The sequence below is a fragment of the Sus scrofa genome, chromosome 11 (assembly GCF_054392235.1).
Source record: "Sus scrofa isolate SSC_HxYL_T2T_F1_AM1 chromosome 11, Sscrofa_HxYL_maternal_Yorkshire_Landrace_v2.0, whole genome shotgun sequence".
In the NCBI taxonomy this organism is placed as follows: domain Eukaryota; kingdom Metazoa; phylum Chordata; class Mammalia; order Artiodactyla; family Suidae; genus Sus; species Sus scrofa.
In genome coordinates, this window is record NC_139393.1 from 57,088,088 (window position 1) to 57,160,176 (window position 72,089).

At 40.9% G+C, this 72,089-nt stretch overlaps 1 protein-coding gene across 5 annotated transcripts; it reads right to left on the reverse strand.

Annotated features, from left to right (window-relative positions):
- Nucleotides 1-9,116: 9,116 nt before the first annotated feature.
- On the reverse strand, nt 9,117-36,633 carry EDNRB (endothelin receptor type B). 5 transcript variants are annotated; one of them, XM_005668476.4, is made up of 8 exons: nt 36,444-36,633; nt 35,118-35,652; nt 16,745-16,857; nt 16,405-16,609; nt 13,933-14,082; nt 13,399-13,532; nt 12,457-12,565; nt 9,117-10,123 (listed from the first exon to the last, which is right to left on the reverse strand). In XM_005668476.4, exons 2-8 carry the CDS (start codon nt 35,601-35,603, stop codon nt 9,989-9,991), a joined length of 1,332 nt encoding a protein of 443 aa, XP_005668533.1. In that variant the 5' UTR covers nt 35,604-35,652; nt 36,444-36,633; the 3' UTR covers nt 9,117-9,988.
- Nucleotides 36,634-72,089: the final 35,456 nt, after the last annotated feature.

Genomic DNA, 72,089 nt, shown 5'->3' on the forward strand with positions numbered 1-72,089 from the left:
AACGCTGGATCCTTAACCCACTGAGCAAGGGCAGGGACCAAACCTGCGACCTCATGGTTCCTAGTCGGATTTGTTAACCTCTGCGCCACGATGGGAACTCCTGTGTTTCCCTTTTAAATCACAAAGATCTCCTATCTTCCATGAATAACAATGGTCCTAACTGTATAGTTATTTTCTTGCTTTCCTTTATTTTTTGTCATCGACGTATATGACACAGTGAAATGTAGCTTGCTTTTGCAAGATTTTGAATTTTGTACTAATGACCAGCAGTGTAGTGGTTCTCAGCAGGAGGTACTTTGGTCCCCAGGGGACACCTGTGAATGTCCAGAGGCATTTTATTTGTCACAACTGAGAGGAGGGTGCTGCAGGTTGGAGGTTGGATGTAGGAATACTGCTGAAGCTTCATCCTGCCGTGAACAAGAAAGATACTAGAATAAAGAATTTTCTGGCCAAAAATGTAAATAGCTCTGAGGCTGTGAAGTCTATAATACAGGGTTTCATTGTATGGCTCTGCCACAAATTGCATCTATAGAAATTACCATTGATGGAGTTAGATATTTTCCATTTTTGACTGACACAATACTTCTATGAGCATTCTAATATCCATATCTTGGTCACATAAGCAGTTTCTCTACAATTTTTTTTTCCTAGAAATTTTGGTCATAGGATAAACATATCCTCAGCTTTTTTAGATAGTCTTCAATTGTTTTCCCAAGTGGGTGTTAGATTTTTACTATAAAAATTGGAGTTCCCGTCATGGCTCATTGGTTAACAAAACTGACTAGCATCCATGAGGATGTGGGTTCGAACCCTGGCCTCACTCAATGGGTTAAGGATCCAGCTGTGGTGTAGGTCAAAGAAACGGCTCAGATCTGGTGTTGCTATGGCTATGGTGTAGGCCAGTGGCTACAGCTCTGATTAGATCCCTACCCTGGGAACCTCCATATGTCTCGCTTTGTCTCTCCCTAAAAAGACAAAAAAAAAACAAAAACAAAAAACAAAAAAAAAACCACATCAATTTACCTTTTTTGAGTGATAACCATCACACCCTTTTCTTCCCCTTTTTTCTTCCAATTTATTTATATCACAATTCTATTTGTGTCACAAGATTATTTAAAACAACCTTCAGTATCTATATGGATGACACAACATATTCATGTAGCAATGATTATATACTTTTTCTCTACAAGAAAAAATTTTGAAGATTAATAATTGCCTATTGCCTAATTACTTTTTGTTTGCTTAACATTCTATGTTAACTAGTACTCATTTGTCCACAGATGCTTTCATGGACTCACAAACTCCTATAGATATGGCTAAATATAACTGGCAATCTTTCTATGCTTTTTTTTTCTTGGAGATATCCTTCCTTTGCTTTTTAAACTCCTGACCAGATTGATTGCATTGTAGACAGATTAAACAGCGTTCACCATCCCACCCCACCCCCATCATCTTGGGAATAGTTTTTGAGTCCTTCCTGTGTTGGATTCACCTGTTTCCTGGATTCCTTAACTTCCTTCCTCAGTTTAGCATAAGCACAGGTGGGTAGAATAGCTTTACGTTCTATTTTCCTCCACTTCATCTTTGAAACCCTTTAATTGTATTTTATTTTATTTCTCCCATCATATTTTCATTTCCCAGGAGCATGTTTTCTATCTTTGAATGTTCCTTTTGCTCATAATAGTATCCTGTCTTTGCTGTTTGTTTTCTATTGCTCTAGGAAAATCAATTATAATTTTGTTGCCTTTTTTCTTGCGCTCCCTGCACTTATTTGTTTCCTCAGTCTCTCCAATTTTGTTGTGTCCCGTTTTATTTATTTACAAGACCTTTTTCTAAAATACCTACTGGACTTTGCCTACTTGTTCTTAAAAAGTGTGGCACTAAGAGGAAAACTGGAAATTCTATGGATGCGGCAGGGCGGAAAACCCATGCCAGTGACACCCTTCTTCGCCCTCAATATGGATGTCTGTGGGTATTTTTTCCCTTCCGTTGAGCTGGTTATTTCCTCAGAACAGAATCTTCAGACCCTTGCCTGGGACAATGAAGGCTGTAGTCACTCTTCCGGTGTGTCTAGTGGGGGATGAGGGCTGGACACTCAGTGTCTACAGGCAGGGCTATGCTTTATCCTTTCGATTCCAGTTAAGGGGCCTCCTTCCTTTCCCACCTTCAGCTGTCCTCAGTGTGGCCAGTGTGACCAATCCTCATGGATAGTCTGGTACAATCTCTCCAGAACATAAGCCACATATCTTTAGCTGACTAGGGACAACCCCTGGTTGTAGAGGCTGGAAACGGATGCTAGAGTCTGATCTCTTGGACTTTTTCTTTCTTTTTTTTTTTTGTCTTCTTAGGACTGCACCAGCAGCATATGGAAGCTGCCAGGCTAGGGGTCCAATCAGAGCTGCAGCTGTCACCCTACATCACAGCCACCCTACATCACAGCCACAGCAATGCCAGATCCGAGCCATGTCTGTGACCTGCACCACAGCTCACAGCAACGTCTGATATTTAACCTACTGAGCAAGGTCAGGGATCGAATCTGCATCCTCATGGATACTAGTCAGATTCGTTTCTGCTGAGCCATGATGAGACTCCCCCTTGGGTTTTTTGTTTGTTTTTGTTTTTAAGGTTTTCTTGAAGTATACTTGCTTTACAAGGTTGTGATAATTTCTGCTGTACAACAAAGTGACTCAGTTATACATGTACACACATCCACTCTCTTTCAGATTCTTTTCCCACATAGATTGTCACAGAACATTGGGTAGAGATCTCTCTGCTCTATAGCAGGTCCCCATTAGCCATTCATAGACTTTTAATTAGTTCTTTTGTTTCTGGCTTCACTTCTGTCCCTTGTCTTCAAAGCCACCTGCTCCTCCAACTCCTGAGTCTCTTCTGGGCGGTGAGACATGTCTGTCTGCCTTCCTGGCAGCCACTGTGTAGAGAAAGCTGAAGTCTCCCTACATGGTCCCTCCTCTCTCTGGTTTTCATCTTACACAATTCTGTTAAAGTTTCTAGACAGCTGATAGCTCCTCTTTCATCTCTATCTTTATGGATTTATATCATTTCCTTTTTTTTGTATTTTAGTGAAGTTTTAGAAGAAGATGAGGAAAAAGGGGTATATTTTTAATACACTATCTTTAACCAAAAGTTTAATCCTTACTGCTAAGGGGACATGATATATGAAACACACACACACACACACACACACACACACACACACACACAAAATACCAGAGGTCCATGATGTTTCTCAAATTGCCAGTTTCAAAGGTCACTTTAACATTCTCATTTTACTCTGATTGCCAGCCTCATCCTTTGTTTTTGCATTACCTCCCCCTGCCTTTGGAGATATCACGCTTCCTTGTTCCTTGCAGCCTCTTCTGATTTCTCTTCTCTGTCCACCCCTCTTGCATCTGTGACCCCTGTTATTTTTTCCTACTTTTTCTGATTCTCCTTGAACATTTCCATTCACCCCTTTAATGAGCATCTCTAGGAATAAGGCAAGGATGCTCACTCTCGATACTTTTATTCAACATAGTTTTGCAAGTCCTGGGCACAGCAATCAGAGAAGAAAAAGAAATAAAAGGAATCCAGACTGGAAAAGAAGGAAAACTGTCCCTATTTGCAGATGACATGATACTATATTATACACAGAAAAATCCTAAAGATGCTGTCAGAAAACTACTAGAGCTCCTCAGTGAATTTGATAAAGTTGCATGACGAGCACATTTTTGCCTTGAATCTCAGTGTAGCTCCTAAATTTCTCTGCCGATCTCCATGGTACCTTAAGCTCATTCTATCCCAAACAGACTTCACTTTGTCCCTAGAATTCTTTTTTCTCCTCTAAATCAATTGCTGTCTCTCTTTACCCTTAATGTTGTTTATCTCAGTTGGGGGTCGGCAAATGTTTTCAGGAGAGGCCGGATAATGAAAACTCCAGGCTTTGGGGGCCATGCAGTTTCTGCCACAATTATGCTGTTGTGGGGAAAGGCATCTATAGTCAATATATAAACAAATGGATGTGGCTGTCTTCCCAAAAGACTTTATTTACCAAAACAGGCCAGTATGCTGGCTTTGGCCCTTGGGCCATAGTTTGCTGATCCATGATGCAGATTAACGGTCATTCCAGGCAGAAGCCTCTTAAAAGCTTTACCTGCCGTATCTCTCTGCTCGGTAGATTAGATGACTCTATCTTTCCAGATCTGCCCTCCACATCTCCACACACTTTGCTCTCTCAGACCCTCTTCTCTCTCACCTGGCAGTTGCAGTAGCTGTTTATCTATCTCCTTGCTTTCTGGCTCATAGTCCATGCACGGCTTCCAGAGCAGTGACTTACTAGAACAGAACCGACCCTGTTACTCCTTGTTTAAAACACCCAATGCTTTGCCAGTATCCACACTGTGGGGCTTCTCCAATTCATTAGAGCTACTTGAAGCCTTTGTTGACTTAAAGGTTAAATTAAAACCCCAGAGGTTCTGATTATATGAATCAGTTAGAGGCCAGGAATCTGCATTTTTTTTTTCTTTTTACGGTCGCACCTGTGGCATATGGGAATTTCCTGGGCTAGGGTTCAAATCGGAGCTGCAGCTGGGACCTATGCCACAGCCACAGCAACACTGGATCTGAGCCACGTCTGTGAACTAATGAGCAACTTGTGGCAATGCCTGATCCTTAACCCACTGATGAAGAGGCCAGGGATTGAACCCACATACTCAGGGACACTGTCAGGTTCTTAACCTGCTAAGCTACAACAGGAACTCCTGGGAATCTGCATTTTAAACAAACATCCAGAGACATTAAACAAAAATCCTTAGACATTTGAGAAACACTGACAGTGTTCCCTTTGTCTGGAACACTGGCCTTGCCTGACTTGCCCATGTCTCCAGCCCCACCTCTCACAATTCCTCCTCCAAAGTGTTGGAGGTCAGCCCTTTTCCTGTACTGGCCATGCTGGTTCACTCCTTTCAATTTCCCCACAAAATAGGTATTTAACTCCTTGTCTGCTTGGCAAACTTCCTTTAAGGCCCAGGTACAGGAGTCCCTGTTGTGGCTCAGGGGCCAAGAACCAGAAATAGTGTCCATGAGAATGCAGGTTCGAACCTGGCCTCGCTCAGTGGGTTAAGGATCTGGTGTTGCCATGAGCTGTGGTGTAGGTCGAAGACATGGCTCGGGTCTGGCATTGCTGTGGCTGTGGTGTAGGCCAGCAGCTGTAGCTCTGATTCGACTCCTAGCCTGGGAACTTCCCTATGCGGCAGGCGTGGCCCGAAAGAGAAAAGAAAAAAAAGGCTCAGGTACCAACCCATCTGATGAGTATCTTTGAACTCCCAATTCTTACCATACTACAGTACCTATAACATATTAACTGCTTTTATTTGTTTATTTGTCTATTAGATTGTGAGTTTCTGGAGGGCAGGAATTATGTCTTCTGCATTTGAGTATACCTATATTTTAGAGGATATGATCAAATTATACAGCAAGGATGCTAAAAATTTGTTGCCACATTATAAGAATTAGGGTGGGATATTACTATCTACATTTTATAGATAATTAAACTGGGACTCTGAGATGTTAACTGACTTCTTTAAGGTCAACCATATTGCTGAAACTATCAAGGGTTTTTTCTTTTTTTTTTTTTTTTTTGACTTTTGGTATTTTTCCATTACACATGCTGCCTTTGTACCATGATGAGGTTATTCCCTGTGCTCCAGTGAGCCTTGAATCCTGAAAGCGTTCAGTGGGATTTTCTAATTTGGGTATACACATTCTATCTGTTGATTATTTAATGTTGTCACTTCTGAGGCTGACTAACGACCGAAAGCAAATAGATGCAGCCAGAGTCACTGCTTTTTACAAACTTGGCCTCTGCATTATTTGGATTTCTGGACATTTCCATCTTAAGGCTGCCACATCTTTTGGTTTTCTTCCAAGATTCTAAATTGTATTTATTCTGCCTACTTTTTTTTTTGGTATGAATTGTGTGGGCATTATTATTATTGTATAATGATTTTTATTTTTTTCATTATAGCTGGTTTACAGTGTTCTGTCAATTTTATACTGAGCATTATTGTTATTATTGTAACTCGACCCCTAATGGTTCAAGAGAAGGTAGGCTTTTTTTTGGTGACTCCTTAGAGAGGGTTCTGCCTGGGTTTTTCCTTTATGTAGCCCCTGGAATTCAGAACACCTCTCTCAAAATGCCCAACTCAGATTAGGCAGCTGATATCCAGCAACAGTGAGAAATGACTCATTGAAAGTTCTGAACACTAGGCTGAGTTAAAGATGATTATTTGGAAAAAAGAGTAAATGCTAATTCTTGCTTATTTTTGTCAGGGAAAGGAAAGGATTATGTGTGTGCTAAGAGACAGAGATTTGGTTGGTATATAGTCATTTAGTGCTCACTTCATTTTGCATATTAAATTTTTTTTATTATTTCTATCTCCTAGCAAACAGGAGCCTCTCCTCATTTTATTGATTTCACCCCATCTTGCACATAGTCAACACTCAAAAGGAGCTTGCTAAATGAAATGAGGGATTCCAAAATCTCATTTCAACCTTTTACATTTGACCTGTGGTACAATGATTAAACACTGAAATGCTCCAAAGGCAGGAAATCAGAGAACAAAAGACATGAGGTGCGGCGTTCCCTTCATGGCTCAGTGGTTAACAAACCCGACTAGGAACCATGAAGATGTGGGTTCGATCCCTGGCCTTGCATAGTGGGTTAAGGATCCAGCGTTGCCGTGAGCTGTGGTGTGGGTGGCAGATGCAGCTGGGATCCTGAGTTGCTGTGATTGTGGTGTAGGCCAGCAGCTGTACCTCTTATCCGATTCCTAGCCTGAGAACTTCCACATGCTGTGGGTGCTGGTGCGGCCCTAAACAGCAAAACAAAACAAAACAAACAAAAGCAATAAGGTGCCTTTGGAAAACATCAATCAGATAATCAGTCTCGTAAAATTGAATGCATATGTATCTGGTTACGCACAAAAAAAGTGATAGAAACTTGGCATTTTAATTTCACTGCTTTCATATTTCCTTGATAAATTACATGTTTGACATAAATTATGTCCATTGTAACATTTATATTTCCTTTAAACACTTAATAATAAATTAGTATTTAATGAGTTATTGCCTACACAGTGAAAAACAAACTGATCTCTTTTTTTAAACAAATTTTTATTGATTTTGTTTGCATAATAAGGAATTAGCAACTACCGTAGCTGCCACTTTAAGTGACCACAGGAAAACAACATAGATAATTATTTTACATGGTTATATTACAATTTTATAGTTAGTTGCAGCATACCCATGTTTTGTTCTAAACTATATTCCTTTGGCCATCTGTCATAAGTTCTCAATACTAACTTGCGCCCACATTAGCAAATACAAAGGAGAACATAGTCTAAAATCACTTATAAATCTTTTAACGTCCACGTCAACACTATTTTTGTCCATTGTCATATTATACAATCCTTAATACTAGAAAATATGTTTTAAAGTTAAACAGTAGCACCTTTTCCTATACTGATTTTTATTTACGCTAAGAAACCATGTCTGTTCCTTACCAATCTTTGTCAGTATGTTAACATTTCGAATCAAACATTTTTAGAAAAGCTACTGAACACCACTGCATTATCAACAGTGCATGTGTATACTCTTTCTGTGCAGTTCAAGATTTGGCAAGATGATTATAGACCAAGACTCTGACCCAGAAAAGGAAAGAGTGTAATGGTGCAAATGAGGAGGAAGAAAAAAAAATTCGTGGTAATAAATCGAGCTACACTTTAAATAGGAATAAAAAACATATTAACAACCTGAAAATATAAGTGACCCAAGGTTCACTGACAATCCGAAGTTGGAAATGTCTTTCCTGATGACAAGCTTGGAAAAAGTGGTTGGGAAGAAATTAATAAACAAGACGGAGCAATTTGTAAATAGATTCCACGTGGCATGTGAAGTAATTATCATTCTTCCTGTTAGGCCCCATTAGGTGGGGTTTGGTTGAACTGTGTCATCACATGAGATGCTGGCGGAAAACAACACTGCCAGCTTATTCCCAACATGAGGCCCTGGGTTAAAAAAAAAAAAAAAAAAAAAAACACAGTAGAAATTCTGTTATATTTTAGGACAGAGTCAAAGCTCTTGGGCCCAATTTGTTCCTGAAGTCACTCTGAGAACATTGCGCTGTGTTTTGCTGGAACAGAATCAGGACCTTTTGCATTGAAGTGACGGGCAATGACGAACATCAGGCTGAGAATGGGAATCTGTCCCGTGGGTTTCCTCAACCCCGTCTCATTTCCTCTGCCTTCCGTTTTCTCTCATACATACTTTCACACACATCTCATCCACATTAACCCAAGGCACTTTGCCGGGGAGATGAAAGGAGGCAAGAAGGCGCAAAGTTAGAGGTCCTTGAGAGTCTCAAAAAGCAGTTTTGGGAGTTCTCGTTGTAGCTCAGTGGAAATGAATCTGACTGGCATCCATGAGGATGCAGGTTCGATCCCTGGCCTCGCTCAATGGGTTAAGGATCCAGCGTGGCAGTGAGTTGTGGCTGTAAGTCACTGATGCGGCTCAATCTTGCATTGCTGTGGCTGTGGCACAGGCCAAGGCTACACTCTGACTGTACCCTTAGCCTGGGAACCTCCAAATGCCACAGGTGCAGCCGTAAAAAAAGACAGGAAAAAAAAAAAAAGCAGTTTTGCCTGTGACAGGAAAGCACCACTTCCAGAACTCTTTTCTATTAGTTATTTATAAAATAATATAAAAATTAGTAATAAGCTTTACAGGTAACTGTTACCTTGTCTCTAAATTCTGCGGTCTTAACAATAGTCAGTATTTTAACTATGATATTGTACATACGCCAGAGACCCTTCTACTTGCAGCAGTAGTAAGAGAAGATGCTGCCTTCGCCTTTGCCGTGTGGACACTGCTCCAGGAAACTCACATTCCGTCCATGATGGGGTTACTGGCATCACTTCACGGTAAAGGTATGAACACGGGGGCCTGCCCTGCGTTTAATCATCTACTCGTATTTACAGATGACAAAACTAAACAAACAGCATTTAAACTACAAGTGTGAAAAGAAGAATGTTTGAATAATCATCCAAAAACTGTAGGTTGTATTTTCTTATTTTCTTTGCAGAGTATATGAGCTGGTGATTTCAAAGCAGTCTTTCGGGCTGGCATTCCAAACCTCTCTCTGCCCCTTTGTGACATTTGATCTTATCTGAATGTAAAGTTTAATGATTTTCAAAAACCTCCATCTCTCGGATACTCCCTCCCAATCATCTAAATATGTCTCTAATGTCAAAAAATACACCAGCTAAACTGCTCTCACAGGCTGCCTCCAATTAGAGTCTAACCAATGTTGAGACCATGTTAATAAAAAAGTTCTTTTGAAAGATTTTTAGGAGTTCCCTGGTAGCCTAGTGCTTAAGGACCCAGCAGTGTCAGGGCCGTGGCTTGGGTTATTGCTGTGGTTCGGTTCAGTCCCTGGCTGGGGAACTTTGGCACTACCACACACCAAAAAAAAAAAAAAAAAAAAAGAAAGAAAGAAAGAAAAGATTTTTAAAAATTTTAAATTGAGTGATTTAAATTTCATTTTAAAATGTATTTCTCAGTGACCCATTTTTCCTCTATATCATATCTGATTCACCTTAATTAAAAAAAATCTTTCATAGGAATTCCGAGTGAGCTCAGTTTAAATGTAAGTGGTTCTGAATATACTGGAAGTTCTGAAAGCTACACTGAAGTGCTGACTGTAAAGGATTAAGTGCTTTCACAATGAGGCTTTCTTAATTCTCACTGCTTTTCTGCTTATGCAGTAAACAGCTCGTAACTTGTCACATGCGTAACTCCGAGCGTTAAGAAAATATTCACGCTTACATTTTTACATTGTTTTGTGCAAACACACAGTTGTTTTGTGTTGTTTTGACAAATGTCTCCTTGTTTTAATGATTTCTGTCCAAAAGAAAGAAAATGAATATTCCTCCTTTCAAGATGAGCTGTATTTATTACTGGAACGGAAGTTGTCATATCCGTGATCATTAGCTTTGAACTTTAAGCATGACTGCTTTTCCTCCAAGGACTGTTTTTCTTCAAATGACTGGCACCAGCAGCATAAGCATGACTGTATAAAACAAAGTAACTCATTATATGTTTAGACCAGTTACACTGTCACAACCCTTCCTACTCTCTAGGGTTCTTTCTTTTCGAGATCTGCAGTTCTTGGACCACTTTCTCTCCATGCCTTCTTATTTTTTCCCCTTAAAAACATATAATGATGTAAATAGCATATGATAATTCTTTTAAACTAGGAAATACAGAGAAGAATATATATACTTAAAATTCCTCATCTTTTAATTCAAATTCAAAGCTACTTTCAATATTTAAACTTGAGAAATGCTGAATATTTGATAAATATATAACTCAAGACTTTTTCCTATGCAAATAGAAATATTACCACACACATACACATGACTGTATATGTGCATGCTTGTGGAAGTGTGTGCTTTATTTATTATTTTAAATTCAATGAATTTTATTATATTTATAGTTGTATAACTATCATTGCAATCCAATTTTACAACATTCCCAACCCAGGGAGTTCCCATTGTGGCACAGCAGACACGAATCTGACTAGGAACCATGAAGTTGTGGGTTCCATCCCTGGCCTCGCTCAGTGGGTTAAGGATCTGGCGTTGCCGTGAGCTGTGGTGAAGGTTGCAGACGCAGCTGGGATCCTGTGTTGCTGTGGCTCTGGCGTAGGCCAGCAGCTGTAGCTCCGATTGGACCCCTAGCCTGGGAACCTCCATATGCCGCGGGCGCAGCCCTAAAAAGCAAAACAAACAAACCACACCATTTACATCCCAAACACCCAGCCCATCCCTCTCCCTCAACCTGTCTCCTTTGGTAACCACAAGTTTTTCAAAGTCTGAGTCAGTTTCTGTTCTGCAAAGAAGTTCATTGTATCCTTTTTTTAGATTCCACATATAAGTGACAGCATATGATGTTGGTGTCTCACTGTCTGTCTGCATACTTTATTTAAATGAAACTGTACTATCCATAGTACTCAATGACCTTGACAGGGTCATAAACATCTTTGCATGTCAATAAATTTACTATTACATCACCATTTTTCCCAGTCACATGTTATTCCCATGTGTCTTTTCACAGTAAGATTAGGGTCTCAGTTTTATCCATCTAAATTTTTCTTGGATTCTTAAAAAACCTCTGTCATTTTTGTTTGTTTGTTTTCTGAGAATTTATATGTATAAGAAAATGAGAGGGGCATTATTGCTTTCTGTTCTATAAAATGAAGGACCTGATTTGGTGAACCTTTTCTTCTAGCTCTAAAATCTTAAAGTTTATGACTAGGCAAGAATTTTATATATATGTATATATATATATAAATAATGTATTAGGGAAATAACAATTGATTACAATTAAGACTACTTGATAAGAAAAAATAAAGAAAAAAAGAATTTTATAGATTGCCTTTGATTTTACAAGGAAGCTAAATTCTTGGCTTTCAAGTAATGAACTTCCAGGGACAACTGGATCATTCCCATATAAGGGAAGAGAATATTTTATTTCATGCTAGAGTGTTGAAGGAAGGAATGGATGAATAGATGTTAAACACAAAGGCAAGCAGCCAAATGAAGAATAATTTCATATATTTCACATCAAGTAGCATATCTCTGCTACGGAAGGAAGGCACAAAAGTGAAGGGAGAACCTGGATTCACCTGCTTTATTTGACTTGTTATCACATCTGGAGAATGTGTATGAAAAAGAGACTATTTTAGTTATAATCAAAACTTTGGAGTTCTCTTCGTGGCTCGGGGTTAACCAACATGACTAGGATCCAGGAGGATGCCGGTTTGATCCCTGGCCTTGCTCAGTGGCTTAAGGATCTGGCATTGCCGTGAGCTATTGCGTAGGTCACAGACAAGGCTTGGATCCCGAGTTGCTGTGACTGTGGTGTAGGCTGGCAGCTATAGCTCCGATTTGACCCCTAGCCTGGGAACCTCCATATGCTGCCGGTGCAGCCCTAAAAAGCAGAAAGAAAACAAAATGAAACAAAAAAAAAAAACACACTTTGCTGTGTAGTCCAAAAATCTACCAAAAATGAGAACAGTGCATTTAATTCATGTCGCTCTTATTTTATCATGAGATGTCTGTCAGACCTCAATGCGTGTAATTTTTATTAGTTTTCCGAGTAACTGTATGAGTCAAACCGATTGGTTGGAGAAGCAGGGCATGCTTGACAAGGATTTGTAGGCAGAAATCAGCTACAGAGATGGATGAGCAAAAGTGTTTGTAAAAGATCACCTACCATGTAATACAAGAGACAACTATAAAAAAGTTTACTAGATCTCTCTAGACAGAAATGCTAATAGTTTGGAGAGGTTATATTTGATGTCAGATTAAAAAGGGCTTTTATTTTTGAATATGCTCTTACCTTAAAGCAGTTTTTGAATCTTTTGCTCACCAAATACAGAGCTATTGGATTAATACAGGAATTCAGGGACGCCATGTTGATGCCAATGTAATCCAATACCAACAAAAAGCTACAAAAAAATAATACAAGACATGCTTATTAAAAAAAAATACTGCTATGGGAGTTCACATCGTGGCTCAGTGGTTAATGAATCTGACTAGGAACCATGAGGTTGTGGGTTTGATCCCTGGCCTCGCTCAGGGGGTTAAGGATCCAGCGTTGCTGTGATCTGTGGTGTAGGTCGCAGACGGGGTTCAGATCTGGCGTTGCTCTGGCTCTGGCATATAGGCCGGCAGCTACATCTCCGATTCTATGCCTACCTTGGAAACCTCCATATGCCATGGGAGCAGGCCCAGAAAAGGCAAAAAAAAAAAAAAAGACAATAAAAAAAATACTGCTCTAAGCATGTATTTTTTGCAGACTTTTGTGAAGAAAAAAAATTACTCCTATATAATGGTGTCGGCTTTATCACTAGTGTTTGCTGATAATGAGCCAGCCATTATCTTTTTGTCTGTCTTTTTGTCTCTCTTATTCTCTGTTCCTGTCATCGCCCCACCCCCATTTATGCCCCCATGCCCAGTTTTCCCTTTTTAAAATAAAATCTCTTTTGGAAGTGCTGAGGCTGGCTGAAAAGAAAGGATTTACCAAGGGCAAAGGAGACCTGCTATTTTCAAACATGCTGCTCACTCATCATTTGGACATCGCTGGCTCTCCATTCCCAGTGTTCTCATAAGTCCCCTTTATTTCTCCCTCAAAAATAGGAGTACAGGTAAAAATGAGCATCTTAATTGCTCCCTAAGGATGAGAAAAATGGTACCCTCTCTTCCTGCTAGTGAAAGAAGTCAATGAAAAAACTTCTGAATGGCATTTATTTAACAACTATTTCTATTTTACCTTTCTTACCTCAAAAGTTCACATCTATTCGAATCATTTTGATCATACAGAGTGAGCTTCAAAATCCTGCTGAGATGAAGGGGAAGCCAACACAGGGCAAAGACAAGGACCAGGCAAAATACGGTTTTGGCCACTTCCCGTCTCTGAAATAAAACCATAGTCAGACACTTGAATAGGTGGGTCATTATAATCACATGGTTGTCTCTTTCCAAATAAAATGTTTAATATTTTTTTACAATGTCAGTGGCATTTGAAAAAATTCCGGACACTGGGTTTTAAATTGCATAGTCAATCTGACTTAGAACCAAAATGATTCAAGGTTCATCTTTGAAAAGTAGTTTCTCTTTTTGTTTCCTTTTAGATTATACAGAACATCTCCAGTTAGATGATGTAGAAAACAGGGTTTGTATATCACAATACCAGAACAAGAAAAAGGAAGTATGTTCTGGTGTATGCTAATTTTAATTTATGATCATCATAGTAATTTTCATATTCATAATCAGGATTGTAATAATGAGTCAGCAAATACTTCTATTTCCTTACCTGCTTTAAGTGATCATTTAAAGCAATTTGCATGCCACTCTTCTTTCTCAGCATTTCACAGGTCATCAGGGTATAAAAAAATGCAGTGATGGCTAGTGGCAAGCAGAAATAGAAACTGAATAGCCACCAATCTTTAGCTGTCTTGTAAAACTATGAGGAAGAGAGAACATTATCATTAATATTCCTCCGTCAGAAAATTTTATACACTAAAGGTTAAACTAAAAACTTATTCATAATTATCTCCTAAAGTGGATCAATTTTATAAATACTATGTAGAATCTTTCAGGCCATTTCTACTGAATAAATAAATAACTTAAACGCAGTAAACTTTTCCTGAAAAGCATTTCAATTCTCTAAGGCAGTGTGCTATCATGACACATAAAAATGTAAGCAATTAGGCAAAATTTAAAATAATTGGTAATTTAAATATTTTTGTCTTCACGTAACCAAGGTAGCCTTGAGGGATTATTTGTGTGAAAGACCACATCCAAATGTGTAAAGATATCCTAGTGTTTAAGGGAGGTTCTCACTTTTCATTTATTTATTTATTTTTTTGCTTTTTGCTTTTCAGGGCCATACCCTTGGCATATGGAGGTTCCCATCCTAGGGGTGGAATCAGAGCCGCAACTGCTGGCCTACACCACAGCCACGGCAACGTGGGATCTGAGGGGAATCCTTGACCTACACCACAGCTCACAGCAGCACTGAGTCCTTAACCCACTGAGCAAGGTCAGGGATTGAACCCACATCCTCATGGATACTAGTTGGGTTCGTAACCCACTGAGTCACAATGGGAACCCCAGGTTTTCACTTTTTAACAAGTTTATTTCATGGGAAAACAGGTATGAAGATTCTGTAGTAATCATTTAGCTCAGTAAAGTATATATCTAACCTATTAATTAAAAACCCAAGCTGCTTATGACATGCCTTTTCTCTTTTTCTTTTTCTGTTCTTTTTTTTTTACTTTAAATTCTTGTTCCAGATACGTCTGTGTTGGAGCAGAGTTTATGTAATCTGTGCAACACTTTTCTCTTTTAACTAAATAGAAACAAGAAAACAGCAACCTCATTCTCAATTTCACATTCATGCCCCTCTTTATTCTTTTAATTACTATGATCTATACATATATTCATAAGTCTTATGTAGTCTCCTTATATGTAAACTAGAAATACCATTGGTGACACTTGGACTAGCTTACCCTTACATTAACTCCTCTTAACCCATTCTGCTGGGAAGCATCCTTTTTTTTTTTTTTTTTCTTTTTAGGGCCACACCCATGGCATATGGAGGTTCCCAGGCTAGGGGTTGCATCCGAGCTACAGCTGCCAGCCTACACCACAGTAATGTGGGATCCGAGCCACGTCTGAGAACTACACCACAGCTCACGACAATGCCAGGTCTCTAACCCACTGAGCAAAGCCAGGGATGGAACCACATCCTCGTGTACCCTAGTCAGGTACATTAACTGCTGAGCTACAAAGGGAACTCCTGGGAAGCATCTTTTACACTTAGGATCTCTTCTTTTGATGACCAGCATTGCCATCCTTTTCCTTCCTTCCTTTCTTTCTTTCTTTCTTTCTTTCTTTCTTTCTTTCTTTCTTTCTTTCTTTCTTTCTTTCTTTCTTTCTTATCTTTCTTTCTTTCTTATCTTTCTTTCTTATCTTTCTTTTCTTTTCTTTTCTTTTCTTTTTTTTTTTTTTGTCTTTTTGTCTTTTCTAGGGCTGCTCCCGCGGCATATGGAGGTTCCCAGGCTAGGGGTCTATTCGGAGCTGTAGCCACCGGCCTACACCAGAGCCACAGGTACGCGGGATCCGAACCATGTCTGCAACCTACACCACAGCTCACGGCAACACTGGATCCTTAACCCACCGAGCGAGGCCAGGGATTGAACCCACAACCTCATGGTCCCTAGTCGGATTCGTTAACCACTGCGCCATGATGGCAACTCCTGCCATCCTTTTCCTAATTCCTGATTATATGCCACTGAATAAATGGCCAAGATGTCCTCTGCAATGGCAGCTTTCCCTTTAGAGAGAAGACAGGCTTGTCATTCATCCCAATATTCATGGATTCCCATAGACGCCTACCAATCCATCCATACCGGGGCGACTTCTACTTGATCATTGCCTGAACCCCCCACTCTCTCTGCTGTGTTGTTTAATGCGAAATATGTAGTAGCTGCCAGTCCTTAGGGGAATTTGAGTCGAAAAGCTATAAATTTAGATCAATTCTCTTATGTAAACTTGGTTTATCTGTATCCCCGAGCACCAGGGGATTCTTAGAGGAGCAGTGACCCAGCTTTTGCAGCTTAGATCATTAGTCACGGTTAACCTCGCAGTCCTGGGACCTACTCTCTGAATTTATGCCAAGAACAGTCATAAATCAATAGCTTCCCAAGGAGAGGAGATCAGGGTAAAAATAGCTAAATATTTATAAGGCAAGAACAGAAAGGGGGAAAAAAGCGAAATTTACCTGCATGAAGGCTGTTTTCTGAGTAGGATGGAGCAAGCAGATTCGCAGGCGATTTCCTTTATAGTCAGTGGTAATCATGTCAAAACCCAAGGCTTCCGGGACGGCCAGGACCACGGAGACCACCCAAATTAAAACAATTTCCACTGCTGTCCATTTTGGAACCCCGATTCCTTTAATTCGACTCCAAGAAGCAACGGCTCGATATCTGAAGAGCAGAAACAGAACAGTGTGCCAGGCTGGCAGAGTGGGGTTTTATCGAATTATGGAGTTTATTTTCTAAATAACATAGCATCACTAGGAGAGTGGTGAGGATACACCTGCCTTAGAGATACACTCTTACCTGTCAATACTGAGAGCACATAGACTCAGCACAGTGATTCCCACGGAGGCCTTCTGTATGAAAGGCACCAGCTTACACATCTCAACTCCAAAGGGCCAGTCCTCGGCGAGCAGCTGTATGAAGGAGACACGAAGCTCTGTTAGGGAGACGCTCCCAAGGAGCCCTCTGATCTGCAGGTATTGCTTTACATGTAGAGTAAAGTAACAACTTCCAGTTCTTACTCTTTGACTCATGGGCTACTGCTTTGTTTTGGAGGGTTTTTTGTTTGGTTTTGGTTTGGCTTTTTAGGGTTGATCCTGCAGGACGTGGAAGTTCCCGGGTTAGGGGTTGAATCAGAGCTGCAGCTGCTGGCATATGCCACAGCCATGGCAATGCCAGATTCAAGCTGCACCTGAGACCTACACCACAGCTCACAGCAATGCCAAATCTCTAACCCACTGAGCGAAGCCAGGAATGGAACCCGCATCCTCATGCATACTAGTCGGGTTTGTTACTGCTGAGCTACGATGGGAAACCCAACTACTCTTTTGAAAAGCACCTGCATTCACTATCTGGAACAGGAGAGTGGCTTGGGAATAATGCAAGGGCAGCCAGATTTGAAGAATTTCTTATGCAGGGATAGGAGCTTGGGGTTGAGGTCTCCTCCACCACAGGGCCAACTGGGGTGTAAGTTCTCCTTACAAAACTGAACCTGCAGTGCTGAAAATGTCTCTGACACTGCCATGGAGTCTCAAAGGCTCAGGTAGTAGACAAATTAAAAGGACATTTTAAAATAAGTGATGGAGTTCCCATCGTGGTGTAGCGGAAAGGAACCATGAAGTTGTGGGTTCAATCCCTGGCCTTGCTCAGTGGGTTAAGGATCTGGCGTTGCTGTGAGCTGTGGTGTTGGTTGCAGACATGGCTTGGATCTGGTGTTGCTGTGGCTGTGGTGTAGGCCAGTGGCTACAGCTCCGATTAGGCCCCTAGCCTGGGAACCTCCATATGCCGTGAGTGCGGCCCTCAAAAGACAAAAGACCAAAAAATAAATAAATTAAAATAAGTGATATGTACCACACCTTCTTAATCCATTCATCATGGACATTTAGGTTGTTTCCATGTCTTGGCTATTATGAATAGTGCTGCAATGAACATAGGGGTGCATGTATCTTCCTGAATTATAATTCTGTCCTGATATGTGCCCAGGAGTGGGATTGCTGGATCATATGGCAGTCCTATATTTAGTTTTCTGAGGAACCTCCATACTGTTTTCTACAGTGATTATCCCAATTCACATTCCTACCAAGAGTGTAGGAATGTCCCCTCTTCTCCACACCCAGCCATAAAAAAGAACAAAATAATGCCATTTGCAGCAACATGGATGCAACTAGAGATTTGCATACTAAGCCAGACAGAGAAATAAAAATACCATGTGATATCACTTATATGTGGAATCTAAAATGTGGCACAATGAACCTATCTACAGAGCAGAAATAGACTCACAGACATAGCGAACACACTCACAGTTGCCAAGGGAGCAGGGGGAGGGAGTGGGATGGACTGGGGAGCTTGGGGTTAGTAGATACAAACTATTACATTTAGAATGGATAAGCAATGAGTCCTACTGTGTAGCGCAAGGAGCTGTATCCAATCTTTTGGGTTAAGATAATATAACTAAAGGAATGTATATATATGTAAGACTGGGTCACTTTGCTATACAGCGGTAATTGATGCAACAATGTAACTAATCAAATATACTTTAATAAAAAATGTTCAAAACAAATATCTTACAGGGCTAATAAAAAAAAAAAGTGATAAATGTTCCTTGGCTAGAGAGACTGGATGACTCCTGTAAAGAACAGTGTGGGTTCAGGTACTTATTCTCGACTGTAGCCACCTGGCTGCACGGCCAAGTGCACACAGCTCCTTGAATACACTGGGCGCACTCCTTCCTCAGGTCTTCCCTTGAGCTCTTGCCTTTTCCTGGAGGATCTTTCCATGCAGAGCCACTTGGCTAACTCCCTTACCTCCCTCAAATCCTCCTCCAACTGCATCTTTTCACCATGGGCCACCCTGGCCACACTCACTGTTAAGTATAGGAACTGGCCAACCCTCCCCATCTCCCATATCTTCTCCACACCCCTCTCTATGCATAGCACTTCTCAACTCCTATGGCATCTATTAGCACATACTTGCTTGGCTTGTTGAGTTTTCAAGATCTGAAGCCCATAGCATGTCAGACAGAGTTCAGCTTCTGCAATTGCCTAGTATAGTTCTGCGCACACATGAGATGCTTACTAAACAATGCAGCCCCTAAAGTATACGGGCACTGGCTATCCAGGGTGTGAAAAGACATTGTTCTCACTACTGTACATATATCTCCCTCGATCTGACTTCAGACTGTGCAACCATCTATTGTTAAACTCAGTGATTTTTCTCTTTTAGGACAACTGGGTGTGCCCCACACTGGTAAATGAATCACTTTAGGTAAACATCTGGATCGAGTGTTCGTGAGGTTTCGAAAATAAAGAAAAGAATTTCCAATCGATGTGTGTGTGTTTACATGTTTAAAAAAATAACCTTCCAAAAGTGAAAACTATTTTGAAACACAATTGAGTCTTTCCGTGCTTTCACTTGTGAAGGTTCTCGGTGGAGTTTGTCATGCTGGATGATTGTTCTAGAATTAGAAAGGCACTAAAAGCTGATGTGTGTGTCTCAGTATGAATATGACTGGGAGCGCCAATATGGGACACATTTCATTTCTAGTGAGACATGAAAAATTACACTGACATGTAGAACAAAAGTTGGCAAATGTACCAAAAATATGCTTATTCTAGGATCTGAAAGCCTATAAGCCCAGGCAGATAACAAGAGTGGAAGGGAGTTCCTGTTGTGGCACAGCGGAAACAAATCCACCTAGTATCCACGAGGATGCAGGTTCAATCCCTGGCCTCCCTCAGTGGGTTAAGGATCCGGCGTTGCCATGAGCTGTGGTGTAGGTCACAGATACGGCTTGAATCTGGCATTGCTGTGGCTGTGGTGTAGGCCAGCAGCAACACCTGTGATTGGACCCTTAGCCTGGGAACCTCCATATGCTGAGGGTGCAGCTCTAAGAGGACAAAAGACATAAAAAAAAAAAAAAAAAAGGCCCAGTGAGTGGAAGAAACAGCACCAAGGCTCTTGAGGCTAGAGCGGAGTGATCCAGGCCAAGCATCTAGGAGATGTAGTTGCAGAGAGAGGAGTTTGAATGTTTTACTTTATTGTTGCTGTTTGAGGAAATCCACTGAAAGATTTTGAAGAGGAAAATGGTACAATCTTGACTTTTAAAAAGATCACTCTGGATGCTTAACATAGACTAGAATGTGGAGTCAAGAAAGGATGCCTTGATGAGAGACTGTAGGCTGTACCCTGTGGCGCCCTGGGGCTGAGAAGAATGGGTTATAGACAGGATACATTTTGAAGATAGAGCCAGCAGGACTCGGTGGATTGGATGTGAGATGAAAGGAGTCAGGAAACTCAAAGTGGTTATCATGTGAATGATGGGGACATTTACTGAAATGGGGAAGACTCAGGCAGGGTCCCTTAAATCTGAACCAGCTATGAACTCAACGTGCTTTAAAAGACTTGCCAATAACCATTGGAAACATAATAATAATTAAAAAAAAGTTAGATTCTGCCAAACTCAGTTTGGTATAAACAATCCAGGTAATATTCTGTCTAATCATTCTAATTGTTTGTATATAAATCAGGGAAAAAAAAAGGGGGGGGGGAAGCAAAACCAGAACTTACATGGTACTTACAATAGGTTAGATATTGTCCTTGGTACCTTAAACATGGGATATCATTGAATCTCCAAAGCAATCCTATGAGCTGGTATTACTATTATTCCCATTTTCTAGGTTAAAAAAAAACCTTAGAGGGCACTTAGAAGTTAATTAACTTGCTGAATTGGTTTTAAATATGCCCATGCTTTCTTTACTACTCCTCTTTTCAAAAGGTGGAGCCTTAGAGTTCCCATCATGGCTCAGCAGAAACAAATCTGACTAGCATCCAAGAAGATGAAGGTTCAATCCCTGGCCTTGCTCAGTGGGTTAAGGATCTGGCATTGCCATGAGCTGTGGTGTAAGCTGTTTTAGTGAATAGAAATGTGGTGGGAGTGATGATGAGTGATGTCTGAGACTAATTCATGGGAAGCATATGGCTTTCTCCTTGCTCTCTCTTGGATCACTCATTCTGGGGGAGACCAGCTGCCATGTCAGGAGGAGACTCAAGCATCCCCATGAAGAGGCCAACATGGCAAGGAACCAAGGTCACCTGAAAACAGCTGGCACTAATTTGCCAGGTGTGTGATTGAAGACACCCTTTGGAAGTTCCCAGGCTAAGGGTCAAATTGGAGCTACAGCTGCTGGCCTATACCACAGCCACAGCAATGCAGGATCCAAGTCACACCTGCAACCTACACCCACAACTCATAGCAACATTGGATCCTTAACCCACTGAACAAGGCCAGGGATCAAACCTGCGTCCTCATGGATGCTAGTCAGATTCATTTCCCCCGAGCCACAGTGGGAACTCCTCTCAGGCAAACTTTCTGATGATTGCAGCCCCACCAGCATCTTGGACCCCCGGAGAAATGATGAGCCCAAACCACTAGCCAAGCAGCTCCTGAATTCCTGACCCACAGACACAGAGTGAAGTAGTACAGGTTACTGCTCAGCTCACTCAGTTTGAGGGTGATTTGCTACTTAGCATTAGAAAACTAACAGATTTGTCCCTGGTCACTCACTTAAGTAATAGATCCACATTTGAACCCACGTGGTCTGATTCTAGAATGTTTTAAAAAAGCTGATCTTAGAAGAAAAATGTTTAAAATTACCTCAATATTAGTAGTTTAAACCCATAACTATATGTGAAATCATGGTAATATATCTAGATGCAGAGTACAATTTTCTTCTACCTCCCTCCCCATTTTATTCATCTAATGTCCAAAAATTCAGATAGTTTCCAGCATCTTATTGTCTCAAACGATTTCCAAATCTGCAAATATTAGTATCACCGAGACATAGCCATCAGATGAGCCAAGATGAATGAGTGTCCAGGTCACTGAAGGGAGAGAAATCTGGCCAATGAAAATGAGCTCTGCACCAAATCCAGGCCCTGTTTTGAGGTTACTATTGTCCTTGGCTCGGCCTAGGAATCGGATGATTGCTTCTCATACCGCTGGGAGGCCTGCAGCCCAACCTCTGACCCAAGTTATCACAGAGGCTGGGGAAACACAAACTGAAAATTGTAGCAGTTCTCTTCAAGTTCTACCCAGAGACAGTCAGACACCTAATCGCAACCAAGAGATTGCAGTTTTCTGATCTACCCTTCCAAAGGGAAAGAGACTGCCAAAAAGAAAGAAAGAAAAAAAAAAATCCATTCATATACCAAGCATTCAACTCAGACCTGAATGCTGCCAGTCCTGAGGGGCCATGGAAAGTGGGGAACAGGGTACCCACTGTCACTTCTATTATTTTGTTGTCAGAAAGATGATTTTGGCAACCTCTGCTTCTCTGATCAGAAGGCTTTGTGGAGACACTGAGAAGCCTGACACCCTGGGACAGAGACCGTGCCCGCTACTGATGCTCATCTTTGGCTGAATGGCCTCCAGCTGGACTGTCTTGGCAATTTAGGGCTCACAGCTCATTTAAAATGCTAAGACAACAACCTTTTATTTAACAAAAAAGCCCTGGATGGGGGAAAAGCTGTGAACTTTTATGAAAATAAATAAATAAATAAAAAATCACTCTCAATCAGGATGCCATCTTAAAAATTTGATGGAAGAATGTTCTTATAGACTTCTATAATTCCTGGAAATTAGTTATTTCACTATTTGTCGACAAATTAATGACACCCACCATCTAGATTTGAAATCCAACAATACAGCTTTCCTCTTTATAGAGGAAATTGATTCTCTTTCTGAAAGAGGAAGCAACTCAACTTTAAACCCAGCAAATAACACATTCTGATTCCTTCTTTGAGTTTCTTCTTTGGACTTCACTCTGTTCAATTAGATAATTTAAAGGCGAGGTGTGAATACTGATGACAAATCATGCATGCAATCAAGTCTCTCTGATGGCAAAAAGAATTTTAGAGTTCGACAGTACTTCCAGGTCCTGCCACATGAATTAAAATTTTAGGTCCCATTTCAAAATTCAGTTTGAATAGATATTACCCACCATTTATGCGATGTGAGCCAGTCAGAAAACACTCCCAGAACAGACACTGGTTTTCATGTGGCGGATGGTTCATGAGAGGAAGAGCTTTTGTTAGTGTTGGTCCGAAGAGCACAGGGGTGTCCATTTGACAAATGACAGCCTATTCTCGTGCTGGCCACTTTCCCCGAAGGCTAATACTGCTTCCCTAGCACTTTTCCTTTGTATGAATAAACGCAAATAAATAAATAAACACTAGAATGAAAAAAAGACCTGACCCTACTGACAATAAGGTTTCTACTTAAGGATGGTCATGAGTTTATAACTTTACATTGGAACAGCTGTTTGAGAAAGAAAAAAAAAAAAGCAATAGAATCCAAATAAATTATTTTTATATCATCAATAATATGGAAATATAAAATAATTCTATATTTAAGTATAAAATAATTTTATCTATAAATAATTTAAAAATTCTTTATATTATGGAGTTTTTAAAAAATTTTCTAAAAGGATAAATAGCATGAACAGAAGATAAATATCCTTTTTGAAAGGCATTGTTCAGTGAACGCTACAAAATCTCCCCAACCGGGGGATTTACATTTTTCCATTCTCTTTTTAATTAAAAATTACATTCTTGAGAAATTAAATGGAGAAAATCCTGTTAAAACACACCACTCTTAATGCCCAAAGGCATCTAGCCCCATAAAATCAGGAAATGCCAAAGTTAACCATCCAGCACTAACAAACGTTCAATTGCCTCATTAACCGCCTACACCATTTTCTCTCTTTTTATTAGCAGCATACACTGAGCTTTAACAGTTTACTTGTTTCAGAATGTTCTGCAACATTTTTAATGCCTAGCACAGTGCCTGGTGCACAGTGACCACTCATGAAATACTGTTGAATAACAGCGAATGAATGAGTTCATGGATAAATGAATGAGTTTGATCATAAGGCAGAGATCTTGTGTTAGAACTTCTGTCATGAGCTTTTCAGTTCTCATATTTGAAACACATTCTTTAGAGAACTGAGATGACTATGTTTTTGTTTTTTTGTCTTTTGTCTTTTTAGGGCCGCACCCGAGGCATAAGGAGGTTCCCAGGCTAGGGGTCCAATTGGAACCGTAGCTGCCAGCCTAGCCGGAGCCACAGCAACATGTAATCCGATCCACATCTGCGACCTACACCATAGCTCATGGCAACGCCAGATCCTTAACCCACTAAGCAAGGCCAGGGATCGAACCTGCATCCTCATGGTTGCTAGTTGGGTTCATTAACCACTGAGCCACTACGGGAACTCTGAGATGACTAGGTATTTTATTTACCTCTTTACTGTTGTATTATTGCCTAGTCCATGTTCTCCTCCGCTCCAGATGATCAGGTCCTGAATTGAGGTGCTAGCTCTTCTCTTGTTGCAGTTCTGCCTTCCTCGCAGCCCGGAAAAGGTGGAGAGCAAAATTCCTCCCCTCCCCTCTCTCTCAAGTCTGTCAGGGAAGTGACTGATAGAAAACAGAACCTACTATTTCTCACTATCTGAAGGGATTTCTCTGAGGAGCTTTCATTGTAAATTTGGAGGAGATGGACGCAGGAAGCATAGGGACGCTGGAAGAGACAGTCATTTAAGAGAGGAGGTGAGCAAAGCAATAAAAATGACAAGGGAGTTACTTTGCCACATTGCTGTCTGCTCCCTTTTGTAATGAACGGTGAACATTTCTTTCAAATAACTGGTATTATAGAAATGTTTTTACAGTAAGAGTCAGAGAAGGAAATAATGGGGTGGCTGTATTTCGTGAGGTTGGGGAAGAGTGTATTCTGCTTTTATCTCTTTTTCCTGTAGCAGATAAGAGTTTTTCTGCATTGGAACTGGTATTTTAAATCAAGATAGGACACCCTCATTCAAGGATTTCCCATCTCAGATTTTCCTTTCTTTCTTTCTTCCTTTCTTTCTTTCCTTTCTCTCTTTTCTTTCTTTCTTTCTTTCTTTCTCTTTCTTTTTCTTTCTCTCTCTCTTTCTTTCTCTTTTTCTCTCTCTCTTTCTTCTCTCTTTTTCTCTTTCTTTCTGTGTTTATTCAAATGTACAGTGAGAATTTAAAGTAAGCTGCTGGTCAAGTGCTTAGAAAATATTTTCTTGGAGTTCCCGTCGTGGCTCAGTGGTAACGAATCTGACTAGGAACCAAGAGGTTGAGGGTTTGATCCCTGGCCTCGCTCAGTGGGTTAAGGATCCGGCATTGCCATGAGCTGTGTAGGTCGCAGATGAGGCTCGGATCTGGTGTTGCTATGGCTCTGGCGTAGGCTGGAAGCTATAGCTCTGATTAGACCCTAACCTGGGAACCTCCATATGCCGTGGGTACGGCCCTAGATAAGACAAAAAGACAAAAAAAAAAAAAAATACTTTCTTTATAGACATTGTACCTGTGCCCTTGGGGACAAATATCAGTTACAAGTTTCATCCTGCATCCATTAAAATGCACTTGATCACTTAGTTTAGACCATGTGGGAGCTCCTGTTGTGGCTCAGTGGTAAGCAACTCAACTAGTATCCATGAGGATGTGAGTTGGAACCTGGCCTCCCTCAATGTGTTAAGGATCCAGTGTTGTTACGAGCTGTGGGTAGCTTGCAGACAAGGCTCAGATCCTGCATTGCTGTGGCTGTGGTGTAGCCTGGCAGCTGTAGCTCCAATTTGATCCCTAGCCTGGGAACCTCCATGTGCTGGGTGTGTGGTCCTAAAAAAACAAATAAAATAGATTAGACCATGTGGATTAGAACTATGTGGGTCAGAAGTAATGTCAGCTTATCCCCCAGGGGTGCCACTTAAATAGACCACAATGTGAACAGTGCCTCCTAGAGTTGTGCAAGGCAGAGGCCCTGTCCTAGGAATCTGTTGTATGCACACCCACAAAGCGCTTTCCACTGCTCTGGAAAATTTCTACAACTTGCATAAACGAATTATTGCATTTAAATGAATTATTTTTCTGAAAACAATATCTCTAAGAGAAGCAAAGAGAGAAAAATGATTAAAAAAATATGTCCTACTGTAAACCAGCTATGATGGAAAAAATAAAAATCATTTAAAAAAATATGTCCTAGAAGAAACAAAGTTCACCTTAAATATATATCCCTACTTATGTTGGAATGAAATTTATCCCCAAGTCTATAACAGGCCAACAAATACATGGATTGCTACCTCCTATTATTTGAACTGAAAAATATATCCACAATTTGTTCTTAAAAGTGTTCATTGCCATGTTACATATTTTGAAAAGATTGAACTAAGACCATTAAGAAATGCTATTCACAAACCTAGCTTTATTGTCTGATTCGCTTATCTGAGTTGGATCTTCTAAGATCACCGTGACACCTGAAGAAACGAAAGAATTGTAACCTGATGGCTTCATGGTTCAGAAAGTGTCTCTCAAACTTAGTGAATTCAACAAATCTTATTAAGTAATTTCATGTCTTACTTAAACCTACCCAGAGAATATCTTATGGGATAAGTTATTATGAGAAAATGTTTGATGACTATGGAACTCAAAAACCCTTTAATGTAATTTGAAAATACTATGTGAGGGGGAAGAAGATATGAACAATATAAACATCAGAGGACAGTTTTCCTCCTTTCTGGAAACTACGATGAAGCTAAGGAGGAGAGAAGCAGAGTGGACAGAATGCAGGAGGCATGAGTATGGCTGGGAGTCTCAGGGACAAAAAAATCTTTGAAACATGCTTCGGGTCAACTTGGCTAATATGTTTCTGACTCAAGAATGATCCTCTTTCTCTCTCTCTTCTACCACCATATTTTGGCCATTTTCTTGTTCTTTTACACTTTCACTAGAGAATCTGCAGGGAAAGACATAAGAAATCTCTCAAATGAAAGCACCGGAAAGAGGAGTTCCTGTCGTGGGTAACGAACCCAACTAGATCCCACAAGGATGTGGGTTCGATCCCTGGCCTCACTCAGTGGGTTAAGGATCTGGCATTGCCATGAGCTGTGGTGTAGGTCCCAGACATGGTTCGGATCCCACATTGCTGCACGTGTGGCATATGCCAGCAGCTTTAGTTCCAGTTTGACCCCTAGCATGGGAACTTCCATATGCCACAGGTGTGGCCCTAAACAATAAAAAACAAACAAACAAACAAAAAAACCACTGGAAAGAAAAAAAAAGTCTTAGAGAAATGCAGGCTAAGGTATACCCACACACCACCCTCAGTGACCTCCCCAACATAATCAACCTCTTCTTAACTTTGCAAAGTCCCGAAAGGGAATGTTTCACATCATAAATTACATCTAGAGTTTTATTTAAGCTCAGGCTTTATCTGTCAACACCTTTGAAAACACTTAATAGTTGATTAGCATTTGGCATGTTTCTCTAAAAATAATCAACTATAGCATATTAGCCACACAGCGATAACCTTATATGGTTTTCTTTGGAAATTGAAGACCATGAGTCTTTGGCCCTGAAACAACACGGTCTTGGCTGTGTCATCTTCATGTACAGCTATGAAAATACCTTCAATTTTGAATGATTCATTTAAGGGAACAAAGACAAAAATGGAAAGCCTTTGATAAGCCTTACAGTATTGAAAGAAACATTGCCTTGACATTTTAAAAGCCTTGGATTTATGGAGTGACCGAGTGGTAGATCAAAGGCAAACACAAGAAGCACCATAGAGTTAACCTGGGAAACCTTTCACTGTCCAAGGCCAAGAGTTTGCCAAGCATTTTGTCACCGGGATCCATGGCCAACATTCAAAGCAGTGAATCAGAAACAGGAAGTCTTGAGTTTCTGGTTATTTGACATCTGCTACTGACCTATTATTTGGTAATGACCAATCTCCTCATAATTGGAGAAAACAACAAAATTTCCCCCTTCTTTTTTATTTGGACAGTTATAAAAATATGAGTATAACATCTTTTGCCAATAAGCATTTGTCTGGAATTGACTGTTGCAAGTACTAGGCTAGGTGGGTGCTGGGGTGTTTGTTTTATTTACTAATGGATTCAAAGCTATTCAAAGCTAATAGTCTTATTCTTTATTAATACTTTACAAATGTTAGTACTTCAAATGTGCATAATTGGTGCTCCTTAAATTTTTTTTCTTTAAATATACGAATCTCAAAGGTATATAGGTCCTATTTGGGAGGCAAAATGCTTCTGCTACTAAGATACCTCTAAACATTACTAAAATATCACTACAATATCTCAGAAACTTAACTGGAAATAAGAACAGTGTTATTATCTTGGGCAAAATTAGATTCTCTTACCCAATGATACTTTTAGTTCTTGTATTTCTCTATATGCCGAAGCTTCCATTTACTAAATCAGAAAATTATAACTTTGAAAGTTAAATTTGACGGTGTTCCATTAACTTTTACTTCTTTCTATGAAACTAGAAGTAGTCTGAGATTGGGTAGTGAGAAAGGCGATTTTGCTCAGGAAGACAGTTTTGATTGTGTCGCTAGCAGGAATGTCTGACTACCTGTTGAGGTCATTTCACTCAAAACTCATTTGAGGGTTCAGTGGAGCAATTCCCATTTTGACATACCAGCATTTTAATGTTACACGTACCCCTACCCTAAGTAGTTAAACGTTAAAGATCAGTAGTTTTGCCCCTCTGAGCTAGGAAGCTAGCCTTTTTGCCTCTAATAGCAGCCTACAAAGTCTTAACAGCAAAACCATCTACAGGCACTCCAGCAGGTCACCAGGCTAATTTTTAGAAAGCTCTCCACCACTGCTGGATTTCTGATTATACTTAGATCCTTATCAAACTAATGCCCATATAGATATCTGTCTTAGTTTACAAGGGGATTTGTTTTCAAATGCAATTTCCTTACACATAAAGGAAGCTATATTTTTATATTTATTATATTTATATACATTCTATATGTATCAGCTATATACATTAACTCAGTTATCCAAGTAAATACAGCACTAAAAGATAACTTTTAAAAGATAACTTGTTATCTTTTAAAAACTCATTATTTAGGGAGTTCCCATCGTAGCTCAGTGGTTAACGAATCTGACTAGAAACCATGAGGTTGCGGGTTTGATCCCTGACCTTGCTCAGTGGGTTAAGGATCCAGCGTTGCCGTGAGCTCTGGTGTAGATTGCAGACACAGCTTGGATCCTGTGTTGCTGTGGCTCTGGCATAGGCTGGCGCTACAGCTCCGATTAGACCCTTAGCCTGGAACCCTCCATAGGCCAAGAGTGAGGCCCTAAAAAAGACAAAAAAATAAATAATTAATTAATTAAATAATTAAATAAATAAATAATTAAAAATTAAAAATAAATAAATAATAAATAAATAAATAAATGCACACAGTGCCTCATCCTGTTTCATATCCTGAATTCTTCTCAGGATTACTGTCGGTCAGATTCTGCAGTGGCTAATGACCCAGTCCTTGTAGAACTTGTTGACAAGTAACCCTCTTTAAAAAAAAAATAAAAAACATTATTTATGCAAGCATTTTTAACTTCTTGAGATGATAAGAGAAGCTAAAGAAATTCTAACTTCAGTCTGCAATCAAGGCTTGTCAAAAATCACTACCATACTAAGCAAAGCCAAACCAACTAACTAACCAACCACTGACAACATGAAAACCTTCACAGCATCCGCAAATACACAGCTCTCGTGTCCCACAGCTTTGACATCGAATCTACTAGAATTTAGTAATCAGGCTCTCATAAGCAACAAACATCTAGATTATTCCATTCATTTCAGTCTACACAGGAAGGACACAATAAGCAGCTTGTGAATCAGGATAGATTCATCCTCACATCAGATGCTTAAACATTGGCTTTTGGGTCAGGTACATACACAGACCATGTAAATACCAGCATGGTGACCATGTATGTAGCACAGACATTAACACACACACACACACACACACACACACACACACACAAAGAGGAAGAGAGAGACTGAGATTACATAAAATAATGATTCAGACTAAGACTATAATAACTTTGGGGTACAGGATGGCAACATCTATCAAAATTACAAATGCACATATCCTTTGATTCAATAATTCTAACTCTAGAAATTTACCCCGCAGATATAATCACACATGTGTGCAAGGCTATATGTGCAAAGATGTTATTTGTAGTTTGCTATGGTGAAAGTTCAGGAGTTCCTTTTGTGGCTCAGTGGTTAACAAACCCAACTAGGATCCATGAGGATGCAGGTTTGATCCCTGGCCTCACTCAGTGGGTTAAGGATCGGGTGTTGCTGTGGCTGCGGTGTAGGCCGGCAGCTACAGCTCCAATTTGCCCCCTAGCCTGGGAAACTCCATATGCTGCAGGTTCAGCCCTAAAAAGCAAAACAAAAACAAAAAGTTGAAAAAAATTTTTCATTCTTCTTCTCGCACACATGCTAATAACATTGTCTTTTGCTAACTTTGTGCCAGGCGCTGTGATCAATCATATTCACCTACCTACTTATGTATCTATACACTCTTATAACATTAATATATTTACATATTCACGTGTACACACACGTAGACATATGCCTTTAAATATCCTCCTTGGATGATTGCATTTTCATCTTTCATCTGGATGGTCTCATGTAATGGAGTGGGTAACAGCCCTCGTGTGTGCTGCTAAGAAGAAAGGAGGCTTTTATTTCCAGCGTGGTCACGTGGTTATTTGAAGCTCTTCAAGAGCTTCCATTTGCTGAATCTCCACACACCTCTCTGTTAGGGAACACTGCTGAGACGTTTCCAGAGAACGACTTCCTTGAGGGAGTCAAGGCCGAATAGACATACTCCCTAGGGTTTGTCAGCCCTCATGGCAGCCCCTCCCTGGGAAGCTCCATCCGCTTCTACAGCTTCATCAAGGACCTTGGCTTCCAGCAAAAGCCATGACATTTTGTGGTTTGTCAACTTTACTGAACTCTCAATGGACTGAACTCCAGATTCATGTAATAGATTCGTGTTGACATTTCTGGGCCCCTGGGTAAACCAATAGAACAGTTGGGGGAGTCCATAAAATCTCAGAAATTGTGAATGTGTGCATGTATATGGCATATTAATTATAATACAAATCACAACTTTTTCTGTCTTTTTTGTCTTTTTAGGGCTACACCCGAGGCATATGGAGGTTCCCAGGTTAGGGGTCAATTTGGAGCTGTAGCCACTGGCCTACACCACAGCCACAGCAAACGCGTCTGCAACCTACACCATAGCTCATGGCAATGCTGGATCCCTAACCCACTGAGTGAGGCCAGGGATCGAATCTGCATCCTCATGGATGCTAGTCAGATTTGTTTCTTCTGAGCCATGACAGGAACTCCTAAATTACTATTTATAATATAAATTATCCATTTATATATTAATTACATATAACAAATAACATACGTCATTAATTAGATTCTCAACGGAATTGTGACACCTCTACAAAAACAAAATTAGGAATCACTAGTTTAGAAATTCTAGTTCCCTGACTTTAGGATACATTTGAATGACACTCATAATTCACTTAAATTACTTTGTGGGAATCATCATACCTGACAACTCTGAAATTCTAAATGCTTTTTAAAACTTGCTTATATGGGGTCATAATAGTTATTTAAGGGAATAAATGGCTTTGAACTACTCCTGGATTGGGTGTTTTTGTAAATAAAGCCTTTAGAATAACAAACAGTGATAGGATCAATATTACACATTGCAGATCATCTGAAGGGGATTTCAGGAGATAGAAATCTTCAGATGACTCAGCTGAAAACTGAAAATGCTTACCAAGTATCCTACTGTGCAGTGGTGTGTCACATAATTGCACCACTGCTCTCAGAGGAGGTCCTGACAGTACTGCAGGTGGGAGAGCTGAGCTGTCTCTATGTGGGGAATGGGCGGGGGCGGGGAGGTTCTAGGGCCAGATGGTCTAGGTTCAAGCCTTAGTTTTATCACTTTCTGGTAGTACGACATAGTTCAAATTGCTTCCTCACTGCTCCAAAATGCAGTTTCCCCATAAAACAGGAATGATAACAATACTTCCTCCACAGATTTGTTGCACTGATTTAATGGACTACACCAAATACCTAGTGCATAACAAAGGGTGGCCATCCTTGTCATATTATGTCTCAAGTGACACATATTTATGCATATTATAAAATAAAACAGGAGTTCCCATCATGGAGCAGCAGAAAGGAAATCTGACTAGGAACCATTAAGTTGTGAGTTCAATCCCTGGCCTCGCTCTGTGGCTTAAGGATCCGGCATTGCCCTGAGCTGTGGTGTAGGTTGCAGATGCAGCTCAGATCCTGCATTGCTGTGGCTGTGGTGTAGGCCATCAGCTGTAGCGCCGATTCAACCCCTAGCCTGGGAACCTCCATATGCCTCGGGTGTGGCCCTAAAAAGCAAAATTAATTAATTAATTAATTATATAAAATAAACCAAAGGCCACTATGTAGGATTCACTCATCAGTGAATAGGACCTAGTGACAGCACTTAATTCTATGTGATGGATTGGTTCATGACCAGTGCAGATGACTGCATGGCCAGATCTGTAATGACCAACTGGTCTGTTTATTTCAGAAATAGAAACACAGCTTTAATGGACTGAATTGTTTCAGGCAAAAGGATGTAACTTCCTAGGGAAATCGTAGATGAATTTGAAGTGAAAGGAAAAGCTGTCTGTCCCTTTGGGAGGAGCATATTCTCTGACTGATGGAATGTAATAATTGGGCCAGACAGAGAAAGTAAGATGGTCCTGAAAGAGCTGATTTACAGCTGATCTGGAGGCAAAATGCCCTCAATGCCACCTTCTATACAGCCCTTGGTCTGCTGGCTGACTCAGGAGGGTTTCTAAGTGGGCTGACCAAGTGGGGCTTCCTGGGACTTCCCTAAACAGACCTTTCACCAAACTCTAGCAAAACCAGATGTAATCTCCCTTTTCAGAGGGATCTTATCACTTATTTTACAATTCCTCACAATACTTTGCACTCTAAGGTTTCTCAAGTCAGGTTAGAAGAACCGAATTGAAATTCCTCTGCCACATTGGAACGGTAAGACTTGGTCTGTGGGTCTCCTAAAATGGGTGACTTCTGGCCCTAATGAAGCTGTGACTGCATTTAAGGGACCCATTTCAGCCTGTGCCTCTCCCAGGAAACCCTGAGAGTTTATAAGAACCGGTAGCTATGCAAGAGTTTAGGATTTCTTCTATTTATCCTCCATTCCTGGGAGTGTTTCCTTTTAGGACCTGGATCCTAATCTGAATCCTATTGTGAAACCTCAGAAATCTCTAGAATTCCTTAATGCATGGCTATTTGGATTAGGATTTCCAGAGATTCCTGAAAGGCCATGTAAAGCCATGCCACATGCTGTCTTCTCCTGCCACAAAGTTCAAAGTACCCCCCACAACCCTTTCCCAATCCTATGTGGCTCTCCCCCCTGCCCCTTGTACTGAGCCCAAGACTAGCTTTAGGCAAATCCCCAAAGCACATTCCTATTTCCTTACCCTTTTGTTTCTGTTGCTGATCATGATGGGGAGGCAGAGTTTTACATATTAGTGGAGTCCTCTAGAATTTTCCAGCTCTTTCACCTAGGCTATTTTTCTTTCTTTCTTTCTTTTTTTTTTTTTTTGTCTTTTTGCCTTTTCTAGGGCTGCTTCTGTGGCATATGGAGATTCCCAGGCCAGGTGTTGAATTGGAGCTGTAGTCGCTGGCCTACGCCAGAGCCACAGCAACGCCAGGTCCGAGCCGCATCTGCGACCTACATCACAGCTCACAGCAACGCCAGATTCTTAACCCACTGAGTGAGGCCAGGGATTGAACCCGCAACCTCATGGTTCCTAGTCGGATTCGTTAACCACTGAGCCATGACGGGAACTCCTAGGCTATTTTTCTTGACACCACAAAACCCCAGTAGGTGATCACTGGCAGCCTTATTGTAGAGTTGAGGACACTGGGGATCAGAGATCTGGGATGTGTCCAGAGTTCCAATGCAAGCTGGAGTCAAAGAGTGTAGGGGTTTATGTCCTGCCCTAGCTCTTCATGCCTGTCTCCTCGGATGCCTGGGGTTATCACACAACGATGGTAGCTACTGAAACCACTAGAGACTTTAAGTTGACCGCTCTTACTCTTATCCACTGAGTATCAGTGGGATGCAGTTTACACTTTGGAACCTGACATACCGAGTCTGATTCTCGTCTCCATCACTTAGTCATTGTGAGACCTTGAGCATCCTATCACTCATCAGTAAAATGCAGAAATAGCTACTCCAGGTTTATCAGAAGGAGTAAAGAAAAGTAATACCTCTATCCCAGTGCTTGGCTCATCGGAGGCATTCAGTAAAGAGTGGGTTCAGCAGAGTCATTCACAGCAGGTGAAGTGTGTTTTCCTACTCCCCTGCATGGGTCTCTTTCTTTTAGGACATTTGTTTCCTAGAAACCTACTTGAGCTTCCCTACTTTCAGGGTCCTTTAAGAAAATGCTTCTGGAGGTTGGTATACACATGAACCACCTGAGCATTTTAAGATGCAGATTCTGGTGTAATAAATCTGGGATGGACTTGCAGTATGAACATGCTCTCAGGTGATACCCATCCTGCCAGCCCATGGACCATCAATCTCCCAGAGCCAGCTGGACTTAGCTTTCAGGACCAGCGGCTCTCAAACTTTACAGTTCATCATAATCACATGGAGGGCTTGTTAAAATACAAATTACTGTGCTTCACCCCAGAGTTTCAGAATCAGTAGGTGTGAGGTGGGGCCATAAGATGTCATTTCTAACAAGTTCCCAAGGGATGCTGATGCTACTGGTCTGGGGACTACTCTTGCTCCAGGCTTAGCAGGGGGCTACTGAAACCACAAGGGGATTTCGGTCCAATTATTACTGAGCTTTAGGAGGGGATGGGTCAGGTGTTTGTTTGTTTTTTGTCTTTTGAGGGCCGCCTCTGTGGCATATGAAGGTTCCCAAACTAGGGGTCGAATTGGAGCTGTAGCAGCCGGTCTACGCCACAGCCACAGCAACGCCAGATCTGAGCAGCGTCTGCGACCTACACCACATCTCCTGGCAACGCTGGATCCTTAACCCACGGAGCGAGGCCAGGGATGGAACCTGTGTCCTCATGGATGCTAGTCAGATTTGTTTCCGCTGAGCCACAACAGGAACTCCTGGGCCATCCTGAATAAGCCCCCTGTCAAGGCTCTCCCATCTCTGCCTTCCTAACTGGGCACCCTCCCGTGGCGATAGTAGCAAGCCCCCGTTACCTTGTAGACGTTGATGGGGATATCAATGATGATGTGAAGCAGGTCTCCCAGAGCCAGGCTGGCTATCAAGATGTTAGGGCCGTTTCGCATGCACTTGTTCTTGTAAATGATTCGCAGCAGTGTGGAGTTTCCGATGATGCCCAGCACGAACACTAGGCAGGACACCACAGTGTTGATGTACTTGAAAGTGTCCTTGATCTCGATGGGTCCTTCGCACGGAGGAGGGGTGAGCGTGCGTGCTGGGGGTCCCGCCATCCTCCCTCCTTTAGGCATCTGCGGGGGGGAGGACGACCGAGGCAGGCTGGCGTTGGACCCCCTGGGCCAGAAGGTCTTAGTAGGGGGCGCCACTATCTCTCCGGTCCTCAGGGCTGGTGGAGTGGCCCCGGCCGGCGGGAATCCCCTCTCCTCAGACTGGACCCCGGCCACGCCACAGGCAAAGATCAGCGCCACCAGGGCGCGTCCGCATAGGCTGCGCAGCGGCTGCATGTTGCTGCCTGCTCCGGTGGACGTTGGTGGCTGCTTCTCAGCTTTCAGTCTAGAGGCCAGCAAGGGAAGGAAGACAGGACGCCCGGGTCAGCTACCCCAGCCACGCCCCTGCAAACCACTCGCGCAGCCACGCCCCCACCATCCGTGCGCGCAAAAGTAACTCAAGTTTGCGCGCCAGTGAGGAACTCGGGAGCCTGTCACCCGCCTGCGCCCGTCGACTGTCCTTCCAGAACTAGCTATCACTGTTTTCTCCCCCCCGCCCGTGACCCCGAGGGGTAAATGACTCACAGTGGGGGGCGGGGTATTCTGGAAGGGGTGTGCCAGGGAGGAAAGGATGGGTGTCCAAAGCAAAGCTTTGAGCTCCTGGTGTGGCCGGAGGGAAATGTGTTGGTTCTGACTAAGGGCGCTTGGAGACCGAGAAGTCAGGGCATCTAGAGGTCGAGGGCATGTGCCAATCGCTGCCTTTGACTCCGCAGGAACCCCGGTGTCTGAACGCCAAGACTCCTTCCTCCCGCGGGTGGGGTGGGGCTGAAAACCGCTACTTCCCCGCTACCTGCGTTCGGGCTCCTTCTCCACCCCCAAAAGTGCGCAGGTGACTGGGAAAATCTCAGAGATTTTTCCACCAGGTCCGACTGAGAAAGTATCTGCATTAACTCGGAAGCTTCTGTCCCCTCCAAGAGGCTTCAAACACCAACTCCATCTCCTTCACTCCAAACCCATTTTAATACGGTGTATTTATACTTAAAAAAAAAAAAAAGTCCCCCAACTAGTAATCCAGGCTGAAGCCCCCACGATAAGATTCAATCTTTGATTTTAATTCGACACCAAGCCAGAACGTACCTCGAGGACCGGACACCCCAGACGCAGAGCGACAGGCGGGGACCTCCTTCGCAGGACGCGCTCTTCTGGTAGCTGGGTTCCAGGCTGCCCGGGAGCCGAGCACGCCTCCCTTGAGCTGCAGGCGGGTCTCGTTCTGACGACACACTGAGGGAATGCCTGGCCGTGTAGCCCCCGCAGCTTGCTCGGAATCCTTGCTGTCCCCTAGACAAGTACTTTTATTCATTCGTCCCTTCCCCATCAATCACCGCCAGACTCCTCCCGCCCCTGGCGACCGCGCGGCAACCTTTCCCCTTGGGCAACGCCTGGACAGCATCAGCAGGACCTGCCTGCTGCTGCAGAGGGCAGTCCTCGCCAGAGACCGGTCCTCAGAGGCTGGGGAGTTGTCATGGCTCTAAGGTCTTCAAATGAGCCTAAACTAAGGGCAAGTTTTTACACACCTCGCGACGCTCTCCAGACTAGAACCACACTCAGAATCAAAAGTGTTTAAGGCCCAATCTGACTTTTCAAAGCAAAGTTAAGTATCCTGCCCGTGATACCTAAGACTTGATTAGTTGGGGCGGGGGCGGGGAGATGGTCTTTGCTCTGTTTTTGTTTTGCCCATAAGATTCAGGTCAGCGTCGGCGCCCACCCACAGGAATGAGCAGGATCCTTTCTTCTCAAGCCCTGTCACTGCCCTAGGGGAGAACTAAAATTCCTCCCTCGTTTTCTCTAGCAGCTGCCATTCTCTCTTCCTGCACTGTCTTGGAGTGTTGTTGGCAGTTATCTCAGGATTTTATTACTGTCAAGGGGCCTGATACCTAGGAGGGCATGAAAATAATCAGAGAGCTGCCTTTTAAAGGTAGAATATGTATTTATCAGGCAGGCCATAAAGTAAACTCTTCCTACCCATTCTTTTTGTTTGTTTCTGTCTTTTCAGAGCTGCACCCAGGCATATGGAGGTTCCCAGGCTGGGGTCGACTTGGAGCTACAGCTGCAGGCTTAACGCCACAGCCGCAATAAGGCATGAACCCACCTGTCTGCGACCCACACCATAGCTCACTGGCAATGCTGGATCCTTAACCCACTGAGTGAGGTCAGGGATCAAACGCAACCTCATGGTTACTAGTCAGATTGCTTTCTGCTGTGCCACAACAGGAACTCCCCTATCCATTCTTGAACTCAGTTTTTAGGGGATGGAAAGAAATCCTAGTGACTGTCAGTTTTACCCAAAGATTGTATAAAACAACAGCCAGAAATTCAGGCTGTGTGATATATCCTGGCTATTACTCTGCTGCCCTCCAGTTAGCTAAATTCCGTTTGGAGCTGTGCAATTTCAGACCCAGGAGGAGCCTCTCATTGAAGCAATTGACATAGAGTCTAGGTGGTTCATTCTGAGCTTCACAGTTGGTTAACGGCATAGGTGGGACAAGAATCTTAGATTTTTTTGGCTTCTATGCGGTGTTTTCTGGGAAAGTTAAAATCTAAAATCAATTGCTATTTAAAAAGGTGAACTTTAAGTGTGAAATATGGTCTAAAGAACATGATTAAGGAATAATGCTAAAGGAATGAGAAATATGGTCTAGGGTTGTGAGTGCTAATGCCAGATCTGGCTATTTTGAGCATAGTACTCAGCCTCCTCCTCTTGGTAAAAACAAGGTCAACATACAATTGCCTCAAAGCTGGGCCAAGTCAAAACACAGAGTGTTATGTGAATGAGGAATTAATTTTTTTTATTTTTTAAATGATTTTTATTTTTTTCCATTATAGTTGGTTTACGGTGTTCTGTCAATTTCTACTGTACAGCAAAGTGACCCAGTCACACATATATATACATTCTTTTTCTCACATTATCCTAAGTGAGAAAAAGAATGTCCCATCGTAAGTGAGTGGATAGAGTTCCCCATGCTATACAGCAGGATCTGAATGAGGAATTACATGGATGCATTTGGAATATGAATATTTCACCCAGTTTTGAAACTGCCCTTCTTCCCATCATACAGAGAGTCCTACAGGTGGGGTGGGGCCACTTTTTCTTTCCTCTCAATCACTCTGCCATTTCACTATTTCTGCCACGGGGTCCTGGATGTCCATTCTAAGCCTCACCAAGATCTCTTTCTCTCAGCACCTTAAGACTATTAAACACAATAGAGCACTTGATCACATTGAGGCTTTTATGGCTCAGAGTTGATTTCATGTGTATTCATTTCTTTTTCAGGACAGGGACATAGTGATAGTCTTTCTAGACCATCACAATATACCTGCTACAAGTGGAGCTAAAGAAATAATTTTTATAGATTTGATAATCACATTTAAGTTAAAGTGAATTATATTTTAGTAACTCTAGTCGCGGGTCTCAGGGTCAAAGCCAAATAATTGTAAGGTAAACATACACATTCCTCATCTAGAATTTAAAATACAATATAGGCTCCCTATTACAGGACCTGTATTAGGCACAGGATCTCATTTACTCCCTCACAGCAGTCTTTGGGTTAGGAATTTTTTCATGATTTTATGCGTAGTGAAATGGAACTTTAGAAATGCATTCAAGGTCACAGGGCTGGTTCGCTGTGGGACTATGCTTTGGAGTTAGGATTTTAATCCAAGGTGATGTAGTTATACAGATGGTGCATTTGATTAATTCCATAGGGTCTAAACAGATTTTTTTTTATTTTGAGAAAGCAGTATTTGAGACATCAGAATAATTAAGTGGAGACTAACCTTGAATTGAGGGAAAATGCAAAGGTAATCAATTGAGTGAAAGATTTATTATTTGATCTTCATGAGTGACTTTTTTTATTGTTATTATTATTTTTTGTCTTTTTGCCTTTTCTAGGGCCACTTCCTGCGGCATATGGAGGTTCCCAGGCTAGGAGTCTAATCGGAGCTGTAGCCACCAGCCTACACTAGAGCCACAGCAATTCGGGATCCAAGCCACGTCTGCGACCTACACCACAGCTCACAGCAACGCCGAATCCTTACCCCACTGAGCAAGGCCAGGGACCGAACCGCAACCTCATGGTTCCTAGTCGGATTCATTAACCACTGTGCCACGATGGGAACTCCCCTCATGAGTGACTTTAATCAAGTCACAAGAAATCGAGTCTCAGTTTCCTCTTTTGTAAAGTGGAGGGAAAAGATTAGATGATTCTGAAACTGCCTCTCTCTAATATGTCAGTTTGACAGACAAATTAACTGTTCCTCTAAGAGTGGTCTGAAAAGCAGAAAAGTGAGGAGAGATCTTATGCCAGACCTTATTTTTCTTCTTTGTACTTTCCCTGCTCATGTCTTGGGCTACACTATTCAAGGGTTTTTTGTTTGTTTGTTTGTTTTTCACCTGATAACTTAAAGGCCTTTCCTAATAAACTTTATTTGCAAATCCACCAGTAGGTAAAGTGCTGTGTAAACTTCATTTGGAAATAGGAGCAAAAAGTTGGATCAAGTTTTAATAATCCCTTCCTGAAACTTTTGGGTTTGAACTAATTTTGCAGTTAGTATTACGAAGGAATTTTTTTTTTTTTTTTTTTACTTAGTAAGGGTGGACTCTTTTGCAAAGCTACTTACATGAAGACACTTTTTGAAGTGTCTTAGGAAGTCTATCAAAATCCTAGATTGGCTCAGATCACCCATCAAAGACAGAAAGGATGGCAAAGAACAATGCCGCACTCTCCCTTTTAAATGTGTTAACTAGAAGTTCTTGAAGACATGGTTGGATGCAGTTCTGAATTCATTTCTCAAAGACTTTTGCCATGGGAAGCTTGCCCAGAGCAAACCTTTTCCCCTGGTAAGAGAACAAAGAAAAGCCCTTTTAGTCACAAAAAAAAAGCTAATACTTTCATGTAATCCCCTTGATATGATTGTACCTTTCCAAAGCTACCTTGCATTCTCTGAATCATGAATGCCAGGGAATACAGTACGTGGAAAACACAGAAACTGTTGGTTCAATTGCTTCTCCACACATTTCCCCTAGGAACAGAGCTGATGATCAAATAGTGGTTGAAGTAAGAGCAGGTAGAAGATTTAAAGTGACTGCACAAATCAATAGCAAACAGCCTGAACATTTCTATTTTGGGATTTTTCTCTTATATTAAATGACTGTAACTCTTTGGGCCTTATGGTTAAGGATGCTTTTTAAATTCTTTTAAAATTAAGGTATAATGTATAGATAGCTAAACAGAAAAGGCCTAAGTACATGGTAGGCACTTTCTAAAGAATTTTAACAAGGGCATACCTCCCTGTGACCCATACTTAATAGGGATTTTTGAAAGTGCATTTATTCTTCTAAAGTAGTAAAATTTGAATATTTTAGATTCCTATTACTATTTTTATTTAGACATGATTTCTGCTGCATTAACTTGTTTTATTTGTAATTTCAGTCTCTGCAACCAATACATGATTCATAAATTAGAGGTGTGCTTATAACTGAGAGAATCTCAGCTTTGAAATTGTATTGATGATTGCTTGATAATCCCTTTAAAGTAATGAAAATTTGATAGCCTAAGAGTAACTAGAAATAAGACATAATTATTTCTTTTCTACTTATAGAAAATATGAGAAATAGGAAGGCCACATTTCCTTTTCTTTTTTTTCCTGTCTGAGAAAAGCAACATAATTCAGCTACTTTAGGCTATAGTCTACTTTAATTAAAGGATTCAATTAAAGGATTTACTCTCCTGCTTATGGCTTAAGTAATTTTTATATTCCTTTCTTTGATGTATTTTTTTTGACACGATTGTCAGTCAAAGAAAAAAATGAGTGTAACTTGGTCTACAAAATCCTTAAGCTGTTCACAAGAACTATCTGGCACAACTTAAAAATGTATTAGAAATTCCCTGTAAGCAGGCAGCCCAACCTGGGTTTTCTCGCTTTGCCAGTGCACTCTTGACATTTACAGAAATTATTCTTAGGTCATACATCTAATATCCTTGATATTAGATACTTTCATCACGTCTAAGACATGCCTTTGGGAGGCTGTTATTTCATTGGGATAAAACTTATGATGAGCTTCTGGATCATTTCCTCTAACTTCAACTATTGTCTTTAATTTTCACCTTCCCTTATTTCCAGTCTTTTAATATCCTAATGATATGTCCAAAAGGGTGTGAAATAGTCAATAGAAGTTAGAAAGAGAGGAGAGAGAGAAAGTTGGGAATATAACGCTTCACTGCTGAATAAAGGAGAATTGCTGTTTTCTTAAAGAAAAGCTCTTTGCAGTACAAAAAAGAGTGTTCTAGGAGACCAGAAAAAGAATTTCTGCAGTAGGCTTTTTTTCAAAATTGTATTTAATCAATGAGCTATTTTATTTCATTTATGCTAAAAATTGAGGTCTGAGTTTTAATGAAAATCTTTTCAATCAAAATCTTCTGATATCTTGGGGCTCCCTGATGACTCATCAAGTTAAGGCATTGTCACTGCAGTGGTTCCCCTTACTGCTGTGGCACAGGTTCAATCCTTGGCTGGGGAACTTCCACATGCTGTGGGCATGGCCAAAAAAAAAAAAAAAAAAAAAAAAAAACCCCGAAAAACAAATGAACAAACAAACAAACATTCTGACATCTTTAAAAAGTTTCCTATCCATTTCGATCTAGTTGTAGGAGAGTAGGACTACTCGAAATGAAATGTAAAGAGAAGCACTGAATTTCCTGAAAGTTCATGTACCCTGCATTAGACAAATAATTTGATCTTCATGCTAAAGGAAACGAAATAGCTCAGAATTACAGCGTCTTTGTTAAGGTGAGGGATCATCAGGGGCTTTCGAAGCTGTGCCCAACTTGTAAGGTTGTTAATGGCATCTCCTTTAAGGATGGATGTGCAAAGAATTGTCTCTTCTCTTTCGGGCCCTCAAAGAACAGTTATTTCTACCTGTGGAAACAGGGATTCTGAAATGGTTTTATCAGCTATGGGTTATTGAAATGAAATTACTCACATGCTCTCACAGGAAATGAAAAAAAGACATACTTCCTTCAAGGGGTGCTGGTCCCGATGCAAGGCTGGCATTTGAGGGGCCATTGCAGAGGCAGTGGGTACCAGGTAGCAGGCAGAGAGGCAGGTGGACTATAGTAATAGGGAATCCAATGAGTGGCTCATCCTTTGAAACTCTACACTGTTTATTTTTTTATTGTGATTAAAAACACAAATCATAAAATTTACCATCTTAATCATTCGTAAGTGTTCCGTTCACTGGCATTGTTATAGATCTCCAGTTTTCATCTTGCAAAATTGAAACTCAGTACATTTGGCCTCTCCTCCCAGGCTGTGGTAGCCACTGTTCTAATGTTCCTATGAATTTTACTGCTTTAGATCCCATATAGCAATTACCATTTGTGACTAGTTTATTTAGTTAGCATAATATCCTCAAGATTCATCCATGTATTGTAGCCTCTCTCTCAGGCCGAATAATATTCTATTATATTACACTGCATGTATTTCCCACATTTTGTGTATCTGTTCTTCTGTCCACGGACATTGGGTTGCTACCACCTCTTGGCTATTGTGAATAACAATGCAGTGAAAATGTGTAGACTGAATGAGTGCCTCCAGAATTCATATGTTGAAACCTAATCCTCATGTCATGGCAAATGGGAAAACACAGCCTGGGACTGGTGAGCAGAAAAACTACGGGGCAGGAACCATTTGCTGGGAGTTTTAGCAGAACTTTAGCAGGTGGGAACGCCTGGGGACCTGCATGAATGCTGCTGGCCCACAATGTGAAGCTGAGTCTTAGCTCATGTGAAAGCTCACTTATTTCCCACACTTAGTCTTAAGAGGCAATGCCTTTGCATTGCAATCCCAACTCAAGGACATTTACCAGGGTCCCCACTCATGGTATGTCCAGGACTCCCCAACTTTTGTCCTCCTAGCTCTGCAAGGCTGGAAAGAAACTGCCTCTTTCCACACCTCATTGGCCAATGCCTGGAGGCAGCAAAAGCAGCCTCAAAATGACAGGCTTACTTCTCTGGTTTTCTCATTTCTCTGAGAACCTGGCTCAATAATTCATTACCTTGTTAAATCTTTGATGGCTTTGAGCTAGTTAAAACAGACACATTCACACACATACACGACACAGTGTATATAACGTATCTATCCTTTTCTTATCTTCAACAGAAAACTTGTTTTTTTTTTTCTTTTTTTTTTTCAGGCTGCACATACGGAAGTTCCCAGGCTAGGGGTCAAATCTGAACCGCAGCTGCCAGCCCACGCCACAGCCACAGTCACATCAGATCCAAGCCGCATCTCTGACCTACACTGCAGCTTGCAGTAACCCTGGATCCTTAACCCACTGAGCAAGACCAGGGTTTGAACACGCATCCTCCTGGATACTAATTAGGTTCTTAACCCACTGAGCCACAATGGGAACTCCAGAAAACTTCTTCATTGCCTAGCTCTCTGTTCCTGGCGGTAGAAGTTAGAGATTCAAGGATCACTACAGGAGCACTGAGCCCTCAAGTCCTTGACTTGGGAGTTGGAGTATTTCAGAAAATTTCAAGTTGAGGTGGGTTGAGGGTTGAACTCTTGAACTATACTGTTGGGCTCAGAACTTGCTCTTGATTGGTGTAGGAACTGGGCAGGCCTGAAATCACATAAGAAGGATATTAGCAGATCCATGTGGGGGGTTGTGAGGATTGGGGAAGTCTGGGTCTAGAAACCAGGTCAAGGGTTAATAAGTGTGGGAGTGCTCAAGACAGATTTAAGACAAATTTCCCCTTTTTGACAATTCGGTAAGAGACTAACCCTGGTATTTAGGTGAATTTGGCAATCAGGAACTTCATAGAAATGTTTTCCTGATATTTTTCCAATTGCAAGGTCATTGAAAACGTATGTGAATGGTTATCATCACTGGGGTGCTTTGGATAAAATTTATCCTGAGTAAGAGCTATAACATCTTCAGATTGTCATAACTTCTTTTCTTCTATCTACATCCATCTATCCATTCATCTAGATATTCACAATGAATAATTCATATCTTGTGAGGGACTCAAGCATTTGTAGAAAAAGATTTTTGTTACTCAGCTACATATAATTATTTATTTACTTATTTTTTGCTTTTTGCTTTTTAGGGCCGCACCTGCGGCACATGGAAGTTCCCAGGCTAGGGGTCGAATCGGAGCAACAGCTGCCAGACAACACCACAGCCACAGCAACGCCAGATCTGAGCCACATCTGTGACCTACACCACAGCACACGGCAATGCCGGATCCTTAACCCACTGAGCGAGGCCGGGGATTGAACCTGCAACTTCGTGGTTCCTAGTTGGATTTGTTTCTGCTGTGCCACGACGGGAACTCAGCATATAATCTTTTATATTTAAGCAAGAAGGCAAACAAATCAATTAATCTTTTATGAAAATTTGGAGCTACCACTTTTATTATATGTACATATATGTGTGGATTTAATACTATATATGACTGTAATATATCATTATATAGTTCAAAGCTGTAATGTCACCCATTGTCTTATGTCAAGAGCCAAGTGACCTGATCTTTGGTGGTCCTCCTTTAACACCAAGAAATATTTTGAGGAACTATTCCATCGCTCTTGTTTACCACAGGGTGGTTTTGGTATTGCTACCAAATATTTTATATTTTTTCACAGTAGTGTTTTATTTTGGTGTAAAATTAGCCAGAGTACATGATATTTTAAGGAGCTTTGTTTCCAAGAACGTCTTTTCCTGAAAATGTTTACCACTGGAGGCATCAACAATGTGTTTGGCTTAAAATGAGCTCTAAAAATACATATTTATGTTATTCAACCTGAAATATATAAGTGCAAATAGATTTGCCTGAAAAACAAAACCGGCTCTTTTTCCTTGGGATTCCAGACATAATACAGCTTCTCGGAAGTCGAGAGAAGATCAAGTCTGAGAACAATGGGATCCTTACCTTTAGTTTGGAAAAGCTCAGTTTGCTCAAGAGCTAAGAAGCAAAGGCAAACTGTAATTTTTCACCAAATTATTTAAGAGAATCTCCCAAGTATCTCTCGAAATATTTTTCCTTTTTTTTTCCTTTTTGTCTTTTTGCCATTTCTTGGGCCACTCCCGTGGCATATGGAGGTTCCCAGGCTAGGGGTCTATTCAGAGCTGTAGCTACTGGCCTACACCACAGCCACAGCAATGCTGGATCCGAGCTGCATCTGCGACCTACACCACAGCTCACGGCAATGCCGGATCCTTAACCCACTGAGCAAGGCCAGGGACCGAACCCGAAACCTCATGGTTCCTCGTCGGTTTCGTTAACCACTGCGCCACAATGGGAACTTCTGGCCTTGCTCATTGGGTTAAGGTGTAGCCGTTGGTGTAGGCCAGTGGCTACAGCTCCGATTTGACCCCTACTTAGCCTGGGAACCTCCATATGCTGCAGGAGCGGCCCTAGAAAAGGCAAAAAGACAGAAGAAAAAAATAAAGAAATATTTCTAATGCTTAATTTAACAATAATCGTCTTCCCATTGCCAACTGTCAAATTAATTTCCGTAAGTATCTAATTTCCTGCCCAGACCATTAGCAGATGACCCAAAGCAATAATGACTGAAGCATTTTCAGTTGAATTCAAACTTGTGTCAGGTTTAAATTTTAGGTGCAGACACCGATGAAGGTCAAAAGGTGAGTGATTCATTTCCTGTGCTTGTCATGATGCCGCTGGTTACAACACGTTTCTGGAAGTGACTGACAGTGGAGATAATCGTGGAAAGGGATTGTGTGTCTTGCCTGAGCAGGTATAATGTGGACCTAATATCATGAATTGTGTTGATTATTAGAAATCCAGAGAGAATATAAGTGAGATGATCAAAATACATAGGGCTCTATGTTCCTAAACAGTCACAAATACGATGTAGGGGAAAGGGGTAAGATAAATATCTAAGATCTGCTCATGGTAGCTGTACCTCTATGCATATGCGTGAATATTCTTTGATACTTTCCATTGTTAGACTGGCTTCAACTTGGTCTTATAACATAGCTACTGTTCTCTTTAAGTGGCCTTTTTTTTTAGAAAAGACATTATAAGTCTTCTCCTCCTGTGACTTCTTTGCTATTATTTTTTGGCTGAGATCTATCTATGTATCTTAGAGCAATGAGATATCAACTCTCTTAGTTCTTATGCAGGCTAGACGTTTCGCAAGCCCAGAAGACGGATTTGTACATGGCAGGTAAAATTTTCAATACCTTCCTTTTTTTTTTTTAATTTTCCAACTTTTTAGGGCCATACATGGAAGTTCCTGGGCTAGGGGTCGAATCGGAGCTGTAGCTGCTGGCCTACACCCCCAGCCACAGCAATGTAGAACCCAAGCCACAGCAAGGCTGGATCCTTAACTCACTGAGTAGGGCCAGGGATCGAACCCATGTCCTTATGGATACTAGTCGGGTTCGTTACCACTGGGTCATGATGGGAACTCCTCAATACCTTCTTGATAAGAACCTTCTTTTTAAAACCCTGACCTAGAAAAAGGGGAGAATCAGGTCCCCTTACAAGAGAGGTGGCCTGGAAAAGAGAAAAGACCATGGACCTTGGCTGCTCTGAATCCTGGTCATTTATTTAGCCAAGAAGGCTATGTGAATCATTTTACCTCCATATACCTCCTGGGAGAATACAGAAAAGAAAAAGAAAGGGAGAATAAGAATAGTGACTCCAGTGCAAAATTTTAAATCTATAGTTTGAAAGCATTTAGTATAGTGCTTGGAATAAAGTGGCTATCTAGAAATAGCAGAGGTCATTTTTATTATGACTGCGTTTTCTGGCTGCTTGAAGGTTAAATATTAGGATGGGGGCACTGCATGATGGAGACTCTTTGGTGAGGGCTTGCTTCTAATAGAACTGAATCTATACATGTATGAATGGATTGATGAGTTTATGCAATCACTCTTTGTTGTACCAGATTGCCTTCTTTTGAAAATCTAGAAATGAGCAAGGCTAAGCACCTCAGTGATTGTCTCACTTTTTTTTTTTTAGGGCCACACCCATGGCATATGGAGGTTCCCAGGCCAGGGGTCTAATTGGAGCTACAGCTGCCAGCCTAAGCCACAGCCACAGCAATGCCAGATCCTTAAGCCACTGAGCAAGGCCAGGGGTGGAACCTGCAACCTCATGGTTCCTAGTCAGATTCGTTTCTATTGTGCCACGATGGGAACTCTTGATTGTCTCACTTTAAATGACCTTTAAAGACCAATGGCTTTAAAGACATGGTCATTGTCTTTATGACCAAATCAATAATAACCACTTGAAAACCAGCCAAGAAAACTGAAAAGCATGAAAATTTATTATTTAGTTAGCAGATGTTGCATTACTTACAAAGTTAGAAAGGCAAAGATTCAAATGACTTGTTTATTTCAGTAAACTCTTAAAATGTACTATCATACAAGAAATGTGCTCCAGTGAGCTACTTTTGAGAGGAGTGTATACATAACTGATCCATGGTGGTGTCAGTTCTAATTTTTACTTCACATTTTATATTTAATATTATTAAGCAAATGTAACATGGCACAACAAATTAGCATCAATGGTTTCTTCATTATTTGGATGTTTGCTCTCTGGAAGACAATAACTTCTTGATGGAGCAATGGTTTCTGGTAGAAATTTCAACAATGGTGGACTTGTACCATCCATCAGAGCAGATCTGAGGGCAAAATTATGTCAGAAATTTTGACAGTTGGTAATTTATTAACTTTTAGAAAGTACATGAAGAAGGCTATTTTAAAAAAATCCAGGAGTTCCCAAGTGGCTAATTAGGTTAAGGAGCCAGTATTGTCACTGCAGTGGCTCAGGTTCAACCCCTGGCCTAGAACTTCCTCGTGCTCCAGGCAGGGCAAACATTTTTTTTTTTTTTTACTTTTATTTGTTTATTTTTTGTCTTTCTTTTGGTCTTTTTGCCTTTTCTAGGGCTGCACCCATGGCATATGGAGGTTCCCAGGCTAGGGGTCTAATCGGAGCTGTAGCCACTGGCCTATGCCACAGCCACAGCAACGCAGGATCTGAGCCGTGTCTTCGACCTACACCACAGCTCACGGCAACGCCGGATCCTTAACCCACTGAATGAGGCCAGGGATCGAACCTGCAACCTCATGGTTCCTAGTCGGATTTGTTAACCACTGAGCCAGGACGGGAACTCCCCCCAATTTTTTTTTTAAATTAAAGTAAAATAAAATAAAAATCTAGAATTTATTGATACATCTATTATGTGCCAAAATAGAACTTTTAGCCATTCTTTCTTTCTTTTTTTTTTTTGTCTTTTTAGGGCTGCACCTGAAGCATATGGAAGGTCCCAGGTTGAACTGGAGCTGCAGCTACTGGCCTATACCACAGCCACAGCAACACAGGATTGGAGCCACATCTGTGACCCAAGCTGCAGCTCAAGCCACGCTGGATCCTTAACCCACTGAACAAGGCCGGGGATTGAACCTGACTCCTCATGGAAACTAGTCGGGTTTGTTACTGCTGACCATGATGGGAACTCCGCTTTTAGTCATCCTGAGATGTTCTCAGAAATAATGAGACTTGGCTAAATGCATTCGGTGCCTACAGTTTGACCTTGGAGGAGTTTAACATGCACAGCTGTGTCTTGTTATTGGTGCCAGTGGAATTTGGAGCACTATCTATTTTATGACTTTTCCACACCTATCTTTACCTTATAAGGTAAAGACCCAAACTCTAAACACATAGGCCTATATTTAGCAGCAAAATACTGATTTTTTTTTTTTTTTTTTTTGCAAGCCAGAGAAAGAGAAATTCAGTCTTCAGATGCTGTTTTTGAAAAGCAGCATCCAAATAGTCAAATAGTTGCTGCCCAATGTCATGATGATGTTGTGGACGAAGATAATTTCAGCCTGTTTTCCTAAAAGCATATAAAGCCAGATTTCTGTTTTTGTTTTGTTTTTTTTTTTTTTGTTTTTTTTTTTTTTTTGCTTTTTAGAGCCACACCCACAGCATATGGAGGTTCCCAAGCTAGGGGTCCAATCGGAGCTGCAGCTGCTGGCCTATGCCACAGATTCTTAACCCACTGACCACCTGCGACCTACACCACAGCTCATGGCAACGCTGGATCCTTAACCCACTGGGCAAAGCCAGGGATCGAGCCCGCAACCTCATGGTTCCTAGTCAGATTCGTTTCTGCTGTGCCAAGACGGGAACTCCAGATTTCTGTTTTTTCAATACAACATCTAAAATACTTACATGGATAATGGAGATGGAAATAAAATGAAATTGTGATTATTGTAAAGGCAGTACATTGATGCAGTGGCTCAGTTTTATTAGAGTTTAGGTTCAAAGTCATGCCCTTGAATCTGCCTTTCCTCATATTGATGAGGAACATATAAAATTTTACATATTAAGTCACATTAACCAACAATGTGTAATCAACCTGCTTATAAATGTTACACTTGGTGAAGCTTCCTGATGCTATCTTGGTTATGCAGGGTGGTACCCCCAAGAGACCGTGTAACAGTCTTGCTAGCCCCCGATTGGTAGGGAGGTTCCAGATCCATGCTGTCTGTCCTATCAATGTCCTTTTCATAGTTTTTTTTTGGTTTGTTTTCTTTTAAAGCAGATCTGGGAAATTACTTTTCACAGGAGGTGTTATTGGTGGCAAATGGCTGGGGTCAGTACACAATTAGGATAATTTCACGTGCTACCCAAAATGGGTGGGGAAGAGCTCTATTGACTTTAAATCCTTTCATCTAAAAAAAAAAAAGAGTTCCCATCGTGGCTCAGTGGAAATGAATCTGACTAGTATCCATGTAGACGCAGTTTCAATCCCTGGCCTCGCTCAGTGGGTTAAGGATCAGGCATTGCTGTGAGCTGTGGTATAGGTCGCAGATGTGGCTTGGATCTGGTGTTGCTGTGGCTGTGGTGTAGGCCGGCAGCTACAGCTCCAAATAGACCCCTAGCCTGGGAACCTCCATAAGCCCCTAAAAGATAAAAAAAAAGCAAAACAAACAAACAAACAAAAAACCCAACAACAAAAACAACCTTTCATCTAGTTTTTATTTTGGGGGGGTTGGTTTGCTTTTTAATTTTATGGCTGTATCCACAGCACATGGACATTCCCAGGCCAGGGATTGAAGCCAGGCTGCAGCTGTGACCTACGCCACAGTTGAGGCAATGCCAGATGCTTTAACCCACTGTGCCAGGCTGGGGATCGAACCCACGACTCCTCATCTACCTGAGCTGCTGTGGTCAGATTCTGAACCCACTGTCACAGCAGAACCTCCTTATCTAGATTTTTAGAGGCCTAGCTCTACCCCTCCCCTTTCTTAGGGTTAAAACAGTAGAATATCTAAAAAACTCTTTTTTTTTTTTTTTTTTTTGCCAAATTATGCTCAGTAGGGGATCTTTCAGGAAGTATAATAATCAAAATCGTTAACTAATACAGAAGTAAATTCTATTCCATAACTTGCCCCCTCTTATTCTGACAGGTCATACACTTTTCTGTTTGACTATTGTCCATCTCACCTCCCTAGGACATTAACCTACAAAGACAAGTTCATACTCATTTCCACATTCCCTGTGCCTCAACAGTGACAGACACATGGTAGGCTTTCAGCAAATATTGGTAAACAAAAAAATGACAACAGTTTAAAGATGATACCCATCAGTGTATCTCTTTTCTGGGGGCAGGGAGGTGTTGCCTGTCTTTGTCAAATATTAGGGGATGGAAGAATGAATTCGTGTGTATGAACTGATAAATAAGAGGACTGGAAACAGAAATTCGTTTTTCAATTCATGGTGGCCAACTCAGATGGCCTGCCTAACCTACATCCTTCATGTCTTTGCTAATATGAAATTTTTGCTAACAGGAGGAAGACTTCCTGAAGCTCCAGGAGATGAGGTCTTCTAAGTGCTTCCTTGTCACAATACTTATTACTACACTGTATTGAGTTTTCTGGTTTGCTTGTCTGCCTCAGTGCATACTATAGTTCTATTTCTATTTTTTTTTTTTTTTTTTGTCTTTTTGCCTTTTCTAGGGCCGCTCCCGAGGCATATGGAGGTTCCCAGGCTAGGGGTCTAATCAGGGCTGTAGCCGCCGGCCTACGCCAGAGCCACAGCAGCATGAGATCCGAGCCGTGTCTGCAACCTACACCACAGGTCACGGCAATGCCAGATCCTTAACCCACTCATTGAACCTGCAACCTCATGGTTCCTAGTCAGAGTCGTTAACCACTGTGCCATGACAGGAGCTCCAGTATGGTTCTATTTCTGATACTGCCACCAGCACCATCTTCATCACCACCATCACCACCACCACCAAAGACTGTAGGTCCCTTGAGATCAGGGGCTATGTGCATGCAAACAAACTGGGTAGTTTTTGAACAAATATGATTAGGTGTATATCCAAGATTAGGATAGAAATATAAGGCTAATATCTCCAAAACGTAACTGAAAGACCCTTTCATGAAATTCTATTTCAAGTGTATGTAAATGCTATTGTGATTAATGCAATACAAATGTATTGAAGTTGGAGTTCCCATGGTGGTTCAGGGGTTAACGAACCGACTAGGATCCAAGAGGATGCAGGTTCCATCCCTGGCCTGGCTCAGTGGGTTAAGGATCTGGAGTTGCCGTGAGCTGTGATGTAGGTCACAGACATGGCTTGGATCTGGCGTTGCTGTGGCTGTGGTGTAAGCTGGCAGCTGTAGCTGTGATTCGACCCCTGACCTGGGAACTTCAATATGCCTTGAGGGTGGCCCTAGGAAAAAAAAAAGAAAAAAAAATATTGAAGAAAACTTCAGTGGAGTTTAGAAGCAACCCCTACATAAAAACATTAAAAAATTGGTTACAACGTAATTTTAGCACATCCATAATACGAAATATTACTTAATCATTGATGACTGAATAAAGTAGATCTGTATGGAAAGATGTTCACCATAGATTGCAATGTATGCTTCAGAATAGAATGTATAGCTCCAGATTATTTTTATGAACTACATATACACATATGCATGCACAGACACACATACATGCATATATGTAGAAATGTAAAGAGAAATTAAAAACTGTAGACAACAGATCATTTATAAAAGCTATATTGCGGTTGTGAAGTGTGTAGAAAGCTTAAGAAGGACACTCATTTTTTAGTTTTAGAAGGATGGGTTGTTTAAAATATGTTTTATTATATTATATATATATTTTTGTCTTTTTAGGGCCACAGCATATGGAAATTCCCAGGCTAGGGGTGGAATCCGAGCTGCAGCCACCAGCCTACACCACAGCCACAGCAACACCAGATCTGAGACGCATCTTCGACCTACACTGCAGCTCATGGCAACACCAGATCCTTAACCCACTGAGCAAGGCTAGGGACTGAACCTGCGTCCTCATGGATACTAGTCAGATTCATTTCTGCTGAGTCACAATGGGAACTCCAGAATATATTTTAATTGTTACACAATTAGTTACAGTGGCAGCCAGTCTCCAAGATGACCCACCATAATCTGCCTCCTGGTATCAGATCTGTGTGCAGGAGTTCCTGTCGTGGCTCAGTGGTTAATGAATTTGACTAGGAACCACGAGGTTGCGGGTTCGATCCCTGGCCTTGCTCAGGGGGTTAAGGATCCAGTGTTGCTGTGAGCTGTAGTGTAGGTCAAAGATGAGGCTCGGATCTGGCGTCACTGGGGCTGTGGCGTAGGCCGGCGGCTACAGCTCTGATTAGACCCCTAGCCTGGGAACCTCCATATGCCTCAGGTTCCGTCCTAAAAAAGATGAAAAAAAAAAAAAAAAAAAAAAAAGAAAATGAGACCTCTGGCCAATAGCCAGTGAAGAACTGAGGTCTATGAAGAGCTATGAGCTTGAGTTTGGGAGTGGATCTTGCAGGTGTTGTCAAGCTTCAGATTTCTGCATTCCCAGTCAGCAGCCTGACTACAACCTGAAGAGATTCTTGGGCCAGAACTGTCCAGCTATATCACTCCCGGATTCTTGGCCTCGAGAGACTATGCGCTTTGTTTGTTATTTGAATGTTAAATGTTTGATATTTGAAGCTACTAAACTTTGGGGGCAATTTGTTCCATAGAAATAAATACCTAATGCAGTTAGTATTTATTGAATGAATAACTGAATTAACTTTGATTTCAAAAAATGTACAACTGTATACAAAGAATGAGAAAGCGTTTTTAAAAAACCACTGAAGTCATGGCACTTTTGTGTCGTTATGTGTGGTCTCAATCAGATACAGAAAGTAAAACTGCTTTCATGTGGAAGGAGTGTTTAAGAAATATATTAACATTGAAAGTATTAATATCATACTTGAAAGGGTTAGAAATGTTGTAGACTATTGTTTATAAAATTGAAGTGATTCTGATTTATATTCAAAGGAAAGCCACTCTTTTTGTAAAGTGGGTTATTTTTTACATAGCCATATATAAATATTTATAGCATATATACTCAGATGCCATCTATGTGTGTACACACATAAACACACACATATTTGACATGCTGTTAGAAATTAGATTGTTTAGGAGTTCCTGTTGTGACTCAGTGGTTAATGAACCTGACTAGGATTCATGAGGATGTGGGTTCGATCCCTGGCCTTGATCAGTGGGATCTGGCATTGCTGTGAGCTGTGGTGTAGGTCACAGATGTGGCTCTGATCTGGTGTTGCTGTGGCTGTGGTGTAGACTGGCAGCTGTAGCTCCAATTGGACCCCTAGCCTGGTAACCTCCATATGCTGTGAGTGTGGCCCTAAAAAAAAAAAATGAAATGAGACTGTTTGTTTGTTTATTCATTTATTGTCTTTTTGCCATTTTCTAGGGCCGCTCCTGTGGCATATGGAGGTTCCCAGGTTAGAGGTCTAACCTGAGCTGTAGCCACTGGCTTACACCACAGCCACAGCCCAGCCACATCTACGACCTACACCATAGCTCACGGCAACGCTGGATCCTTACTTAACCCACTGAGCGAGGCCAGGGATCAAACCTGCAACCCCATGGTTCCTAGTTGGATTCGTTAACCACTGAGACACGACGGGAACTCCCTGTTATTAGTTTTTAAAATACATCTCCTATATGAGGGAGGAATGGTTTGCTAAACTTATTTGTAACTTTTCTTCCATATAATAATACTTTTTCTTTTTTTTTAGGGCTACAACTGTGGCATGTGGAGGTTCCCAGGCTAGGGGTCTAATTGGAGCTACAGCTGCCAGCCTACACCACAGCCACAGCCACATTAGATCTGAGCTGTGTCTGCAACCTACACCACAGCTCATGTCAACACAGGATCCTTAACCCACTGATCGAGGCCAGGGATCAAACCCGAAGCTTCACGGTTCCTCATCAAGATTCGTTTCCACTGTGCCACGTCGGGAACTCCAATTTTTTCTTGATGCTTAAATTCATGATAAAATTCTTGTTGAATTGAATACAGTTCATGAATTTTTGTTATTCTCCATTCATTTATATATTAAAAAAGAAGTTTTGAATGTCTATTCTCATTGTTAAGTATTTATGCAAATGTCCCTAATTGAATACCACATCTTTATCTGCTTCCTTTAACATCTTCATCTCTCTGCTTTAGATTAGAGTACAGGCCATGTCCTTTGGGGCAATCATTTCTTATCTGGGAAGAGCTTGCTTGCAAGTTAAAATTTACAGTTGGCCGTTGAATTTGGGTACATGTTGCGTTAAATGATACCTACTTCCAGGAGTTCCTGTCGTGGCTCAGTGGTTAACGAATCCGACTAGGAACCATGGGTTTGCGGGTTCATTCCCTGGCTTTGCTCAGTGGGTTAAGGATCCAGCGTTGCTGTGAGCTGCGGTGTACGTTGCAGACGCGGTTCAGATCCTGTGTTGCTGTGGCTGTGGTGTAGGCCAGCTGCTACAGCTCTGATTCGACCCCTAGCCTGGGAACCTCCATATGCCACGGGAGCAGCCCTAGAAAAGGCAAAAAGACTACAAAACAAAACACTAATGATACCTACTTCCAGGCCTAATTTTGTGTATTCTTTGACTACTCGCTGAAATGTGCTGATGAAAAATGTCAATCTATCTCCAAGGTGATCAATTTACATGATGACAAGTATCCTCATGTTTGAGAGCTCCTTTGTCATATCCTATATTCGGAATTTTTCCTTTGGATTTTTCTGTTTTGTCTTTTGTTTTGTTTTGTTTTTTTCTTTTTTGGCTTTTTAGGGCTGCACCCGAGGCCTGCGGACATTCCCAGGCTGGAGGTCAAATCGGAACTGCTGCTGCTGGCACAGGCACAGCAACAGGGATCCGAGCCACATCTGTGACCTACAGCTCACAGCAACAGGCAACACCGGATCCTCAACCCAAATGAGTGAGGACAAGGATGGAACCCGCCCCCTCTTGGATCCTAGCTGGGTTCGTTAACCACTGAGCCACGAAGGGAACTCTTGGACTTTTGGATCTTAAAGGTTCTATCTATATTTTTCCCTCTCACCTGTGGTGGGGAACCATGTCCAATCGCAGATTTGGTGCCGTTGGGCAGGGTCTACCTTGACGAGTGTGTGGCTAGGCTTAGGGTATGATGAGTAGACAGAGACCCAACCTGCCACAAGGTTTTAGCATATAAATAACATTTGGAAAATTCTGGCCTGTGTGGCTGATGTTGGGAATTCCATTGTCAGGGAACTCTGGTGAAAATTCCTACAAAGGCTGATATTAAATAATTTTTAGATGGAAATTTTCCTTATCATCTTAGAATTTTATTCTGAATTCTCAGTATTCATACTGTGCACATTCTGTGATCCACAATACAAGGAGTGGGATTTTTCCCAGATACAAAATATAACAGTTAATTGTCTTCTGCTTATAAAAATTGGAAAAAAAAAACCCCACTATTTAAACATCTGCATGGAGAAAATACTAAAGAACATAGAATATCATCTTGTAAAACAAATATTTAAAGGAATAAGTATGTTGGCAGTATTTGAAGACTGGTCACTAATTCCTAGCTTAGGAATAAGACTTAACCATGATCTTAGTTTCTTACTGTCCTGTTTATTAACTTAATTCAGCCTGTTTATTAACTTACCCTGAAATGTGTCTTTGAGCCAACTCTTTGCCATGATTAGCACTTAGCTCCCAAGTCTTTAGAGAAAATTAACATCAAACTTCTTTCAGATCACTTCCCTTAGCTACTATAAGTAGCTTTTCCTCCCCTTCTTGGACCATCTGCGTTATTTATTTATTTTGTCTTTTTGCCTTTTCTAGAGCCGCTCCCACGGCATATGCAGGTTCCCAGGTGAGGGGTCTAATTGGAGCTGCAGCCGCCAGCCTACACCAGAGCCACAGCAACGCGGGCACGGAGCCGCGTCTGCGACCTACACCACAGCCAACAGCAACGTTGGATCCTTAACCCACTGAGCGAGGCCAGGGATGGAACCTGCAACCTCATGGTTCCTAGGCAGATTCGTTAACCACTGAGCCACAGGAACTCCACCGTCTGCATTATTTAAACAGATGATATTTGGTTTGAACTTCTGGGTTTCTGATCTTTAGGAAATCTGTACTATTAGTATCTTCTCTGTCTTTTCCTCTCCTAAGAGCTGAAGGAAAAAATGACAGGAAGGGACCGCATGAGGTTTCTCTATTCTGAAAATATACAATGATTAGTTATGTCTACTTGAAGTGAAGTAGTTTCCATGTTATTATTACACAGGGGTTAAATACACTTTCATCTAATAGCAGTTATCTCTGGTTAAATCTACTGGCTAGGGTAGCTCAAATCATACAATAAAAGTCCCTTTTAGTAAGAAGTATTTGATTGCAGATGAACTTTTATGCAGGTGTTTTCTGAAAGACTCAATTCTGTTTCTTGCAAACAATAATAAGACAAAACAATACTGGACTCCAATTTTATAAGACAGACATAACTATCTTGGCAAATCAGATTATTAGAAAAATGGGGGAGTTCCCATCATAGCTCAATGGCAAAGAATCTGACCAGCATCCATGAGGACACAGGTTCAATCTCTGGCTTTGCTCAGTGGGTTAAGGATCTGGCGTTGCCATGAACTGTGGTGTAAATCGTAGATACGGCTTGGATCCGAGTTTCTGTGGCTGTGGTGTAGACCAGCAGCTACAGCTTTGATTTGACCCCTAGCCTGGGAACCTCTCCTGCTGTGGGTGCGGCCCTAAAAAAAAAAAAAAAAAAAAAAAAAGAAGATAATTAGAAAAATGTGAAAAAAGAGTTAAGAACAGGAAAGGAACAGACCTGGGTGGAGACGGAATTCTTGAATTTTTGACACTGTCTGGGAAAGTAAGGCTGAAGAGGGTACAGATACAAACGGATGAAACCAGGATTCCGGGGACTGAAGATGCTCACAATTTCTGAAGTAAAGTGAACATCATAGACAGTTTCACCTGTCTCCTAATCTTTTCAGTGTCTCTCCTTGGTTCTAATTTACCAGCACAGAATTATCATCTAGGGACAGGTGGAAAAAATAGGAGTAAGATAAATCTCTGTTGATTATTTAACAAGGTGTATTATTTAAAACAATACTAGCAGAAGTAGTTTTCTTTTACTGAATGAAATCTTGATGACATCAGTGACAATTTCTTTGTGTATGACTTAATTAAAATCTTATTTAAGAAATCTGTGAAGTAGTTATTTCCCCAGCATTTAAGATAAGGAAACCGATGCAAAGAAAAAGTAAGTCTGAGCTTATGGAAAACATGTGACCAAGTCCATCTGACTCCAATCCCATGGTTTTTTCCCCAAATGTTTTGATCATTCTCGTATTGACAATGCAGATCAAGGTCCATACATGGCTTCCACTGACATACTTATTGGAAATGACAACAAATACAATCAAAACCAAAAATACCAAGTGAATCATTCCAATGATTGGTGTTAGCCAAAGCAGTTTTTCTTTCAATCCCTTTTTAGGCGGAACTCAACTTTAATGTTTTAGTTACACAAATTTAGAGTTCAATTCAAATCTCTCCAAGACTGAAACAACTAAATAAATCAGGAAACATAATGACTTCTGGAAAACATCCAGTTGGAATAAATCTGTCATGACCAACTGAAGAATCCATCACATTAAAAACCAAACTTTGATGTTTTGCCAAGTACTAAAATATGCAAATTTCCCTTGTGTGGCATTATATATAAGAAATTTTGATGCCAGCACTATTTCAAAACTTCTACAAGTGTCCTTTTATGGATATATTTGTTTCTGTGCCTATCTTAAGATGCTGGCAGCTCTTCTGCCCATTTCAAAACACCTGTGGATATTGTGGATCGATTGAACTTCAAAATTTAATTTGCTGAACATTATTCTAGTGGGTAGAAACCTAGGCTGGAAAATGGAATTTGGCACTTTTAACTTCGATGAATTTAGAAAATTTTCTAATCTCTCTGAGCTTTAATGCTATCATTTGCTATCTGTCCAAGAAGTATCTTCCTCACAACTTTGTTGGGAAGATAAAATGAAGTCATGAAGAAGAAAAATGCCTTTTATATTGTAGATGCTCAATAATGTCTATCTTACTGCTGTGCCAATTAAATGAGATTATGGTAGTAAAGGATTTGTAAAATGTGACCACTCACATTTTACAAATGTGATGATCTTTTACAGGCACTCCTTTTTAAAAAAATAATTCAGTGAATTTTATTATATTTACAGTTGTACAACCATCATCACTACTTAATTTTAGAACATTTGCATCCCAAACATTTATTTTTTTAATTTTTAACTTTTTAATTTTTTTCTTTTTTGTCTTTTTAGGGCCACACCTGCAGCATATGGAGTTTCCCAGGCTAGGGGTTGAATTGGAGCTGTAGCCACCGGCCTACACCACAGCCACAGCAATGCCAGATCCGAGCCATGTCTGCAACCTATGCCACAGCTCATGGCAACGCTGGATCCTTAACCCACTAAGCAAGGCCAGGGAATGAACCCACCACCTCATGGTTCCTAGTCAGATTCGTTTCCACTGCACCACGATGGGAACTCCTCCATCCCAAACTTTTAAATTATGGCAGTGCATTGAAATTAAATGATGTACAGACTGATATTCTTATGGAATGGGCATCACGTTGGTATTCACCATTACTACAACTATCTTATTGATTAATCCCTAGCTTCCAGGCACTATACTAGGCACTAGGGGTTGAACATATGGAAGGGAAATCAGATATTATTGTCTCCATAAAAGAGATTTGTTGCAGGCATGTGATAAAGATCCGTGAGATCAGAGAGTAGGTTTAAAAAAAAAAAAAAAAAAAGAGCATGGTTAATTCTAACAGAACGGAGATTAATAATTTTTTATTTTTATATTTATTTATTTATTTATTTTTGTCTTTTTAGGGCCACACCCATGGCACTTGGAGGTTCCCAGGCTAGGGGTCAATTCAGAGCTGTAGCTGCTGGCCTACACCACAGCCACAGCAATGCCAGATCCAAGCCACATCTGTAACCCACACCACAGCTCATGACAACACTGGATCCCTAACCCACTGAGTGAGGCCAGGGATTGAAGCTGCATCCTTATGGATGCTAGTCAGATTCTTTTCCACTGAGCCATGACGGGAACTCCCAATAACTTTTTTAATAGAGATGATCATGATGGATCTGAGGTTTAAAAGATGAGCAGATATTCTCGAAGCAGAAAAGGAAGCTAGTAAAGTTTAGAAAAATGGAAGAGCTTCATAAAATTCTCCAAGTTATACAATTTCCAAAGGTACCCACAGAACTTCAACATCAGTATGGCTGGAATAGAGAAGAGAAAAGGGGCATTCAATTCAATAAGGGTGAGAAGACAGATCTGGAGAATCATGGAGGCTTCAATACAACAACCTAGGAAGATCGTGTTTACCTTTTAGCTCTAGGGAGCATGTGAACTCACTGTTGGTATCTCTAGCAGATTAGTGTACCAGAAAATCTCATTCAAAGTCAAGTAGAAGATGGATTGGGTGTATGAGGAGGTCAGGATGCATGGAGCAAACCTGGGCTAAAGTTGTCACAGTTCAGCCAGATGAAGAGACTCGGGTTTCAAGTGTTTGGAGAGGGGATGGATGGAAATTGAGAAAGTCGTTTATGACTCAGACCTCTCTGTATGTGACTTGAAGGGAATGAGGAGTCTTGAGGCCATTCCAGCATGGGTGCATGTCTGCTACTATTCATTCATTAAGAGAGGGAGCCCAGGATTTTGGGGAGGAAGATGATAAGCTCAGTTTTGGAGTAGTTTAATTTAAGATGACTAGGAGAGACATCTGGTTGAACACTGGAGGTATGAGTTTGGAGCTCACACCTTAGATGCAGATAAATATATGGGACTTAGCAGCATTTAATTTGGATGCTCTCATCTGGGGTGGATATGGGGAGTGAGTACAGAAGCCAGCACACAGGAAGAATGAGAAGGGATGGTCAAAGAGGAAGGAGAGGACTCAGAGAAGACAGGGGAGGGAAGACATTCAAGAAGCAGCTCCAAGGTGCAGAGTAATGGTAATTGAGGAGTCTACTGGATAAATTTTTGTTTGTTTTAAAACCCCTATAAACACTCATATTTCCGGAAGAAAAACTTCTTAGGAGATAAGAGTAGTATGGTTGGTTCGTCTATGCTTGCTAAGGAAAATAAATATCTACAAATGACCAGTGTTCACAAGGAGATTCAACTGTTTGAACTGCACCATCTTATTGGCTTCTGTTTAATTCATGTAATATTAGAAACCTCTTAGGGTTGTATTGAATAGCTGATACTTGTAATAATGTTCACAAGACTTTCACATTTGCTAGTTTATTTTTCTCACAACAATCTCATTTCTATTTTATAGACAAGGTCAAATGAGGTGCACATCAACATAACTGGGGCAGGAAAGCTGGAACAGAAATGTCTTGGTCAAACCAGGCTGCTATCACAAAATACCATCATCTGTGGCTTAAACACAGATTATTTATATCTTGAAGCTCTGGAGGCTGGAAGTCTGAGATCAGGGTGCCAATATGATTAGGTTCTGTTGAGAGATTTCTGTCTGGTTTTCAGAAGGCTACTTTCTTACCAAATCTTCATATGGTGGAGAGAGAGAAAGAGAAAGAGAGAGAGTGCTGGTGTCTCTTCCTCTTCTCATAAGGGCACTAATACTATTGTGGGGGCTCCACCCTCATGAACTTATTTGAACCTAATTACCAACCAAAGACTCCATCTCCAAATATCATCACATTGAAGGTTAAGACTTCAACATGAATTTTGGAGGAGAAGGAGAAAAAACATTTGGTACATAATAAGAAGCACCATTTAAAAATTTTTAAAAAAGGGCTAAGAGTTATTGGTTATTAGAAGCCTTCTAAGTATGTACACTAGGGACAGTTGTTTTTACCCTGGAATCTATTTGGTGCATGATAAATGCTCCATCAATACTTGTTGAACTAATGTTCAAATAAAGCAAAAAGCCTTGAATACCAATCTAATTATATACAATACTATTTTGAATATTGAGTTATGGGGTTAGTTCAGTGTTGAGATGCAGTTCCATAAATATCTATGAAAAGACAGAAAGGAATAAAAGGTTTTGTCAATGTTCTGATCCAATTTGACACAATTTTATTTAATTTTTAAATTTTGTTTTGTTTTTTTGTCCTTTTAGGGCCACACCAGTGGCATATGGAGGTTCCCAGGCTAGGGGTCTAATCAGAGCTGTAGCCCTGGCCTATGCCAGAGCCACAGCAACACCAGATCGGGGCTGCGTCTGCGACCTACACCACAGCTCATGGCAATGCCGGATCCTTAACCCACTGAGTGAGGCCAGGGATCGAACCCGCAACCTCATCATTCCTAGTCGGATTTGTTAACCACTGAGCCATGATGGGAACTCTGAATTTGACACAATTTTAAGATTATTATATAAAGTGCTTCATTACTGTGTGGTAATATTAATAGGAAAAGCCTGTAATAATATTAGCTTATATTTATGAAGTGTTTATTGTGAACCAAACCCTTTTCCTGTATTATCTCATTAATCTTCACAACCACTCTGGGAGATGGCTGGTTCCAGATAAGAAAGTTTCAGGGGAAGGGAGGTTGAATAACGTGCCCAAGTTTAGACAGAGATAAAGCTGTTTTCAAAAATCCAAGAAACCTGAGTCCAATGATCACATGCTCCTCTTTCACTTACATAGTGGGTTATACATACTTCTTAGATGCGTCAAACAGGCTCTTCATAATACTTCCCTTTTCTTTGACTAGATTGTATTGTGCTGATTAATAAAAGTGACAATTTGAATGATTTACAGCAATGTCTACAGCAAATAAAGACCAACTGAAATCACTATACAAAGAATTAATAAGGCTCCTAATCTATTTACCCACATCTAACATGCAGATAAAAACAAAAAGATCCGTGAGTTTTGTTTTCTATGAACTGAAGATGTCCAGATGGTGATCAAGATGTTGACTCAAATCAGTGAAAAAAGGAAATTGTGAAGAGAGGTATTTTCAGAAGTGTTGTTTAAGGAAATATTATTTGTTTTCCAAATTATACAAATTTTCTCTTAGATGATTTGATTACTCTTTAATGAGTTTACACTATTATATGAATAATAGTTCAGGGAGTATTTACTATTTTGCAAAAATCTGCCCAATATATTATAAATTGTCATTGCTAGTGTAAAAGCTCTTTCTTTGCTGGAAATGGTTAGCTTGCCATTTAAGGCAAAGTCAGTCTAAAATAGAAATCAATTTCTGACTTATGCAATCACTACATATTGTAGTCATTACAATCTAGTTAAATGCTCATCTTTCTCTTACAAAAGCTGTTCTTTGATTTAACTACCTGAAAATGTATAACGTGCCTTATCCTGTAGAGCAATACTTTACTGAATAGATAAGATAATTTAGGTAAATTATTTCTAATATACAGACAAACATGAACCTCTTAGATTATATATATCTTATTATATTAAATCTTCACTTAGAACTAGAACTTGGACTATTATTAAAACCATGACATTAAACAAGTCTTGCTGTTTGGGTAATTCCATAACAATAGAGGTTTATTACATACTTGTGGATTTCATTTTTCTCTTTATAATCTGTCTAACTCATCTATTTCTTTACTTAAACTTTTCTTTAGCCTATTTCATTTTTCATGGGGCTGTATTGAGGTAATTTTATCAGTTGAGGTATTTCATAAATAGTACTACTTTTGATTTCACTCAAATTTTCAAGGGTGTTCCCTAGTTTTATTGTTCTAAAATGTAGTCACTCAGCCATGTTTTTTCCCCCTCTTTTCAATAACTTAATGGTTTTATACATTTTTATCTCATCCTCCTCTCAACCTTTATCATTCCTGATTTATGAGCTCTAATTATTTTTGGTTTTTCCTTGTGGAAGTCTCAAATTCCCCTTCATTATCTTAGCTTCTCCTCCATGGATTTTTAAGCTGCATTATTTCTTTATATCTTGACTTCAGTAATCAGAAATATAGCCACAATCTTGAGCTAAGATGCTAGAGTTTTGAATAAGTAAACAGATTTTTTTAGAAAGTTTCCAGAAAATTTTAAGAAATTTTTTTTCTAAGAAGACAAGCCATTTGCTTTTTAAAATTTCTATGCTAGAGTTTTTTTCTTTTACACTGAAACCAGTTTGGGAGAGACAGGAAATTTCGGAAAATCCAAGAAAATGAAGCCCTAACGTTGGAAACAGTCAAGGTCCAACCAAATGACCACTCAGAAACTAAACAATGAAACTCATAGAATGCTCTGTCTTATTTCACACTTAAACAGTCTGGAGGATAGATTGCAAAGTGAAACTCCTGGATCATTTGGAAGCTAAAATGCCAATCTTATGGGAGTAAACTTGAGAGATATTTACCAGGTGGTATGACTGGATAGAAAGATGTCCAAAGAGCCGCAGCATGAGCAGTGATGCTCCCAAGGGAGAGTTATTCACAGAGGGTGAGTGAATGCTGGGCCCTGGATACTGAATCCATTTAGAGTAGGGGCCAGCAGGATCCATTCCCTGAATGCATCCATCTAATATGCTGCCTTGGACATGTGTGATTCCTATCAACTCTGAGATTATATCAATCAATGGGCTTTGAGAACGCACTGCTCCCTGTACACAAACTTCATCTCCTCCCTTCATGCATTAGATGGACAAGTTTTTACACTGTATAAGGCACCATGTATAAATTACATCTTAAGAGAATTTAGAGCTCTCTTACTACAAGAGATAAAGTAGGTGAACCTAAATTTAAATAAAAGGCAGAGTATGTTACATGCATAATAAAGGTATAAATAAAGGGTTGTGCAGTTCAAAGACAGAAACTTACATAGAATTGATAGATTAAGGAAGTTATCATTAATTAAAAGATGAGTAGAATTTCAAAAGACAGAGTGGAAGAAGTAGTATACACAGAGTCCTTAACTGCTAGGTCACCAGGGAACTCAGGGTTCTTTTAAAAATCTTTTTTATTAAAGTATAGTTGATTTGCAATGGAAGGGGAGGGAGGGGGATGGACTGGGCGTTTGGGGTTAGTAGATACAAATTGTTGCATTCCGGGCTCTTTTTCATTAAACAACTTAAACAAATGCATCTATTTTCTGATTCCTAAGACAGAAATGGGGACATTTCTTTTGCTCCGACATTTGTAAAGAACTTAGAGGTTATTACTGAAAACAACTTTTCGTGGACCCATCAGAGTACTGAACTCCCAGGGCAAACTATCATACCAAAATCTGTAGAGACTGGCAAATCCAGAGAGGTATAGCCAAAACCTGCTTCCCTGGAACAGAAGCCTGAATACAACAGTGGGTTATAGCTGAAAGCTGCAAAATTCAGACTCTCTAAGAAAGAGTACTTAGGGAATACCAAGTCAATAGAGGAGACCAAAATCTAGGCTACTATAAGCATTTGAAGTCTCTGGAACCTAAGGCTACAGCAAATACTAAACACACTCCAACTTCTAAGTAGATCAACAGAAAACCTCACATTAAAGGCGTTTTTTTTTTCACTCAGTTTCCATTATCTGGTACATTATGTCCAGCTTTCAACAAACTACCATGAGGCATGCAAAATGCCAAGAAACAACACAATCTGAAGAGACAAAGCAGACATCAGAAACAGACTCAAATATGACACAGCTAGAGGAACTATCCGAGGTAAGACACTCATGGTTTACCACAATGACCTCATTAGTCATTCCCTGAGATTTAGCTACAAATCCTGACTCATGTCTGAAGCTCTAATAATTACAAAATAAGCCACTTTCAAAAGCCACAAACATCTGGGCTATTATATACATGTAGAAACATCAGAGAAATCAAATGCAGAAGTCCTGCAGAAACATTGCATACGTGCTTCTCTCTAGAACAGGTGTTATGTAAAGAAAATGGCAAAAATCTCTCAGGATAAGCCAGACTAATGTTCAAGAGCATAATCTTGGGGGTTCTTTTGGTGGCTCAGCAGGTTAAGAACCCAACACAGTGTCCGTGAGGATGTAGGTGTGATCTCTGTCCTTGCTCGGTGGCTTAAGGATCTGGTGTTGGCCTCAGCTGCAGCTCTGATTTGACCCCTAGCCCGGGAACTTCCATATGCCACAGGTGCAGCTGTAAAAACAAAAAAAACAAAAAAAAAAAAAAAAAAGGAAGAAAAAAGAGTATAATCTTGGGAGTGGCATATGCACACTGAGGTATACAAAATGACTGGCCAGTGGGAACCTGCTGGATAGCCCAGGGAACTCTACCCAATATTCTGTGATAATCTATATGGGAAAAGAATTTGAAAAAGAATGAATGTGTGTATATGTATATCTGAGTCACTTGGTTGTATAGCAGAAATTATCACAAGATTGTAAATCAACTAGACTTTGATAAAACTTTCTTTTTAAAAAGAGTATAATCTTGTAGAGTTTGCTGTCCTCAGCTTTTTTCTTAGATGTTGGGCATGGGGGAGGGTGTGGGGCAGAGGGGAGAAGGAAGGAAATGATACACTTGGCGTGGTGTAAAGCTAGATGTGTTATCACTTTCAATGGTTTAGAAACTCAAGCAAATATAGTTATCAACACATAGGAAAGGGTTTATATTTAATATCGTTTCCTCTGGAAACCTTCAGTTTTTCCAGCTGAGATGTGTCCTTCTGTTCCCTTGTTTTGGTTCACCCTGATTTATTGCTGAGTTCAGGAGTCATTTGCCTCTCCTATATAAGAAAAAAAAATGTCCCTTCTCCATCGACTTCATTTCTATGGCAGTGGCTGTGTGTGACAAGCAGGATGATAAGAGCCCGCAGGTCATAAGCCTGAGACTAGAGAGGCCGATGTGTAGAGGACAATGACAGGAATTCAGGCCAACTAGTAGCCGAGTTTTTATTTCCCCAGAGATAGTTGTGGGGAAGACAAGGGAAATACACTGACGTTATTAGTGATGTATTTATAACCGTTGGCACCCCCACCCTCAGCTCCATTGTTGAACTGCCACTGTTATTTCTATAAAAATCACACCAGGCAGTTTCAAGTTTACATAAATGATTTATTTCCACACTTGCCAGGGTGAGAAATGGTTCTTTAAAGCAAGCATTTACTGGAGAAAATTTTCAAACAAGTCCTATGGGGGCGACAGGATGGCAAACACAACTTACGACTGTTCTTAAAAGCCTTAACATAACTGAATGAGCTCTTCTACATAAAAACATACTTTATTCAAGTTTCAACATGGCTCATCACTCCAAGTGTAATGAATTAAAGCATGTGTATTTATTTATTTTTTTATTTTATTCTATTTTATTTTTTGTCTTTTTGCCTTTACTTGAGCCACTCCTGTGGTATATGGAGGTTCCCAGGCTAGGGGTCCAATCGGACCTGCAGCCTCCAGCCTACACCACAGCCACAGCAACGCAGGATCCAAGCTGCGTCTGCGACCTACACCACAGCTCACGGCAACGCTGGATCCTTAACCCACTGAGCAAGGCCAGGGATCGAACCTGCAACCTCATGGTTCCTAGTCGGATTCGTTAACCACTGAGCCACGACGGGACCTCCTAAAGAATGTGTATTTAAACTGGGGATTTATTTGAGCATTTTACTATAATGATCACACATAGAGTAATAATAACACTCATAACTTCATTGATTTTATACAGGCTTTGCATTCATTTAAGAATAAAGATGGGGGAGTTCCCTCCATGGCGCAGCAGAAACGAATCCAACTAGTATCCATGAGGATGAGGGTTTGATGATCCCTGGCTTCACTCAGTGGGTTGGCGATCCAGCATTGCCACAAGCTGCAGTGTAGGTCACAGATGCGGCTGATGTGGTTGTGGCTGTGGTGTAGGCTGGGAGCTGTTTGACCTCTAGCCTGGGAACTTCCACATGCTGTGAGTGTGGCCCTAAAAAGCAAAAAATAAATGAATAAATAAAGGAAGGTTTAATTTAATTTTATTACTGGATTTCCTATTGGATGACCACCTCGAAAATGGTAAGGTCAATTAAATTCCTTTTCAGCTCTATAAAACTTTCTAAACTTATCTCTGCTGAATACATCTGAGGAACTCCTAACTTTCTTAATAGCAATTAGGAAGAAATGGGTACTGGTTGTGAGAGAATACTTAACAGCTTTTGTCCTAAATATACCTAAACCTTAGTAAGACTACTTAATGGCATCTTGAAAGACACACTCAATATTGCTTTCAGGGATCAACTCATCTAATTCTCCCCAAAGTTTCTGACGTCCTAGACACAAATCTTCTGGAAAAGAAGGGAGATTTGTTTTTGATTGAACTAGATATCTTTTGAGTTCAAACAGAATTTTTAACGCTAGAGTCAACGGTGTTGTGGGAATAACAGACTTGGGTTTCGGGAGTCAAAGAAATTTGGCTTCAAGTCTCTGCTCTAAAAATAGGGTTTAACTTGGCATTGGAAGCCCGGAGAGCTCCCTGAGGTCCATGTTCTTTTTGGAACATGAGCATCATTGCTCAGGGCAGTGCTTGGTACATGGTAAGGTGCTCAAAATCTTCTTCTGCAATTCTTTTTTTTTTTTTTTTAAATTTTATTGAAGAGCAGTGGATTTATAATGTCATGATAATTGCTGCTACACAATACTGAGATTCAGTTATACATGAACACACATTCGTTCTTTTTCAGATTCTTTCCCCATATAGATTATCACAGGATATTGGGTAGAATTCTTTGTGCTATACATCAGGTCTCCATTGGTCAATCATGCTTCTGCAACTCTTCATGCCTGCATATACCAGCAGTTTTTAAGAAGCTTATCAAACATATAATGAGTTTATCTGAAGGAAGTCACACCTGATAGATGGCTTCTGTTTTCTCAATAAAGTAGGAGATTATCAAGACTGTCTAATGTATTGCAGATTGAAATGGAGGCTTAGAATAGCTGTTGTGACCCTGTCTACATGAACTTGATGTCTTTAAGAATACTGATGTTCTGGGTTTTCTTTTTTTTTTCTTCAAACTCAGAACTTGTAGCAGTCACATCTCTTACATTTTATTGCTAAGAAAACCACAGCTAAATAGTTTGTGAGATGAGATTACAGCAAGTGGAAGTAATTTTCAGCTACTCTGAGAAATTAGAACCTAATCCAGCATGGATGGAAACCTTTTTTAGAAGAGTTAGTCCTTGACTCTTCTTGAGCATTGGTTGTTTTCACTTTTTTGTTGTTTGTTCTTTTTTTTTTTGCCTTTTTGCTATTTCTTTGGGCCGCTCCCGAGGCATATGGAGGTTCCCAGGCTAGGGGTCGAATTGGAGCTGTAGCCACTGGCCTACACCAGAGCCACAGCAACGCAGGATCCGAGCCGCGTCTGCAACCTACACCACAGCTCACGGCAACGCCGGATCGTTAACCCACTGAGCAAGGGCAGGGACCGAACCCGCAACCTCATGGTTCCTAGTCGGATTCGTTAACCACTGCGCGCCACAACGGGAACTCCGTGTTGTTTGTTCTTATTTTCAGTAGCAGTATGCAGCAACTTGGTGTAGGATCTCATTTCCCAGACATGGGATTGAACCCAGGCTATAGTGGTAAAAGCTGAATCCTAATCACTAGATCACAGTGAACCCGCTTTGCCATTTTTTTTTTTTTAGGGCTGCACTTGTGGCATATGGAGGTTGCCAGGCTAGGGTCAAATTGATGCTCCAGCTGCCAGCCTATGCCACAGCCACAGCAACTCAGGATCCCAGCTACATCTGTGACCTATACTTCTGGTCACAGCAATGCCAGATCCTTAACCCACTGATTGAAGCCAGGGATCGAAGCCATAACCTCATGGTTACTAGTCAGATTTGTTTCCACTGTGTCACAACGGGAACTCCTCCTTCACCATTATTTAATACTACTGTTAGAACAATTTTATGAACAGTTTACATTTATATTTGTATCAGTAAACTATAATTTAATTATGAAAAGTGTGTACGATACAGAAAAGAATAAAAACTAAAAATCGCCTCAACCTTAGCTACTTAGTGCTAATTGCTATTGAATTTCTGGTCTATTTAGTTTCATTTTCAAAGTAAATATGTCTACGCTTATTTATGTCTTTTGAAATTTTTTTCCTGAGTCACATTGTGCTTTAATTTTCAAAAGTTATTTATGTATTGTGGATAGTAAAAGAAAGTCTAGTTTGTAATTTGTCTTTTAATATTTTCTCTTTGAACCAAAAATCTAAACTATTACTCAATTAAATCTTTAAACATTGTCTTTGTTTTTTAAATTTATTTTTTATTTTTATAATGATTTTTATTTTTTCCATTATAGCTACTTTATAGTGCTCTGTCAATTTTCTACTGTACAGCAAGGTGACCCAGTTACACATGCATGTATACAACATTGTCTTTAAAAATTTTTTTAATTAATTTTATTCTCACTCTCTTTATAAATGTAACTATTCACTAACAAACTCCTAATTTTCTCATTTTCCTTTGTTTTCAAATTTTTATAAATCTTTCTAGGTGCACCTGGGATTGACTGTAGTGATTTTTAAAAGGTAAAGCTGTAACTTAATTTTCAACCCCAAATGTAGACTTTTCCTCCCTGAAAAACTATTTCTGGAATAATCCATTCCTATTGAACCAAATTTTTTAGGAAAATTGAGAGAACAAAATCTGTTTTTGTTTTGTTTTGTTTTTTTTGTCTTTTGCCTTTTCTAGGGTTGCACCCACGGCATATGGAGGTTCCTAGGCTAGGGGTCTAATCAGAGCTGCAGCCACTGGCCTTCACCACAGCAACTCGGGATCTGAGCTGTGTCTACAACCTACATCACAGCACATGGCAATGCCAGATCCTTAACCCACTGAGTAAGGCCAGGGATCGAATCCGCAACCTCATGGTTCCTAGTCGGATTCCTTTTCACTGCGCCACAATGGGAACTCCCAAAATCTGTTTTAAAATAGTTGAGAGAGTAGTTCCCTTGGTGAAGCACCTGATTAGTATCCATGAGGTTGCAGGTTCCATCCCTGGCCTCACTCAGTGGCTTAAGGATCCAGCATTGCTGTGAGCTGTGGTGTAGGTCACAGACGCGGCTCAGATCTGGCATTGCTGTAGCTGTGGAGTAGGCCTGCAGCTGGAGATCCGATTCGACATCTAGCCTGGGAAGTTCCATATGCCGTGGGTGCTGCCCTAAAAAGACAAAAACAAAAACAAACAAACAAAAAAAGGAGACAGAGAGAGAAAGAAGTAGAACCAGAGAGGTTCTGTTCCCAGAGAAGACTTGGACCCGGTTTCTATAATATTCCTCCATTCGCAATGATAGAGGTAAATTAAGGGAGATAAGTATCCAATCAGAGCAAATCACATGAAGCTCTTCCGATAAGCCAAAGGGCCAGTACTTACCAAGGATTCCTGGGGAAAGAGGAACTAGCAGAGGCAAGGAAGTCTATCGTACACCGAGTAGAGGGCATTGTCAGAAATGTGGTTCTTGGGATCTGATGGCATCCTACAGACCAGGGAGGAGGGACTTTCAGGTAGAGGGAGGGGCCATCAGCAATGATCTATGATAATGACAGTGGGTGTATGCCAAGGGAAGAAAAAAGCTCCCACTGGAACAAGTAACGCAGAGGTAACGCTGTTTCATCAGTGGTGTTGCAGCTGAGTGGGAAGGAGGCCATATTTCAGCACAGGTTCTTCTGGTGGCTGTCTGCTGCGATTAGTGTCTGATGGCATTTCTCTCAAGCTTCTTGGACTTGCCAGCTTCCACACAGCTGCCATAGGTTTGCCGTGACAACACATGACCTCCTCCCTGACCTCAGTTGATTGACCTCGAGGCAGGCTCTTGACTGCATGGACATTTCCTTTACCACCAAGATGTGTCTTGGTGCTCAACTTGAGCTCCACTAAGCCAAAACTAGTGTCTTTTCCCGGGGATTTTATGTGAGATTCAGAGGTTAGAACCTCCCTTATGATAAGAAGCTGTTAATTTGGGGAGTTCCCGTCGTGGCGCAGTGGCTAACGAATCCGACTAGGAACCATGAGGTTGTGGGTTTGATCCCTGGCCTTGCTCAGTGGGTTAAGGATCCGGCGTTGCTGTGAGCTGTGATGTAGGTTGCAGATGCAGCCCCGATCTGGTGCTGCTGTGGCTGTGGTGTAGGCCGGAGGCTACAGCTCTGATTAGACCCTAATCTGGGAACCTCCATATGCCACGGGAGTGGTCCTAAAAATGGCAAAAAGACCAAAAAAAAAAAAAAAAAAGAAGCTGTATTTGGTAAAATCCCAATGCCCAAACGTTTGAAAAGAGCACAACTGCATTGAGAAAAAAATGACCCCAAATGTAGAGAGATGTC

What these genes read in the sequence shown, in the direction of transcription:
- EDNRB (XM_005668476.4), bottom strand. Translation starts at nt 35,603, where the DNA reads ATGCAGCCGCTGCGCAGCCTATGCGGACGCGCCCTGGTGGCGCTGATC. An exon ending in AGAAAACAGCCTTCATGCAG is followed by an intron (nt 14,083 to 16,404) that starts GTAAATTTCGCT and finishes TCTTCCTCATAG; the next exon opens with TTTTACAAGACAGCTAAAGA. An exon ending in AATAGATGTGAACTTTTGAG is followed by an intron (nt 12,566 to 13,398) that starts GTAAGAAAGGTA and finishes ATTTTTTTGTAG; the next exon opens with CTTTTTGTTGGTATTGGATT.